Genomic DNA, 72,089 nt, shown 5'->3' with positions numbered 1-72,089 from the left:
TTACTAAGAAAGATCATTACCCTTTACCATTTATTGATCAAATGCTAGAAAGATTGTCTAAAAATACTCATTTTTGTTTTCTTGATGGTTATTCTGGGTTTTCACAAATTGCTGTTAAAGCTAAAGATCAAGAGAAAACCACTTTCACTTGTCCCTATAGAACTTATGCTTATAGACGTATGCCTTTTGGTTTATGTAATGCTCCTGCTACTTTTCAAAGATGCATGTCTGCTATTTTTCATGGTTTTTGTGAGAGTATTGTAGAGGTATTCATGGATGATTTTTCCGTCTATGGGAATTCTTTTGATAGTTGCTTGCGAAACCTTGATAAAGTTTTGCAGAGATGTGAAGAAACTAACCTTGTTCTTAATTGGGAGAAATGCCACTTTATGGTTAATGAAGGAATTGTATTGGGACATAAAATTTCTGAGAGAGGTATTGAAGTTGATAGAGCTAAAGTTGAAGCAATTAAGAAGATGCCCTATCCTAGGGATGTTAAAGGTATTCGTAGTGTTCTTGGTCATGCTGGGTTTTATAGGAGATTTATTAAAGATTTCTCCAAGATTTCAAAGCCTCTTACTAATCTTCTTCAAAAAGATGTACCATTTGTTTTTGATGATGATTGTAAGGAAGCTTTGAAACTCTAAAGAAAGCCTTAACAGCTGCTCCTATAGTTGAACCTCCTGATTGGAACTTACCATTTGAAATTATGTGTGATGCTAGTGATTTTGCTGTAGGCGCTGTTCTTGGACAGCGAGTAGATAAAAAACTGAATGTTATTCATTATGCTAGTAAAACTCTTGATGCTGCTCAAAGAAATTATGCTACAACTGAAAAAGAATTATTAGCTGTAGTCTTTGCTTGCGATAAATTTAGATCTTATATTGTTGATTCAAAAGTTACTATTCATACTGATCATGCTGCAATTAGATACCTTATGACAAAGAAAGATGCTAAGCCGAGGCTTATTAGATGGGTACTTCTTTTGCAAGAATTTGATTTACATATTGTAGATAGGAAAGGTCTTGATAATCCTGTTCTTGATAACCTGTCTAGATTGGAAAATATTGCTTATGATCCTGTTCCTGTTAATGATAGTTTTCCAAATGAACAATTGGCTGTAATAAAGGTGAGCTCGCGAGACAGTCCTTGGTATGCTGATTATGCTAACTTTATTGTTTCCAAGTACTTGCCTCCAACCTTTTCAGCTCAGCAAAGGAGGAAATTCTTTTATGACTTGAGACATTATTTCTGGGATGACCCACACTTATATAAAGAAGGAGTGGATGGTATTATGCGAAGATGTGTTCCCGAATATGAACAACAAGAGATATTGAGTAAATGTCATGGTAGTGCTTATGGAGGACATCACGCCGGAGAAAGAACCGCGCAAAAGGTTCTACAATCAGGTTTTTATTGGCCAACTCTCTTCAAGGATGCGAGAAAGTTTATTTTATCTTGTGATGAATGCCAAAGGGTTGGTAATATCTCCAGACGTAATGAAATGCCTATGAATTATACTCTTGTTATTGAACCGTTCGATTGTTGGGGATTTGACTTCATGGGACCTTTTCCGTCTTCAGAAGGTAACACTCACATACTTGTTGCTGTTGATTATGTTACTAAATGGGTGGAAGCAATACCTACAAAAAGTGCTGATGGTGAGACCTCTTTAAGAATGCTTTTAGACATTATTTTTCCTAGATTTGGAGTGCCTAGATATATTATGACTGATGGAGGTTCTCATTTTATTCATGGAGGTTTTAGAAAATCTCTTGCTAGGTATGGTATTAATCATAGAATTGCTTCCGCTTATCATCCTCAAACTAGTGGTCAAGTAGAATTATCAAATAGAGAGATTAAATCTACTAGTTGAATGCCCGTGCGTTGCCACAGATTTTTAAGTTTTTTTCCTTCTTGCACATTTAAATACACCTGAATTTTTTTGGTTGTGTAGGATATGACAATGGAGACATACCTGTTTAATCAACATTTCAACGACATGAATGGAGAGACAAAATATATAGTTTTAGTTATTCAATCTACATGGCATGCTCATAATCCGTTTCGAGTGACAATTATGTTCACAATTACTTTGTTGGTTCTGACATGAACTAATGAACGGAGGTTATCCATACTAATTGAATCCACAAGTTCACAAAATACTGGAAATTTTAACAAACAACAAATTTGATTAACCCGGTTTTGGTTTTCAACAAATTTCTCTTACCTTTTTTATTACTATCTTATTTTCTTGAGAATGATATAGGTTATTTTTTTGAACTTCGATATCAATTTCTGGTAGTTTTCCAGTAGCCTTTTCATTGGTTATTTTTCTTCTTGTATCACTCACTTGTTTAAAAAAATGTATATAGTGATGTAACTTATTGACATGACCAAAAGTATACGACCATCTTATTTACTAAACTAAGAACAATATGGACCCTCCTGCCTCCATGAGACTATGTCGTGTCTCCTTTCTTTTCCCACAAGCCCATGACTTCGAACAATCCCACATTCAACAAGGATCATGGTGGGTTTTCCACTCCCCTCTTGTGAAGGATATTGTGTTTTCTCTCATAGTTCTAGATGCAACTATTATTAAAAAAATGTGTTTAAATTCTTTTCAAAATGTTAAATTTCTCCTATAAATGATGCTAGACTACCCTGCCATCCAGGCCACCTGAGAGGGGCACATCAATCCTGGTCGTCCATTTCACTTGCACAGTAAATTCCCAATCCCACTTTTCACCTCAGCCGTCGGATGTGGTGATTTTTTCGTCACCTTCCTCTGCTCGTGTATGCTCCATGACGATTGGGTCCCTCTTTGTGCGGGGCCGATAGCGAGAGAGAGCGGCGGGTGCTCGCACTCGTCGACGTTCCACGGAGCGGTGGGTGAAAAAACCCTAGCCAGAAGCTGCTGCCCAATCCTCCCCCAATCCCCGAGCCGCCTCCTTCTCCCCTTGTTTGACCGTGTGTGGCGACGACGACGGCGCATGCGGGAGGAGGAGGGAGGCGGAGCTGCGCCGGCCTCCGTAGGTGAAGAAGAGGAGGCTGGGGCGCAGCGTGGAGGTGGCGGCCGTCCCGGCTCTGGATGCGAGGCGCGGGAGCAGCGATGCGTCGCGGGTTGAGAGAGTGGTGTTGGGCTGGTGGCGGCGGCGACGATCTCTGCACCTTGCCGGCGTCGCGCCTCCTCCTCTCCGACCTCGAGCTACCGCGTCCGCGTGCCTCTCCCCCTCGCGCCTGCTCCTCTGAGGCCCAGAACCGCCGCGGCGTCGCGCCTCTCCTCCTCGATCTAGAAGGCCGGCGGCGGATAAGGTGTAGAAAAGCGGGAGGGGCAAACCTAGCCAGAAGGAGGAGTGGGTCTCGGTCCATAGCTGGCTGGAGCTCGGTCAAGGGCTGCTGGACGAGGAAGGGAGGAGCACCGCCGCCTCCTGGCGCTGCTCGTCGACTCCCGACGTCTCCATCCTCCAGGTATCCCTTCTCTTCTTCTAGGCTACAAACTCACGGGGGCAGCCACCAGATCGATTGGAGGCTTTTTGCAGGCTTCAAATCCCTCTGCTTGATTGCTGGTCTTCGTTTGTTATCTACCCGTTGTGTAAGATCTTCCAAATTATATATCTTCTTTATCATATTTCTTGATTCCTGAGAAAATTCAGAAAGCATGCTCATTTCCTAAAGTGTTTTTCTTTTAGTGCCAGAGCACATGAGTAGCAAACACACAAAATATAATCTCACAAAACAAACCTATGTTCCTATATTCAGTTGGTCTACAATTTCTTCCTTTCAGAAAACAAAAGTTTCGATATATAACGTTCTGAATTACTGAGGTTTAGTACTCCTCAATATCTTATATATTTGCCTTATTATTGTTGCAACTGTTCGGATTTTGTTTCCTATTTCTCTTGCTCTCGGCAGGGCAATATTGTTATGCAACAAATCATATAGATGTTGTGAAGAAAACACTCATATAAGTTTAGCACGCTCCATAGAGGTGCTGCTGCAACTTACAACATAGTTGTCATAGCTAATTTGGCACCAAGTAGTCCCCTTATAACATCATGTGGTATGCTATCAACAGCTGCCAGTCCTGATGTGAGAAAGGATATCTAATAGCGGAGAAGATAAGAGCTTCACCTTTTACGCACTTCATCCCACACTGGTTGCTGAGTTCAGATGCTTTTAATTAGAAATAATTTATTTATGTTTCCCAGAGAATGCGGGAAATGGTACAACAAATAGAATACATTTTTTTATGTTTCCCAGAGAATGCGGGAAATGGTACATTCTTAGAAGTAATACTGATATAAATATGCTCTTTACATATTTCATCTTTATACATGCTTGTGTCCATGAAATTTTCCATGGCCAGCAGGAGTAGGGTGTAGTGGACCTTATTGTAATCTAAGGACATATATGGCAGCATGAGACGAAATTACGTAATTAACAAAGCAGTTATTTCACTAAGTCTAACAACCTCAGTAACCATATTATAAATATAAGGTTATGGTTGATCATTTTTAGTTAATTTGACTAAACCCTAAAAGAATGCTTGGTATCATAAGGCAAGCACAATATAAGGTATTTGTTGCAACCTTGCTTGCCACAGATCCTTTTGCGCTTGTTCTGCCACTGTTCCTGATTATTGCAGAGTTCAGACTTGGGGGGTAACCTTTCCAGGTGTTCTATCTTTTATTGCTCTGGTGCCATATAACCTTCACCATTTCAGATGATACACACTCTCAGCATTAGTGAAATCATCATGCATGAATTGGTAGAACAGATCGCTGAAATGGGTTGCTCAAGACCACCATTTAAGGATTTGATTTTGGCACCACGTACATATTAGCTGCATGCCTCTATGCGCCTCTATGTGATTGAATTGATTCATTGATTATTTCAGTAAGTTGACACTACCAAGCACTCTTTATTGTTTGGTATACATATATATTTTCTCAAGTTTCACTTCAATGTATAGGTGTACATACAAGTTCACTGATCCTCTCTTTTTTGCTCTCATTTATTTGTTCTATTTTCAGCGTTTTAATATTTGTCTCTTATAATAGAGGGAGTTCCTTAATTCCCATGTACCTACTCCGTATAACCGTATAGGCCTTATAGAACGGAAAAGAGGGAGTAGACATCATATGCTATTGTCACAATTAGGTCTTTAATTCATAAATTTGAGTGGAAATGATAAGATCTGCAATTTACTCATTCAATCGATACTTGAGCAGTGCACTATATAAATGGTTTTTTATTTCCTTGTGCAAGCTGCAAAAACTTGGGCATCTCTGGTGGCCTTCTCCGTCTTCGCCATCGTCCTTCCTCCATGGCGCCCAAGCTCTCCAAATCGAAGGGGATGAGCCGCACGTACGGCGGGAGGAGCCGCGCACACGGGAGGAGGATGCACCAGGGGTTGGTGCAGCGGGCGGCGGCGGCAGGGGGCGGTGGAGCTGCCTCAGGTGGTGGACGGCGCTGCCTACCGAGGCCTCGACGTGATTCAGTTCTCCCACCCAGGCATCGCCTCGGTGAGTGCCTCCATCTCTACCACTTCCCCCTTTCCGATTTGTATATACACCCCCCTCTCTGGATTCTCCGCTGGTTGTTTTAGTTGTGTTTCAGTGGCTATTGGTAGGCTAGGGTTTCAGTCGCTGACTGTGCTATTTGGTAGGCTAGGGTTTGCTCTATTGAGAGAGCAGCAACCGACATCTACAACAGTTGTGTTCTACTGCTATGGCCTTGGATATATTCATCTGGAGAAAAAATAAATTTCAGCAGAAATCATTAGGTTATATTGCTCACAACTTTGTTTCCGCAGATTTGGTTGTTGGTTCTGTTGTTGATTTGTGTGATATGTGTAGTATCTGTTAACATACCCTTTTTGCAGAAATTTCACCATTTTTCGTTGATTACTTTTATATTAGTTCTGAGGAAAATTAACTGGTTACCTTCATTTTCTTAATATAGGAGGGGGGCTGCTGTTTGGGAGACGTCATTCATGGTACTAATGCTACTGGCTCGATAGACCTGACATCAATATACTTCGTTCGATGGTATTTATTTTGTTAGAGTTGCTGGCCACTGCTAGATCTACTTCGTTAGAATTGCTGGGTTTGCATTTGGACTTATGACGTTTTGTCATTTTTGTTGCACTTGGTTTGCTTCAGGGATTAGAGGCTTCAGACCTTAGAGAGCCCATGGATCTTCTCCCAGTACTAGGTAGAAACATGGATTCCGTGAAAGCCGAGTACATCAGCATTTTACCACACTAAGTCAGGTAATTCTCCTCTCGATTCCGCTGTATATACTTGACATTTGTTGTAGCCAATTCCTTTGCCTGCTAAAGAATTGTGTATCCGATTTACATTTTAGGTTAACCAAATTGGATCTATTACTGGGAACATGCATTGAGCCAAGAGGGCCTTCCCTAGAGGTATTGTGACTGCCCGTGTATTTTTCATAGTTGATTGGTGTAGCAGATCTGAAATTTTGAGATTGGTTGTGAAATCATTGGTTTCAACCTTTTTTCTTGCTATTAATAATTGATAGTGTATGTTTACTCCTATTGCTAAATACTGGACTGTGATATCTTTGTGGCGGGAAGATAATGCCAATATTTTAAAGCACTGGTTACTACTTGCTTTGATTTTCCTATGTGTACTTCCTATTGCTCAAGAGAGTTGTTTATAATTACAATTGGTTAGAGAAGTTTCAGTACTTATAGATGGATAGAATATATGTTTACTGACAGGCTATGCTTTCTATTACTTGTGAAGTGATATATAATTGTTAGCTCAATATTCAGTGCTCAAAGAAAGTCATCGTTTCATCCGTGGATACAGTTCATCATGTATAAATCACTACAATTACACAATTTCTTTTGTCATTTCAATGATTGTCGTACTGCTATTTTTCTATTATCCATGTATATTGCAAGCCTGGTATGTTGCTCTTCTTTTCTATTATCTATTTTTAAAGAAACATATATTACTCTCCAGCCTTGATGATTTGGGTAACAAGTATTCAGTCTGCTAGAATTTGATACAAAATTAAATTTTAGTGTTGTCTTGAGTAGGTGCTTGTCTGTTATTTACTTCTTATTTTAGTTTATAGTTTTTATGCTTCGTTTTCCTTGGTCCTGGTGCAAGAAGTTTAATTTATGGCAGGAGATGTATATGGGAGACCATTGAAAAGGTAGCATCTTGTGTGTTTTAGGTATGATGGGTGGCAAGATGGGGTTTGAGACAAGAGGCCAGGCTTGCAGTCGTAGTGAAAAATAGTAGCATCTAGCTGAATATGCACCGCTCGCTGACATGCCTATAACCGTTGGGAAATGAACTTATTACCTCTGTTTAATTTAATGGCATATTAAACCTGGTGCAGATTGTTGACCGTGATGTTTTGTTATCAACAGTACATATTTAGATTAATGCAATGTCATTCTTCTGAATTATTTGAGAGCTCCAAATGATGTGCATATCTGGCAAGACCATTTAAAAGGTAGCATCTTGTGTGTTTTAGGTACGATGGTGGCCAAATGGGGTTTGACACAAGGGGCAAGGCTGGATGGCCCTTCCAGGGCCTCCGGTTTGGCGGTGGCATGCGACTATCATATAAGAAGTGGTTACCATATCCTTTTGAAAGATGCAGCGGGCAAAAAATAACTTGTTGGTAAGCTTCCTTATTTCTGTTTCATCCCTCTCTAATTCTGACCACTCAAGTTCCTGTGGTTTTTCTTATTTGATACGAATTCTAGATCTTGGCACATTCTTAGAGATGTCATCTGTAAATGTACGAGTTTACAAGAATGCCTTACTACCTGTGCGTGTGGATTTTCTTCAAAATTGCGTCTTGCTACTGGTTTTTGTTCAAATAGAAAAGCTCCATCTTGGGAGCTTCTTGGTTTAATGAGTTGGTGAACACCACGGTATATGAGCAGTTTCTCCATTCCCATTTGTATTTTTTTCCTCGTCCAATCACTGCCTATAAAAATTGATATGGGTGTGCAGGTAGGTTCAAATTCTTCCTTCTCTTCATGAAGCAAATTTCCTTAAAAATATTTATTCATCGCTTTGCCTATTACGGTACTTTGTTTAATGTTTGGATATTATATAATCAGACTGAAATAGACCTGGAGTGGATATTATATAATCAGGATGAAATAATCGCTAAGCCGTATATAATTTGACCGTACAACATGGCAGTGTTGTTTCCTAATTGATACCAGAATATGTTATTGCTTTAAGCCATTGGCAATATCAGAGAGGCTTTGCAGGTTCTTGTCTGAAAATATTTACATCAGCTTGCTGGTGGATGTGGAATTGGTTTCCCTCTCCGGGTGTTTCATTTTTATCTGCTCATGAATGAAAAAGTACCAATTAGAAATGTGATCATTATTTCCCTTTATTCATTTGCCAGTGAATTAGTAGGCCAGCACATGAAAGTGATCTTTATTTTTAGCTGTATTGATTACACCACTGTTGTATTCTCCCATTGCAGCTAAATGGCTAGCAAGACCGTTCGGACCGAATAAATCTCAAGAAACTGTAAAGGATGATTCAGGTATAGAGAGCGGCATAACTAATGTTTGTATGGTTCTTTTGAGCTTTCCTTTTCAACGTGCATGCATTACGAGCTGTCAGCAGCCTAGCTAGGTGGAGGCGTGAATCGAGCTAAGGCTGGTGGTGCGGAAGCGAGCGTGAGTCGCAAGTGCAGGTGGGGGGAGTGGAGGTGATGCTGCGAGTGCTGAGTGAAGGCTGGCAGCGTGGAAGCGAGTGTGGGTCACGGGCGGAGCTAACGGTAACCTTCTAAACCATTTTAAAATCTTCTCATGTATAGTTTACTCCGCAACATTTTTAATAACTTAATAAAGGATCTGATAGTTACGTGAGTAGGGCAACCTCATTCCAAATCAAATAATGGCAGCTACCTCACTTTATTGGTCCTTGGTTCCTTTCTATTTACTGCATACCTCATATCGCATTTAGTCAGTGTTTTCTGTTTCTACGGTTTGATGTTGCTGATCTTGGAGTGAGGCGGACTATAAATTTCTAGGAGGGCTTGGAGTACTACTTGCTAAATAAAATTATTTTGCAATTGGGTCACAGAAGTGCCGTTAAGACCACAAGCATGGCTTCAGAGACAGTTCTCATTGAGCGACGATAAGCACAACTGATGTAAAGATGCCAAGGTGAGCTTCTCCCAGCCCCCGCCTCTCTCCAAGCCTGTGCGATGTGCATGTGCATGTGCTTTGCTTCCTTTCTCGTTTCTTTTTTTCTTTAAGAAATTGGACAACGGGGAAGTTTCCTCAGATTTTGTTTCTGAATGTAAGTTTTCGCTGCTACTCATGTTGCAGGATAAATGGTTATTGGGGAAGTTGCATGTTGCTTTGCTATAATCCATCATATTGAGGATGTGAATCAGATCAGTTCAGCAAATCCTGGAGGTGGACATCCCCAAATTGTTGAAGCGGTGTGTGTGTGTGTGTGTGGATATCCTCCCTTTTTGATACAAATTTGTTCTATTCAGAAAACCAGTTTTATTTACAGTAATTTAACATGTCTGATTTCTTATTGTTAGGCATATGCTTGGGGATTGAACATACTTATGTGACAGCGCCACTTGACTTATCTTATGTGCCGTGTAACATTGTGCCAGTTGGGTTTATCTGCTGGTTTTGGGCCTCAATTTAAGAAACAAGACAGTGAAGATGTATACCATGACGATAATGAGGTATTGACTTTGAAAGTTTCCCGTATATAAAAGATAATTTTAGTTTAAAATTGTGTGACCACAGTGTAAGAAAAAGTCTTAAGCCCTCAAAATGTGGGGGTTGGATTGGTTCTACTCAACTCTGTGAACTGTAAAACCGTCTAAGTAAACTCCTTGTACACGTGAAAATTGTATACTTAACCTCCTGGAGTGGTTGTAATTCATTCGGTGGGAGTAAACAGATCTGAGATCATATATAGTATAGTAATCATGTGCAGTCCTTAGTTTTGTGAAGAGACATAATTCTCTCAGATGATTATTGGCAATACTTATGTTGTTCGTGCTAATTGAAACTAGGGTGCATATTTCCACCTTTTTAGCTTTAAACCTACACTTGTGCTCTTTTGCTGCTATGAAAGAATACATATACTTCAGAACCCTAACCAAATTAGTGTAATTTTTTTTGACATAGCCATAGTGGTGAGGATGTTATTTCCACTCAGTTAAATGGTTCAGCAAGTGTGAAATCTGCTGCTTTGATGAAAGAAAGAGAGGGTACTGTAATCGTCTCAAGTCTAAGCACCGCCTGACACTTGGAACAACTTTATGTCTACAGATCATTAGATCTCGTACAAGATCGGAGATGGAATTGGTATCGGCAGTTTTCTACTTCTCTATCACCCCATGAGCCTAGGTCTGGAAGAATATCTTCAGAATCTAGAGGTGGATACTGGAGGCTCATTGGATCGGCTGAGGTGGTTATTTTCTTTATTCTTTATATTCTCTGATCACGCATAAATGCAGTCTAACTTCTGGATTTTGTCATTTTAGTGTGTTAATCGATCACGTAATGACCTGTGCAATTTAGTTCACGGTGCCATGTTAAGTATGGTCGAGTCAATTAAATATAGGACACATATGAAAAAGAAACAAGTCTGCATGGTAAAACATAACCTTAGTACTTTATCTGTTGCCAGCAGAAGCGAGCAGCAACAGGAGGAGCTGACGATACAACATCCTCGGCCTGCCTTCTTCGCCGTTCGTCAGCACGCCTCCGCAGGATATGCCTCTACCGCTAGGCGATTTCGGGGCTGCGGTGGCCGATTTTGTGCCCGTGGGCGATTGGTTGTTTGAGATAGTCCCCCTCGCTGCCTCGAATCGTCCACGGCCCGGACAAGCGGAAGGGCCGCCGCTCGTCTCGCCGCCTCGCATCGTCGCGAGGAGCCGTCTTCGCCTCTCTTTCAGCTGCTATGGTACGCGAAAGATCCGCCACCCTCCTCCCAGTTTTGTCCGTCCATGGCCTGGTCATCCCATTCCCCTTTATATATCTCTCTCTCTCAACTGCTTGGGAGGGAAGAAGGTGTTGGTGTTCAAGAGATGGGGAGATGGGGTGGCTGCTGGGATTCGTTCACCTCCATGGCTCTGTACCAAAAATCCCCAAACCCTAGGTTATTTCTGCATGTTTAGGCCATGAATCGTCTCCTTCTCTGAAATGGTGGGCTTTCTCCAATTGATCATATGATATTCTTGCTTTAGCTAAAGATTGCAAGTTGTTGTCCGCTGCAGGAGACAGACTCTAGCCTCCATTCTCGCTTCATTAAATTGCCGGCGCAATGTAGAGCTAGCTCCAATTATAATATTATATGCAGTTTGTTTTGTCAAATTGTTTCCTGGTTTGAGGCTGAAGATGTGCACACTAATTATTTCTATAGATGTCAGGCGTAAAAGACTATTGATTGGATGACAATAGGAGGACAAGAGATGCCACATTACCTCCTTGTCCCTCCTTGGCCTCTTTTCCCGTAAAGGATCTGCAGGTTCTCTCTGTCTTTTTGGTCAGTAACTCTGACATGTTTACCATAGCTACATGTAGTCTTATACATCTAAGAATTTATTTTAATAGAAAAAGCACTACTTTATAGTGCTATTGTTGGCTCAGTAATGGTGCCTTTCAACCTCTGACACATACTATTTCCTTTACATGCTTATTATTGACCTGCATGGAATTAGCGTTACATTGGTTATGGGGAATGCATTTAGTAGTTGCCCTAAAATTTCACGGTCTATTGCATACCTTCATAGCTTATTTATTTTCTTCCCAAAACAGTACTCGGTGGCCTGTGCCTATTTGTGTGCAGCACACAACAGAGGTGGTTGTTCTTAAGTTTACCTCTCTGATAGTGCTTCTCATGTTTCTCCGCGAACAATGCTGATGTATAAGCTTTAAGATGGCTTATGCAAAATGGCATACTATATTTGATAGCACAATTTCATGGCCATCCTAATTTATTTGCATGGTGCCTTATGTATTAATACACAAGGTGACTTCGTGAGAGTACAAAAAAATAGTACTCGGGTTCCAACTACTTAGCAATAGAATTTCTACCTGAATTCGTTTCTCTGTGTGGGCTTTTAAAAGGCCATGCTAGGCCTGTAAAAAAGTTGATAGATTACAATCAGATAGAGCTCAGCTGATGCATACCCTTTTTTACTCACTTATTTCTGGGTCACTGGCTTGCAATAACTTTGCAATTCACAAGAGGGATTTCTCTGAAATCTTTTTTTTTTCTTTTGGTAGCGGATTTTGAAGAGAACAGAAGTCTATGGACTGAGCTAACATACATATGAAGGATTCAGTTCATGCCTCTTACTGTTGTTTTTTCATTTATGTTAGCTTTATTAATGAGAATCGGTAATGTATTATTTTCATCATTTTCCGTACTACAGATGTTGATGATTCATCTTCACATATCTGTTCGTTTTTGGGACCAGACTACCAATTCAATAGGCCGCTAGATGGACTGGAAACCAGATATAGTAATGCCTCCGAGATAGGTGTTGTTATTTATACATCTTTGTTCGCCATGCATTGTCGGATACTAAATGTTTTCATGCTGATTTTTTTGCGCTTGTCGCAGCTTTCTCTGCCATTTCAGGCCCATTGCGTGCCTATTGCTATCTCCTTGTGGACACAGGCAGGGAAATATCCTAGGGTGCCTCTTGCTGAATTTATCAATTTTATTCTATTTGAAAACGTGGTATGCTTCACCAAGCCTCCGACATGTCAAAAATACTTTGCTATTTTGATTATACTTGTTATTTTGGTTTATCTAGGGTAGCTATGATCAATTCTTAATATATCCTGGTATATATGCTCCCCTTTTAGGTTATGATTGACAATTATGCATCATATTAATTTATGTTATCTCAGATTATGGATTTTATAAATAGCGCTCTTAATAGCCTTTGTTGATGCCTATCACCTAATGTTTCTAACTATTAGCTGTAAGGGTTATTGCATTTTTCTTAAGTTGGCCTTCATAGTGATGTGCTTTCTCCATTAAGAGAAAAATAAAGGTAGTACTGCTGATCTCAAAATAGAAATTAGCTTTCCTGGGTTACTTTACCTTTCAACCTTTCCACTTGGTAGGAATATTTTGTTCAGGGTTCAGAGATGGTTCTTCATTCTTGGCTTGGGTTCAACTTGCTCTTTGTTATTAGACTGCTTCTTTTAGGGTTAATGTGTGATTTCCTCTTTTCAATTTAGTACATCCACCCTATGTGTAAATGTTTTATTTATTTATTGTCCGTCCTCTTCCTTTAACTCATCGCCGGCATGAAGAGGTTGCTCGCCGCTATTGCTTCAAGTCAGGATGGGATGATGTTGTTTAGGAGGTGTTCATAGTACCAGGTCTCCATAGACATGACCGTTTCAGATTGGGAACAAGGTAATAACACTCCTGATCGACAATCTCATGGCGTGTCTATTGTTTCTGGATTACACCTTCCCGTGTGTTGTGACTATTGTTCCCTTGATTGACAATCTCATGGCGCACATTAGATTTTGTTACTTAAATTTGTAATGATAATATGCAATCTTCTACCATCACACACACTTTATTTTAAAATGCTTAACATAGATATCAAACTGCATTTTTGTATTATTTTTAGTTGTTGTACTGTTATTCCTCCTATTTTGTCAGCCCGGAAAGATAAAGGGAAGTTTCTGCTGCACAAAGATTCAGACATGGGATACAAATAGATCGTCTCTTACGTATCTGATTATCTGTGTCCAGGTGCAGTCTAGGTGTCTGAAAACTAAGGTGAAGCATGCCATGTAAGGATAGTGTTCGTATTTTGCAATGCAACTATCCCAGATGCTTTAGATTTCAGAGCATTTGGGTTGTTATGCATGTATGAAAGTTTTCTCTTTATGTTGTGCATTTGAACTGTGGTAGTTTGGAGTGTGCTCGTTTATTTAACTGCATAGACTTGTCAGGTTATGAAAGAACTAAATATATTCTTCAAAATCAAGATCTGGGCATGCTTCTTTTGCTTTTATCAGCACACATTTTTTCTAATTATATTTTGTTGTGCTTTCTACTGCTTTTAGTTAGAAGATGCAGTTTAGTTTCATAGAAAGTAAGCACAATTAAGCATGTTAACCTCTTCTTTTCTTAGATGCATCTTACATCACTACAAAAATATGATATGGTGTTGATTGTTTCTCTGTTCTTTCATTCTCTATCAATTGTGGTATATTGCAAAGCTACTCGTTCTTGGGCGTAGCTCCTGAGATGAGACTTTTGTTCTTCAGTTTCTTAAGATGTTTGTGAGCACCCAGCTCTGATGCCTCATTTAGCTTTCACGTCATCCTATGTTATGGTGGTTAAACCTGTAGCAGGTCAGTTTGACAGTCAATGTAAAATGCTACACTGTAGGGGTGGAGCCAACCCGACCGTAGAGCCTTAGCAAGGTAGCTGGTCAGTTTGAAAGGTTGGCCCAGCGGGAGCAGGTTGCAGTTGTGGCCGCCTGGGCGGGAGCAGAAGCTGGCCCAGCAGCGATCGACTCCTTCAGGTGGACGCATGGGCGCAGTTGCGGCAGCCCGAGATGGAGAAGAAGATGCACCGGCCTCCTTGAGGCGGATGCGAGCTTGGGCAGCAGGAGGCCGCTGGCCCAAGGTGCCGGGGACGAGCTCGAGCGGGAGGGCAGCGGGAAGACCGGTGGCGCTAGGGTAGCAGGAGTAGCAATGAAATAATAAAGGCGACCGAACTAAAATTTGTTACATCGATCAGCATGTATTTCTTGTTTTGGTCTCTGGGATTTTCGGTGATATGTATGCTGCTCAGTTGTACCCCTTCTTCTTTGAATTCAGCTTTGTTGATTATTATTGCTTTTCTTTTTTCAGAATATTGATATAGTGATATTATTTTCATACCAAGCACAAAGATGCTGGTACAACGACTGATATTTGATTTCTGATCATTTCATGAAGGTCTTCATATTTTTATTGGCTGGCAGTTGGTTAAAGCTGAAACATGCCATTTGCGTTCATATTCTGCGAATTAGTCATTTTTGTGGAACTGAACCTGCTCCATATGATTACGAAACCATCTACTACGTTTAGCAATTGTTTTGTTTCTCTTGTTCCTTTTCCAATTGAAACAAAATATGTCATAATATGCCCTGTAGCGATCGCTATAAGAAATCATAGATTCTACATCTATTGATCAGTTAAGTGTGACATTGCATAAATAATCGTGTGATTAACCTTAGATTTTTTTGTGTTAGAACGAAGTCAATAGAGAGCAATGTTAGGCGCTAAAACTAAATACTTATTTGACTTTTTTCTCATCGTAGATTATGTTGTGAGGAGCAGATCTTGGCAGTCGATGAAAAAGTTTGATTATATTTTTTTTGTTGGGATGAATTGACTCGGAAGGAAAATCAAGCTCTTTGACATTTGTTGTCGTGAGAGTAAAGCCTATGCATTTACCAGTGAATTTGTACATATACTTATATTGTTTACTGAACTTTCTATATATGTATTTTTCTAATGTATATATAAAATCTTGAACCAAACCTTTTGTCTTGAAGTAGATACATTTTTCTTGGGATTAGTAATTGTCTTTTTATCCTTTTTTTATTGTACTACCTCTTCTGCTACATTAACAATAATTTGGTGAGGAGATTATACAAAAGCATTGAAAAAATAATATGAAATCAAAATTGTGAATTTCCGGACTAATTCTTAATATTAAAATAAGCTAAAACATATAATTTTAATTCTGAATTGACTTTGCCTTTTGCGCGATAGCGCAACGGGTCATCTAGTTTCTCCTATAAATGATGCTAGACTACCCAGCCAACCAAGCCACCTGAAAGGGGCACATCAATCTCGTTCGTCCAATCACGTTGGAACAGTAACTATCCAAGCCCGCTTTTCACCATGGCCGTTGGATCTGGTAACTATTTTTTCACTCCTTGCTTGTGCGAATAGGTCCATGACGGATGGGGCCTTACAGGCGTGGGGTCGACAAACAGATGGGGCGAGGCTGCTCGCTCACGTCGCCTTTCTCCCCTCATTTTTCTGTGTGCGTGGTGGTGGGTGAAAACCCTAGATCGACACGGTGGTGCAAAAATCCCCCAACCCTCGTTCTCCTTGTTTGCCCGTGTGTGGCGGCGACGACGGCGTGCGGGAGGAGGAGGGAGGCAGAGCTGCGCCGGCCTCCCTAGGTGAAGAAAAGGAGGCTGGGGCGCAGCGTGGAGGTGGCGGCCGTCCCGGCTCTGGATGCGAGGCGCGCGATGCATCGCGGGTTGAGGGAGCGGTGATGGGCTGGCGGCGGCGACGATCTCTCCACCTTGCCGGCGTCGCGCCTCCTCTTCTCCGACCCCGAGAACCAACCCGCATCGGCAGCGGCAGGTCGCTGCTGGTCACAGGGAGACGACACACCGGAGGGGGATTTGGCTGTGTTGCCTGGCGGAGATGATGCAGAGGCGGAGGAGATGAATCCTCCAGCCGACGACCCACGGTGGAGTCTTGGCCGCAGAGGTCGCGGACGCCTTCCCGTCCTTGAGCCATCTCCCCTCCGTGGTTGGCGGCGCAGAGCAGAGTGACGAGCCGCAGGAGCTCGCCGGGCGTCTGCTCGCCACCTGCGGGGGGCACAGTCCCGTCCCCCAGTTCTCCGTCAGGCAGGTACTCTCATGCTTCCTCTCTTGGTCTCCCCTTAATCTTGGTATCCCCTTAATTTTTTTGCTGCTACTACTCGTGTTCTTGTTTGTTGATTTGGGCTACAGCTACTACTCGTGCTGTGCTGTTGTGTGCTGCTAGATCTGCTGCTGCCAAGCCTGCCTGCTACTTGCAATGCTGCTATGTGCTACTAGATGTTGCTTAGCCATAGGGATGAGCATCGGCATGAATGATGTATCTCATGTATCTCGCTGATGATCTCGTCTCTGCCTCTTGCTTTTCATACAATTCAACTTCTTTCCGCCACAAGGGTTGTTGAATTAGCAACAACAACAATGCAGCAGCCTGCAAGTAATTGATGTTGTCTTTGCTTATTTTTCTGTCAGATAATCAGAATTAATTTCCTTCTTGTTTTCCCGATTTAGCATGCATCCTTTATATTCTGAAGATATGCATATATTCTTTATGCTCAAGCGACACGGTGGTTGCTGAATCTGAATTTTAAGTAAAAATTAAAATTAGTTCATCTCCCATGTTTAAGGTCTGCAAAAGCATTTGCAACTGGTGCATCGTAGCTAAACTGTTTTTTTTTGTGTGAGAAGCAACTCATTTTTAGTTTACCTCGCAGCTTTGTTGATGACTGGATGCACGGCATGATCGGGTAGACTAGCAGCCTGGAGGTATAGAGGTACCTCGCAGCTTTGTTGATGACTGGATGCACGCCATGATCAAGAGTATGCCAGATGATATATTTATTTAGCAGAATTCTCTTATATGAAGCAAGTGCAGATGATGGCTGGACATGTCCTTGCCCAATCCCCGACGAACTCTCCTCCCAACGGTGGCGCGCCGCCTCTTCTCGGGATGGAGTCGGACGGGGACGGCCGTTGTGGGGAGGTTGAGGAGCTGGTGCAGGCCATCGGGGGACAGCGCGGGGAGGAGCAGGAGGAGGGAGCGGAGGACCAAGCGGCTCGGCGCCGATGCGGTCAAGAAACCTGCAGCGGCAGCGTCCATCGACCATCGGCACAGGTACACATGCAAGACAGACCGCACTTTTCTCGGCTTTCCTTTGGGTTCCCCTTCAATTCGCTATTATACACCTTCTTAGAGTTCATCTCTCGTTCTGTGAGCCAGAGAATATTGGTCCTCCGTTCAGATCTCAACCCCAGCTTAGATCTCCGCCGTTGGGTGGCGTGGCGCCTCCGCCGGCTGCATCTGTCTGCCCATCGCACATCTTCGTTGGAGGCTGCCGACGTGAGGCACAGCCGCCATGGCCGGCGCCAGCTTCTTCCTCCCCATCGGCCAGGTGACCTTGTTGACTCCTCCCTCTTCACCAGCCAGGCCAACTCGCCGGCACCTCCCACCTCACCGGCCCAGGAGAGATCCCCACCCTCAACGTCGCCGCGTCCTGTGCTCGCCGCCGTCCATGAGCCGATTCCGCAGTGCAGATGAGCCTCGAAGCAGGAGGCTGGGCGGAGGCAGGTGGCGGCCATGGGGATGAGGTTGCAACGGGCGATGCCATTAGAGCAGAGATAGCGTATCCGTGGTCTAGGGTTGTGTGTAGGGCTGCCAATCTAGATCGTTCTAATCATCGTTTCTTCCTCATATGATTAGATTTTTGTGCTTGGTGAAGTAGGTAGGGAGCAGACATGCAGATATGGGAGAAGGTGCTCATGGGACTCGATGTCAAGGTCAGAATCTCGTGCTCCTCACACACTTTTTTTGGTATTCCTGTGCGAGATGTTTGTCGCTGCGAAGATCTGTGTGGTCGGTGTTGTTGTTTTGTCTTGTTTCCGGCCAATTGGGGACAGGTTCGTGGGCGGTTGGGGGTTCGATGGCAATGTTTAGACAGTATAATGCATCATGCCTGCTTCATTTACCTCTGTCCATATATGGTGTCTTGTTATTACTATATTTTACCTTCTTACTTGGTGAGGAAGCCCTTCCACCCACACCCTCTGATTCATATGGATTGTTTTCTTCACAGTTGCAGTAGTTCAAGCCATACCCTGGATTGGGCGTAGGTGTTTTGACGCCATGGGATGGCATTGCTACTGATGAGGCGAGCAGCCAACTTGTTTGTGAGATACAACAACACACCTTGGCTTCATTGGAGCTCACCAGCATGCAAATGTGGTATGAGGTGATTTTCTATTTCTCTGAGTTTCTCTTCAGTACATAAAGGTTAAGCCTTATATACTTAATGTGATTCATTGGAGTAGTCACCAGGACAATTTATTAGTTTTGATGGTGCCACTGCCATTAAAATACCTTAATCCAAGGCACAAATATCTATCGATGTAGTATGTATTTGAGAAACTCATTAACACACAAGTTCAGTGTCTGATTGCTCTAAAATAATCATGCTCTCTATTTACTATATACTAATACAATGATCTACATTATATTTGCAGGCTTGATGTTGATGAAGTTGAAAAGATAATTTATATTGATGTGGGAATTCTCAGACGAGAAGGAAAAAACAGTTCTCTATTGCTGCTCTGTTGATATTTTACTGTTATTTATTTTCTGAAACAATTTGTTGTGATGGTTAGGTGTACGATGCCACGGGAGCAAGCGAGAGAACAAACTGGAGGAGGTAGAAAGGCCGTGACTAATGGGTCTGCTGTAGTATTTTAACTGTGCCATGTGGAATCAACTTCTTAGGTTGCAGTACATGGTTTCTGCTGTCCTCCCCTTGCTTGCTTGGTACTAGCTGGTTATGATGTATCCTTTCCCCCTTTTCCAGTTCTTTTTGTAGAGTTTTTCTGCAATAATGTTTTCCGGATTGGGACTGAGCCGATATGGATTGGTGCAGGTGGTGGCCGGCCGTTTATGCTCTGCTACTTGTGCTGCTGCTGCTCTCTGTCTCTCTGTCTTCCTCGATGCTCAAGACAAGCAACATGTGTATGTACAACCATTTCTAATGGTAGTTTTCCCTTGTCTATCCCCCGACCATCTCCTCACCTGCGGCTCTTGAAAGGAAGAGCACAAGGCACACCACTGCACCGAGGTGTTGAGACGAGAGTAACCGCCTGGGATAGTCCCTCTTGCTTTACATGGCATAATCTTATTTATTAGAGGTCTGCGTTAGCATGGGATAGGAGGAAAGAGCAAGTGCAGAAATATCTAAGCCTGCACATTCTAAATTGACATGTGTTAATCATAGGACCTGTCATGCTGCTTGCTAAACATGTAGCTATCAATATTCACTAATAACTGGATCTTAATCTTCTTTCCTACTATAATTGTCTGACATTTCTTTATGATGGCGCGATGGTCCAAAGGTGTTCTTTTCTTTTGTCACCTTCTGAATAATACAATTTGATCTATTTCATGTCTCTGAACTCTAAGGTTATTATTTTTGTGTTCTGTTTATGTCCTTTCAAGTCCCATTTCAGTAGCTTGGTTGTGAACATGTTCGTTCGTTACCTCTATTTTTGTTTATATATGCATGAACGGGGCGGTTAGCAGTGGCGTGACAGCTCTCTCTCATGCTGTTGAGATATTGATGTTGATATTATATTATGAAGTACTCTTTCTCATGCTGCTAGAATTGTACAACTGTACTTACATTTATTTTCCCAAACATAATGTAGCCATATATTCTTCACCTGTGTTGGTTAGCTTTTCATCGAAATTAAGATTATAGGCTTTATAGCAAATGAACCAAAAGGAGCTACCACTGCATTTACTAAACTGATATGCTATTCGTGGAGCCTCTAGAATGTTTTGCTTTGGATTTCTTGCCAGATCTTGGCTTGAAGAGTTTCGCTTCAGGACTTTGGGTTGAGTTTTGTGTGCTATTTGGGAGGGGAGAACATTTTGTTCATTTGGCCCTGGCTGCCAATGTTTCTCGATTTTCTTGTTTGCTTTGGAGGTTTTTTTTGTACCATTTGGTGTCAACTTCTCTGATTTTGTGCCAATGTCCCTTGTGTTCACTGTTTCGTTGAATATCAAAATAGCGTTCCTACATGTAGGAATAAATGCACAGGCGCACAACTCACGCTCTGGTTATTCATTAGTGGTATTTTGCACACAATATTAATTAGGTGAACAAAGCAGGGTGAAAATCTTGCGAAGCAACTGAACAAAGTGGTGTTTTAGCTGATCGGTATCCTCTTGCCCATTAATTACTTTGACCAGTGAAATATGGTAAACTGGAACTTTTGCTGCAAAATAATCCTAGATAGAATCAATCCGTACTAATGAAAATTTAAGCCAATCAGTTCATATCCTAGATGTTTTATGTACATGTTCAGAGGGATTATTTGGACGTTGCAAGAGGGATTATTTTCCTTTTGTAGTATTTTCCTTTCGTAGTATTGTTCAGCTGATATCTTTTTATTTTACAATTTTCAGCATTTTCCGCTTAACCTCTGCCATTTTTGGATCTTGGTAAGGTTTGGAGTGTATCAAACCTTTGCATTTATGGTAACCCTTTTAATTACTAAAAAATAATGGAGTTCTGCATTCTGTGAACCTCAAAAAGGCTTTCATTTTTTTGGTAGAATTGAGTCGTTAATATGAAGGATTCTGATCAGTTTTTCGTCTACTATTTCTATGCATTTTGGTTCTTCCTAAAAATAAAACCTGCCCGGCTCATTTGTACACATGTATGCTTATTTTTATTCTACATAATTGTGTCTGTGAAATAGTTCGTGATGTTTAGTGTGGTAGCCACTCAGAACTGCTACATATAGTTTAATTTGGGATCAAAAGGGGATGTGGGGTTGCTGAAAAATAATTTTACCACTACTATCTGCTTGAAATTACAGAGGTGGATGTACTTCTTTTGATGATAGTATGACAAACTATTGTTTTTCTACTAATTTATATAGCTTTTCTCCATAGAAATAGAACACCGTGTGTTAGTAATAAACTCACCATTTTCAGTATTTGCCTTTTTAGTGATTATTAAGTTATCTCTTTTTATGTTCAAAATAGTGGTTGTTCCTTGGTGGCACTGGCGTCATGGTGAATGGCAGGCCGCCTCCGCACTGCTGGTCCCACATATGGGCGGGAGGCGGTTTTCCTTATTTCTTCCGGTGTTCTACGCTAGAGAAAGGAAAACTCTCCTGATTGGCTTTTCCTCCATCGACTCGAGTCATTATAAAGACATCAAGTTTTAGCTTTTACTAATGTATCCTATGGAATTAAATATTGGTCGGCATTATGGCTGGTAGTTTTTTTTATGTCACTAGATATGGCTTTTATGGCTAAAACTTCCTAGAAACACATTATCAAACACCAGGTAGATTTACTATTTAGATATAGAGATAGTTCATAGACTAAAATGACAATTGGTGATTTATTCCCCATCGAAGTTGTTCAGTTTTTTAGGACGCTAATGGACTAAGTAGTTTCGGTGGCACACGAGTCTGGAGATATCTCCTTCGGTGATTTATTCCCCATCGAAAATTGAGGAGATTGTAGGGATGATTTGTTGATGTTTGTTTTTTTTGGCAATAGGTGATACTCCTCGAACTAGATATTGATGTATCCAAGCAATAATCCTCGCTGCCATCCTCTCCGTTGTTCAGGTAGTTGTTGTTCCTCTACCTCTCTTTGGTGTATTTACCTGCAGTATGTATGGCAGTTGCAGCAGCTTGCTAATTAGTACCCACCAAAGGTAATTTACCTATTCATCTTTGAGGTCCTACTGGTTTTCGCAAGAGCCAACATTGTGAAATTGTTGTCTTCTGCCAAGGTCCATCTTCTTTGTGAGATTTGTCAAGTATAATCATGCAGAACATGTGTTTTTCGGGTACATGTTATGTGAGTCTGCAACTGGCTATTTCCCCTCTTTGTACTGCTATTTATTTAATTCTAGACATCTTGACTCATTCATGGTCGAATATTACTGACCAAAGTGGATAGCTCCCATTCTAAATGCAACAAATCGGACCTGAATGTTACTCCATCTCGTTAGTTTTTTTTTCCCCTGAATAGCTACCATGAGTACCTTTATCGCATTATTTTAAAACCATAATGAGATGGAGTATTACGTTGTAAGGTTCATTCATATAGGCTATGTTACATGCATGTTTATGTGTTTAGGAATAGGAGACTTTATCTTCATTCCTCATATGCTTATTTTGCATGCGCAGGAAGGGCATACTGGGCATGGAGAAGCAAGATATTAGAGATGGGACACCAAGGAGAGGAAGGCAGGTCTCCAGAATAAAAAAAGACAGTTCCAAGAGGAAGGAAAGAAGGAAAGTCTGCGGCTTTGGCAGTATGGAGATGTTAAATCTGACGAGGAGCAGGTTTCAGGTGCAAGAAAAGCGGGAGGCCGTCGGTAGATGAGAGCAGATTACTCAAGACAGTGTTCATAGTGTAGTAAAAATGGTCATGGTTTACCTGTGACGTTTTGGACGCTCCCAGCAGAACTCAGCCCGAAACTATATGAAGTGACAGGGCTACATTTATGCAGTTAGAACAAGCCAATGCTGAACGTTCTTAGTTTGAGCAGTATTTGCTACTCCATTCAGTTATTACATCTTTAGAGTGGAGAGCTAAACTACATTCTTTCGCCCTTACGATTAACAAGGTTGTTTCTCTGTGCACTATATTTTGTTGTTATGAGGCATTCAAATATTGAGAATTTCCAGTCAAATTAAATTCAGGATTAGACTAGAATATACAAATAGAGTGACATGTACCTGTTTCCTGGGCTGTGCACGTGACTTCTTATTTCGTTTTGCCCTTGTTAGTATATTTCAGTATAGTTTTTCCATTTTTGAAAACCGGTTTGGAAACATACTATGTGTGATAAGGAGTAGACCGGTGGGGATTGAGCAAATTCTTAAAAATTTGACTTTAATATATTTAATTTAGAGAACACACACATCCGTCCTCCTCTCCTCCCGCTCCACCAATCAATTCTTGGTTAGATCCCAGGAAATCTGCAGCGAGGGCGCGGCTTGTCTTGGCACTGCAGCTTCCTAGAGCGGCAGGCGCCTATGTGGCGTAGAGGCACGCAACGAGTGTCAGGCGCCACCAACGACAATCAAGCTGGGCAGAGGACTAAGGAGAGATGATTGAGTCGTGTGGTTGAGACACGGTAGAACGAGGGATTGGGACCGGTGGAGTCAGTCCAAGGTGGCCGGGGAGAGAAATTGACGGGCATAGCCGCAACACATTGGAGAATTGGGTGGGGGACAAGACGAGACCACTGGAGAAGAAAGGGGAAGGTCAGTGACCGGTACACCGTCTACAGACAATTGTGTGCCGTGTTTATTCCTTTTAATTTTCAGATAAGAGACAAAACATGTAGACTCTTAGCAATTAGCTTATTTCAACCACAGTAAAGTGTGTGTAAAATTTTAGACAATAGCATGTGGATAGTATCCCAACTCTTTGGTGTTGATAAAATATTTAAGTCTTAATTTTATTTTTGAAGTCTTTGCTTCAGTTGAATGTGCGTGCATTGGTACGGCCTTTATTATTTATGTTGATTTATTTTTAGGGTTTTCAAACAACATCATGTGTTTTCTTAGTTTTTTTTTGAAATGTTGAGACTACCTTTTTTATATTTTGACCAAGATTAGTGAGTTAGTCTTTTAATTTGGTCATATAGAACATGTATAGAAAAAGAAACACAACTTATTTGATTGTGTATAATCCATTTTCATTTTTTATTTCACTTTCTTTCCTCAAAATTATAGCAACCGCAGACCATGGAAAACAAAACTTTTGGCTTAAGTATTGACGGTTGCGCCAAGTGACTTATTAGTTGGAAACAAAATAAAATATATTGTTGCAGATAAGTACATATGTCAAACAATCGTAATACTGAACGGCTATTGAGATAAGGCCCGTGCTTCAGCAGTTCTACGTGCCCCGCGACTAGTGCTTCAATCACGTCAAGAAGGCCGACTTCACCTCCTACCTCAAGGAGGCCGTCGGGGCGGCGGCAGCAGCAGCTGTGGCAGGGGAAGGGCATGCGGCGGCGGGCCGAGCGCGAGGTGCGGCAGGAGTTCCTGTTGTGGCTGCCTGCCGCGGCAGACAAACTTCCGGAATTCCTGCCGTGGCAGCCTGCCGCGGCAGAGAAAACGCCGAATTCTCTGACGCGGTAGAGGACCCGACTGGGCGAGGCGGTGTCGAGGCGGGGGCGCTCGAGGCCGGGGCGGGCGCACTTGGGGCCGGCGCTAGGGTGCGCGGGGCCGGTGCAAGAGCTCGCGTTGGTGGCACGGGCGGCGTGCTGAAGAGGTCGTCGAGTCCACGCGGCGCAGGAGGCGCAAGCGCGGATGACGAAGCTGCATGCTGAACAGGAAAAACCTTCTCATCGAAGACAACATGTCGCGAGACGAGTATTCTTCCAGTGACAGGGTTAAAGCAGCGGTAACTCCGATGGTTAGAGGGATACCCAAGAAAGACACATGCCATGGAACGAGCACTAAGCTTATGTGGAGCGGTGGACGCGATTTTAGGATAACAAAGATAACCGAAGACACGAAGATCAATGTATGAGGGAGGACGACCGTGGAGGCATGTGTACGGAACCTGGGACTTTATGGTTGTACTAGGACAACGATTAAGCAGGTATGTGGCGGTAGCCAGAGCGTCGACCCATAGAGGAGCTGGAATGTGAGCCTGGAACATAATGGTGTGCATAGTATCATTAATGGTATGAATGGCACGCTCGGCTTTACCGTTCTGCTGGGAAGTGCATGGGCATAATAGTCGCAGGGCGGGGCCGTGGGTGGTGAGGCTTGTTGAGGAACTCGGAACCGTTATCTGTCTAGAGGGAGCGAATAGTGACACCAAACTGCGTGCGCGTAAGCGAATTTTTTTTCCGAGAGTACGTGGGCAACTTATTAGTTGGGCAACTTATTAAAGCGGCGTCTATTCCTAGAAATTATTTCAAACTTATTAAAACGCCGTGCATAGGTACACTTAAACATTGCGATGAGAGACAAATGTGCAAGTAACGAAATAAGAAATCAGAAATCGCAGCCACTTTCCGGTAATGGCAACTGCATTGCCCAAAGGAAAGTGGAAGAGACATCGAGAGCATTACCCAAATGAGAGTACAAGGGCCGTCGAGGGCGTTTCCTCCAACAAAACACGCTGAATACTAGAAAGAGCTACACGCTCCCGAGCCTCCAGTATTGAAATAAACCAACAGTTACGATGAGCAACACGGTAACACGCCCCGTCAGATACTATTGTACTCGATGCAAGAGCTCTGCTCCAACTCTCGGTACCAAAATAAGCCAAACCCTATGGTTAGCCTCCACCATTTGCGCGATAGCGCAACGGGTATTATTTGAAAGTTATTAAAACACCATGCATAGGTACACTTAAACATTGCGATGAAAGACAAATGTGCAAGTGATGAAATAAGAAATCGCAGCCACTTAACCATAATATTCCCGTGATAGCAAGTGGATTACACAAAGGAAAGTGGAAGGGATGTCGAGAGCATTACCCACATGAAAGTACAAGAGTCGTCGAGCAATGCGATAACACGCACGTTGGATACTATTGTACTCGATGGAAGAGCTCTGCTCCAACCTTCGGTACTAAAATAAGCGAAACCCTATGGTTAGCCTCCGTCATTGCGCGATAGCGCAACGGGTCATCTAGTATGTTGAAAAAAACCTGAGTGTACATCCTTACAGTCTATATTAGCTCCCAAAAGTTCTGCAGGACTTTTTTTTTTGTGTGTGTGGCCTATGTAAAAAAATGTCTCGTGAAATGCTATTTTTAAAGTACCGGAGATTGTCTTTTTTATACATGCCACAAAAACTAATTGTTTTCTGAAAAAATTCGTGTGCAAACACAGACGACTTGATGTATGCTCCAATCTCTTTTTAGGATTTTTGGACATTTTGATATTTTTTTAGCAAACAGGTGCATCTACACCTATGTGCTGGATTTCCGGTTCCGCCTCCTGAGCCAATTGTTCAACTCAGAAAGAAACCTCCGCCTCCTGAGCCAATTGTTCAACTCAGAAAGAAACCTCGACTCAAGATTATACTAATACAAAAAGGAAGAGTAACTTAACAAAGTTTATTCTCCTAAGTTTAACATTCCGCTACAACAAACACAAGGATAATAAGGAAAGAATCAAGCCAACTAATTTGTTCGGACATGTAGAATTATAGGAAGATGCCTGTGCGGTGCAATGGAGTATCTATTGGCTAACTGTTTAACATTGTGAGGAATACAAGGATCAAGGATAACCATGTACCAAGAGCTCGAAAACAGAAACAATGTCGTGCAAGGGGCAACAAAAATATTTCTTAGAGACTGATCAAAATAAGAGTGACAAGACCCTTTCACGCACAGGCCCCTTTGGATTCTGCCATCATCTTGTGTGAGTTCTCACCCACACCGGTCATCTTTTCTCTTACGTGCCTCTTTGTCCGCCGCCCCATCATTGTGATGTCACTTCATTAAACTGGAAAAAGGTAAGTACCTTATAAAATTGAAATTCACACGTTTTCATCTGCTAAGGATGCAACTCTTCCATCAACACAGAAAATGCCCTTAGTGCTTAAGAAATGTCACCATTTAGAATGTACTGTCGATGATAAAAAAAAATACATAAAAAGCTATATTTGACTGTTCTTCGATTCTTAGTGCAGCATAATTCAAAGTTTAGTCAGCATTCCATGTCTCTAGTTATGGAATCTAAATTCTAGCAGTGAGGAATGGAGCAAAGAAAATTATCTATTTTCACAATAAGATAGTTTGGACAAACTTCATGGTTCTTAAATATACGTTTACCAGCAAAAACTATTGCATACAACCATGGGCACAGAAATTTTCAGGTAAATAATTAACAAGGAATCACACGATGAAGAAAAAATAAAGAGGGATGAATTGTTTACGCTGCTTTACAAGTAAATCATCCATCACCTTCGCAGCCGGAGATTTATTTATTTACACTCCTTCACCAGTAACTCATGCATCATCATCGCAACCTGAGATTTATTTATTTACAAGCAGATTTGGTCAACATCAAATAGCAGAATGCTAACCTTAATTAGCAACATCCCATATTCAATCAAGAAAATCTTATTAAAATGCTCAGCTATGGCCAGTTCGTGGTTCAGTACAAAAATAAAGTAAACCTACCCTGCTTTAGTACAAAAATGAAGTAAACAACATCTTCCGCCCGACAACCTCGTCTATGGCCAGTTCTGCACCGGCAACAACTGAGCCAAGAGACACTACACTCATCAACTCCTTCCTCAATGTTGTGCGTAAGGAAGCCGGGAACTCAGACTGCCTCCTCCATGGCAAAGGCCATGTGTCTCAGTCTGTTCATTTCTTCTATTCATGCATTTCTCTACAATATCAATTTTCCTGGTTCTGTTTGTAGAACAGAGGTGGTCAGGTGTACATCTTATAATATCGTTAACTGTTCATTGTTCGGATTCAACAGGTAAACGTCTATCAAGTGTAGTGTGCAATGCTTGTTTGATCAAAACTTTGCAACATAAATAACAAACTTATCATATTGGTGTAAGTGGGAAGTTGAGAATGGATGTTCAGTATTGCTGGTTATCATCTTTTGCTAATTAAGACCAAAATATTTCTCATTTAGTAGGCTCTTCTGTCCTGCAGCAGAATGACCGAGCATATTGAATGGAAAACAGCACAGTTGGCAGCATTTAAAAACATTACGGGATCAAGCACAATTTTTTTTGGTGTTTCCACTTTCCAGCATTGCTCGGATGATGGATCGCACAATTTATATTTACCATTTGGCACTATTGGTATGAGCAAGGAATTCAACCTGATGAAAAACTAACCTTCTAACACAAAGCCTTTCAAGTACTTGTTTAACTGGAAGCCTTCAAGCAAAATAAAACTTGACTCGATGCATTCTTCCAATATTCCAATATAATAGAAAAAGAGCAGAAGGAGGAGGAGAAAAACAAAATTGTACAAGAAGACTAATAAATTGGAGAACACCTACCACAATGAAGTCTTCCAATCTACTTGACCCCTGTTTAAAAAATTAATGTCCTTCTTGCAAACTGGTTGCTCACTTGAGGCCCTGCTGCTCCTCCATGTCCGATACAAAATCTGTATGAAACAGCAAAGTTCCAAATAGCACACAGCAAGCATCAGAACGAGACCAAGAATTCGTTCAATGACAATGGCAACCAGAATGGATATTTTAGAAAGAAAGAGCAAAATACTAATAAGGCAAGAGGCGAGAAGATGAGATATCATCGTACCTGTTTGTACTAATCAAGCAGGTCACCACCATGGCGAGATTCACTTTTCTTTAGGCAATTGCCATGGAATGGATGGCGTTTGCCAGGGAAATACTATGATTTCAGCAGCAGGAAAATCAACGACCACGGCTTGAGCAGCGCAATGAACCGCTTCTTGCGATAGCATGCTCCCGCAAACTCACGCTGTAGGTGAATGGCTAGGAGCAGCGGGGACGCGACTGGGCCTGCGGCGACACCCACCGGCCCCCCTCTCAGTCCAACGCTCGAGCATCTCTGTCGTCAAAGGAGTATAATGTGGGCTACTGCACCGAGGCTTTTCTTCTGCAGAGAGAGCAGGTGTTGACAAGATGGAGACGGCGGAGAACATATGGGGCGCAGTGGTGTTTCCATTCACTTGGACTTCGAAGCACTGAGATTAACCAAGGAATATATGATGGGTTAACTGAAAACAGATATCATCACAGTAAGCCACTGCCCATCTATCATCTTGTACATAAAATAATTTAAGAGGGACAGAGCATTGGCATCCTATATCTAGCTGATGTGGTAAGGGAGAAATCTACAATTCTACCATTTAATTTAATAAGAACTATTATGTTAAATTATACGTAAAATCCACCATGGAATTTGGGCTTCAAGGAGAACAACCCATTTATCTAAATCCCTTTAATTTGTTCCTGGCCTTTGTTGTACCAATATAATTAAGCAATAAACAAATGATGCAACCAAAAGGTACAGATACCTCAAAAACAAAAACAAAAACCTTTGAATTTGCTTTCAGATTGGTTCTTCCTACCAGAGACTGAGCTATTTATAAATCTTCATCAGGTTTGACAACCAAAAATTTGTAGTGGCTAACCAGTCTTTACCATGAGACAATCCTGAAGTATGCAACCTGAGCTATCACGGATGTAAAAATACGAAGGACGTTAATCTACAGAGGTCTGCTCTATTCTTCAGAGCTAGTCGATCCTGAGAATAGGAGAACCAATAAATGTATGTGTTTGATACTTCAGAAGAAGCTAATTCTAAGATGTGATTGGTTGTCGTAGAAGAGATATGACCCTGCGTGAAGCTTGTGTCGATTACAGAAATGGCAAAAGAGAAAAACATCTAACCGTGGCTGGAGGAGTGAATCATATATTGTCTTCTCGCAGAACTATGTACTCGTCGCTGAGCTCCTCTGTTGGTCACCACATGTTGTTGATTTTTTCTCATATTCTTACTTTTATTAATCAAAAGTGATTTACATCCTCCCTGGAATCTAACCGTGAAGATGCCACCCAATCTATTTTGTGGCTGAAAATTAGAGTATCATTGGTATAATATTGCACAGAGAAGTACAAAATGATTAAATAGTCAGAAAATGTGAAAATAGGTTACACTGAAGTGAACTTCAGTTCCAGGCCTATAAAAGGTCTTCTTTAATCAGTTATTGACATCATCGGTGCAAGCCTGCTGGAGGTCATAATTTTGCATTTGCTAGCACATAAGCTTGTACATGATGATTATAGTACTGGGTTAGGTGCACTTGAGAGGAGATCTGGTCAATGTTCCTGATATTTGAGCTAATTGATGAGTACTGGTCCGAAGACTATTTACAGATGCAGTTATATGGACTAAACAACAGTTTTTTTCCTTCGCTAATCGTGTATTGCAGCTAGCTGGCTATACACAATCCTCCAAACATTACCAGTTCAAAATGCAAGTTCTAACAAAATTACCGAAGATCCTCAGAAGTTCCCTCCTGAATTATCGCCCTCTTCTCCAAGACCTGAGGAAGGAAAATAATTTACTATTAGATAGTATCATGGAGTTTTATTCTTTTCTTGAGTGGAGACAGCAAACCTACCAAAATCGAATCAACCTCGGAGAAAAAATCAACCTGATGTGTAACAAAAATGACCCTTGTCCTCAAGGGACGCCATGACGCAGTCCTTCAAACACAAAGTTACTGGCACATCCATGACGAAACGATCATTCCATAATTAAGCTACAGCCGCTGAATTGAGAATGAGAAGGATGCTGACACTGAAAAGGGCTGCAGCGATATACAGTAGATATTTGCATTGATGTGGACAATCATTGCAAGCTGAATCATCTACTTCTGGCCTCCGCTCATGTTGAGGCCTCTCTGCCGATCTCTGTCAGGTCGTCGTGCGGGAAATTCTCCATGTCCTTGTCCAGCACGCAGCACCTGATAACACTCTTGTACTCCTCAATATTCATCGGCTTGCCAAAGAGGGTTGGTGCACACCGTGCCACTCTGGACCGACGACATCTACGAAACAGCGACTGAGCCAGACACCGCCAGCTGAATGAGGAACAAAGAAGATTGGTTTCATCGGGACCATGATCAATTCGTCATTTGATAAAATCTTCCATAGAAGTGAAGTCTTTTTACATAGCAATGTACTGATCCAAATATTCTCTCTGAGAGCTAAAAAAAACCCACAGGGATTATGGACGGGGATTGTGAATTACACGAACGCAACAAAAAAGCCGGAAGTCTTTCTTACCTGCAGGCTGTAGCAAGGTGTCGACGCAGCCCTCGGTTGCTTCCTCTCCTCGCTCTCGATCCCCATGGCGCCGGCGCTTTCCACGACCATCCTCCTCTTCGTCTCTTCCCCTCCAATTGCGCATGTGGCCCAGTGCCACGGCCGGGCACAATCGAGAAACACGTCGAGCGAGACGGCAGCCGCGACGCGGCAGGCGAGGTGGCGTCTCGAAGGGGATCAAAGGCGGTGGTGGAGAATTCGTGATCGATGGCGTCGGCGGCACCGTCCGCCCCGGCGCCAGAGAGTCCATCTTCTTAGGGGTATTCCTGGGCGCGATTAGGCCCGCGGCCCTTGATCTCTGCTACCCCCGCTGCCCAGGTCTGGGCTGCCTCCGAGCCAGGCCTTCGATTTTGCTGCAGCTGCCTTCAGGTCCGGGCCACCGCCGCGCGAGGCCCCGTCGATTTTGCCTGTCGCCGCCCAGATCGGAAGGGGATCGAGATGCCAGGTAGCAGCCAACTGCAGTTGGTAGCGCTGCTCTTAGAAAGCGGAGATGGGGAGATGAGGATGAAAGAAAGGCAACGAACACGAAACTGACTGAAGGGGTGTTTGTTGTGGCTTTTTTTTGGGAAATTTGGGTCTATACCATTAAAAGATTCACTCTTTTGGTCTATACCACCAAAAGCTCCATCTTTAGGCATGTACCACTGAAAGGTTGCTCCGTTACTGGGATTTGCCACTCCGTCTCCTTCCATTAGAAACTCCATTTTTTTGCCGTTTAATTGGTTTAGATATTTCCCGTTTTACCCCTGTGCCCATCTGAAGTGAGGGAGAGCGATTCCTGGATGGTGGCATCTCTGTTCTTCACGAGTCCTCCCCACGAACTGAGCCCAGCGCTCCGGCCACCGCCTAGCCCTCCCGGCGGCGGAGACAACCACGCCCCCTGATCCCGGCGGAGGAGCTCCTCGGCGGCAGGCCTCCGCCCCTGCCGAACCCGCTCCAGCTCCCGTGGCCATGGAAAGAAGGGGCCATACCGGCCCCCTGAAACCCTAGCCTAGCAGCTCGCCGACGCGACCAGCCGCCGCCGTCGCACTACGGCCATCAGCGGAACGACCCCGACGCCAAGCGTGTGCTCCTCTCGACGCCGAGCCCGTGCTCGTCCCGACGCCCTGGACGCCCGGCCTGCCTGTGCTCCTTCACTTGCTCGTCCCCGACACCAACTTGCTCCTATCCGCAATGGAGCATCCTGACGTTCAAGCAAGGTAATCTTCAATCCTATATATGCAGAAGCTGCGATTAGAGATTCCTTGAGTTTTTGGCTTATTTTTGTTCTCTGTTCCATGTGTTTGTGGCTGGTACAGGACTGAACCAAAAAAATCATGTCGACTAGAGATTCTTGTCAGTGCCTACTTCACAGTTGTAGATGGTATGAAAATATACAACAAAGGCAGGACTGTTAGCTGGGTTGTGGATTCAGTAGAATATACACTCACTGATCTTGAGAGAGATATTGGTCCTTATTTTCAATGGGGCAGCTACCAAAAGGCAAACTTCTGGGTTCTTGAAAGAAATGCTATGAAATTCAAATTAGATTCAGATGCACAGCTTCTCGAGCTCGTAAGGTCAACAGAAGTTCTGAAGTTGATGATGATAGTGGGCAGACATGAGGAGATGGAGGAGCCTGCTATACACAAGGTGCGTGCTGCTGCCAATGTAGTGCGCAATGATGTGCCTGCCGTAGCTGAAGTGATGGACCAGGAGGTGTCTAATGCTGCTGATGTGGACATGGGACCAGAATTGACGGAATTATGTGAACTTGATGAAACATTTGCTGGGCCACCAAGGGCTGAAAAGGTGCCTAATGTTGCTGCTCTGGACATTGGACCAGAATTGAGGGAATTACCTGAATTTGGTGAAACGATTGCGGGGCCACCAAGGGCTGAAGAGGAGGAAAAGGAACACTTTATGACTGTTGGTTGTGATCCTGATGGAGATGAGCCAGCCGGGGCAGATGAAGAGTGGAGATACTTCAAAAATGTTGATGATGCCAATGTGCAACCAATAAAAAATGTTGAAGTGGAGGTGCCAAACAGAAAGAGGTCAAGGCCTATGCCATACTTTGATACTGAGGCGGTTCCTAATGATGAGGCTGGATTGGTGGATGATTTTATTGTGGCTGACACTACGTATGACAAAGAGAATCCAGTTATTAAGGAGGGACATACATTTGTAGACAAGGCTGAGTTTATGGAAATTATCAGGACATATGCCATAAAAAATGAGTTTCAGAGTAAGATTGAACATAGTGACAGCGAAAGGTACAGGGCAAGGTGTGCAGATCTTGAATGCGGGTGGAGAATTTATGCAAAGAAATTGCATGGCTGCAACACTTTTAAGGTTATTTTCTCCCATGTCTGTATATTTTGTCATGCTAATTCTTGTACATGATCTAAATATTATGGTATATAATTGCTCTAATGAATATGTTGTGTATATGTAGGTGGTTAATCTCTCAAGTCTAGACATGCACACTTGTTCTAACGGAAACAAGGCACGAGAAGCTACCACAGGTTGGCTGTCTCGCCGAGTGAAAGATATTGTGAAGGAAGATCCTACTCTTAGTGCAAAGAAGCTACAGAAACGATTGGAGAAACAATATAACATTGAGTTGTCCTATTGGAAAGCGTGGACTGCGAAGAAGACAGCAATGAATGCTCTTCATGGTACTTGGGAGGAGAGTTTCACAATGCTATGGAGGTTCAAAGCAGCACTAGAAGAATCTTGTCCAGGAAGCATTATCGAGATCGATTGCAAGAAGATCAATGGGAAAATGCACTTTTCAAGGATGTTTGTGAGTATTAGAGCTTGTGTTGATGGATTTCTGTCTGGGTGCAGACCGTATCTTGGTGTTGATTCCACTCATCTCACTGGAAAGTACAAAGGACAATTGGCTGCAGCAACTGCTATTGATGGCCACAACTGGATGTATCCAGTTTCATATGGCATTTTCTCTAAGGAAACAAATGCAAATTGGGCATGGTTCATGGATAACTTGAGAAGGGCAGTTGGGACTCCTCCTGGATTGACAATCCACACGGATGCTTGTAAAGGACTAGCATATGCTGTCAACAAAGTTTTTAAAGGTGAAGCAGAGCATCGGGAGTGCTTTAGACACCTCATGGCTAATTTCAGGAAGAAGTTCAAAGGTGATGTGCTGAAGTACATGTGGCCTTGTGCATGGGCATGTACAACCCGTAGGCATGATGCACTGAAGGACAAAATTACAGAAACTTGTCCTAAAGCAATACCCTGGTTAAACAAGCACCATAATCTGGTTTGGAGCAGATCAAAGTTCTCCAAAGAATGCAAGGTTGATTACGTTAACAACAACATTTCCGAGTGCTTCAACAATTGGATTAAGGATGAAAAGGAGCTTCCAGCTGTGTATCTTATGGATAAAATAAGAGAGAAAATCATGGTTAAGATAGCCACAAGGAAAGTGATAGCCGAGAAACTTGAAGGGCGTATCCTCCCAAGTGTCTTACATGAGTTGAACATGAAGAGCAGAGGGTTGCACTATGATTTCACCAAAAGTGGGCCATTGTCAGCTGAAATTTCAGGAACAACAAATGAAGGAAAGACTTGGAGGTATGGTGTTGACCTTGCAAAAAGGGAATGTGGCTGTGGTCAGTGGGAGGTGTCCGGAAAACCATGCACTCACGCTATATTTTTAATTGGGAAAGTACGGCAATTAAAAATTGAAGATTTTGTGGATGACTACTATTCGGTACAGAGGTTCAAGCTAGCTTATCAGTTTCAAGTCACTCCAATGGGTGACAAATCTCAGTGGCCAAAGAATGACCCACCTTTTGAAGTGGTTCCTCCACCACTAGAAAGGCCTGCTGGTAGACCAAGGAAGCAGAGAATCAAGGCTAGTGGAGAGCCAGGAAAAAGAGGTCCATATCAATGCAAAAGGTGCTTCCAGTTTGGACATATCGAGAAGGGTTGTTATGCAACTCAAGCTGAACTAGAACAAGAACTTCCGCCACCTCGTCCAAAAAAGCAGAAACAACAAAGGTACTCTAAAATCTGGAGCAATATGACTTATATATGAACAATATGTTTCTTCATTGACTCTACTTGCACTTTGCAGGAAAGCCAAAGCTGAATCTCTTGAAACATCGAGCTTTGTTGATCCAAAAGTAATGTCTAGCCCAGGTGTGACTACAAGAAGGATGTCATCCCTCTCTCCAGCAAGCCCAGGTGTGACTACAAGGAGGATGGCATCCCTCTCTCCAGCAAGCCCAGGTGTGACAACAAGGAGGATGGCATCAATCTCACCTGGAGGAATCAACCGTAGGCTTATCATCGAGTAGTTGTCTTGGTCTAATCTCAGCATGTGTGTGGTCTGTACTGAACTATTGTCGTATCTGTTAGTGTCTTGTGAACTATGGTCTTTTGCCAACCTGCTAATTGACTGTGAATTTCTGTTATATTTATGCTGAGACGTTGACTTATATTATGCTATTATGTCATGTTGAGATTCCATTGTATGTGATATATCATGTTGAAATGTTCTCATATATTGTGTTTTATCATGTAGTCGTTATGCTGCCAAATGTTCCTGTTCATTTGTTGAATACAAAGCTGAGGAGGTGTTGTCCAATGGTTTTATAAAAGGGTATTGTGGTCATAACTAACGGAGACATAACAGAAGTGGTAAGAATCAAAAGAGCTATAACCTTTCAGTGGTACAAGCCTAAAGATGGAGTTTTTGATGGTATAGACCAAAAGAGTGAATCTTTTAATGGTATAGACCCAAATTTCCCCTTTTTTTTGGCTTTTGGCATTGGCAAAAGCCACCAAATTTAGGTGCTTTTTTTGGCTTTTGGATTTTGGAAGCCAAAAACAAATATCCTATTCTTTTGGCTTCCAAAATCCAAAAGCCAACATGAAAATGCTAAACTCTTTAAAGAGAAAGTTAAGAAATGGCATGATAGAAGGATTATCAAATGAGAGTTTAATATTGGGGATAAAGTCCTATTGTATCGGTCTCGTCTCAGATTCTTTGCAGGGAAATTACTCTCGAAATGGGAAGGACCATATGTTGTTGAGGAGGTGTATCGTTCAGGAGCAATTAAAATTAGTTCCCTCCAAGGCAATGCCACGCAAGTGGTGAATGGACAAAGACTCAAGCATTATATCTCGGGTGATTCTTATAATGTTGATGTTGATATTATTCAAGTGGAAACACCGGAGGCTTTCATCAAAGGGCAAATTGACAAATCACTGAACTCGACTTTGAATAGGTAACAGTACTGGTAATGAAAAAAGTACGCAATTTACTTTCCGAACAATATTTTTGCTGTTTTTGGAAAATATGAAAAATTACGAGTTCGAAACGGAGTGGAAGGGACGCACGAGGGGGTGCCACCATAGGCCGGCGCGGCCTGGCCTGGGCCCGCGCCGCCCTATGGTCTGGCCGCCTCGTCGCCCCTTTCCGACTCTGGTTCGATCTGGTACTTTCCTTTTGTCGTGAAATTTTTTTCTATATAATCCCCCGGACCCCTGGAGGTCCGTATATCGTTTTCTCGACGTGTTTTGTTTCGAGCTGTTTCTGCCAGGATCTGTTTTCGGTCTAGAAGCACCATGGCCTCCAACAACAAGGGCAAGGGGCTTTCGGAGGAAGAAGTGAAGAGGGTGCCATCAAGACAAGAGCAGCAAGCCGTTGGGAGCAAGCAAATCTTGGTGGGATCTGTTGACACTCGACGTTCTTTTTCTCATAACTTGCAGGGACCTTTACCACCCGCTCTTAGCCTCGACTCCTTCTCTGTGTTGGAAGAAGCTCTACGGACTACCGATGAGTTTTGTGATCAATATCGGGCTCTAAGAAGAGAAGTGGAGATACTCCAGGAGGAGAATTGCCGTCTCCGAAGAATGCTGGAATACCACTCGATTCACATCACAAGGTCATCATCGCCAACTTCGGATAACAATGAATCTCTTCGAGTCTTAGTGCAGAATTGCCAAGCTGAGAAACTGAAGTTGAAGGAGTTTTGTAAGAAGCGCGGGAGGAGTTCATCACCATCATCGCCGAAGGAGTAATTCATCATCGGTATTGGCATCCCCTTGGTTTGTTCCAAGCTTGGGGGAGTGCCGCGGTATCACATCATCACTACCTTTTACTTTTATTGTCAAGTAGTATCATATCATGAGTAGGGAAGTTATCATACAAGATGGCTTGCAGTTTGGAAGTATCTATCCTTTAGTTGGTTATCTATATATCCCTTGGTGTGAGTTATCGTTATGGAATATTAATGAGAAGTCTTATCATTTACATATTGCACATCTTATTTTAGTTTGCAATCTATATTATATGATTTATCTTGTCATTAGTATTGGTATCACTTTGGGAGCATTGAATAAATCTATTTGGTTTTGGCAAACTTAGCATTGGTCAATAGCAACAACACTTTGAGGTTTAAGTAGAAAAGAGAAATACATGTAGTTGTTTCATTGTCTTTCTTTCTTGTTAGCTCATAGCTTATTATTCTGAAGTTAAAATTGTTTGTGCTTACAAGGAAGATACATGATTGTTTCTATCACATGTATATTTGTTTGTTTCCTTCAACTCTTATGCTTGCTAATTAACCTTGCTAGCCAAAAACCTGTACTGAGAGGGAATACTTCTCGTGCATCCAAACCTTAACCCAAACCTATGCCATTTGTGTCCACCATACCTACCTACTACATGGTATTTTCTGCCATTCCAAGTAAATACTTCATGTGCTACCTTTAAACAATTCAAAACTTAGCAATCCTTATTTGTGTCAATGTTTTATAGCTCATGAGGAAGTATGTGGTGTTTTATCTTTCAATCTTGTTGGGCAACTTTCACCAATGGACTAGTGGCTTCATCCGCTTATCCAATAATTTTGCAAAAAGAGCTGGCAATGGGATTCCCAGTCCCAAATTAATTAAACTAAATAGACACTCCTCCATGGTATGTGATTGATGGACGGCACCCGAAGGATTCGGTTAGCCATGGCTTGTGTAAGCAAAGGTTGGGGGGAGTGTCATCATCATAATAAAACTAAAATAAAAAAGGCACTCCTTCATGGTATGAGATTGTTGGCAGGCACCCGAGGATTCGGTTAGCCATGGTTTGTGAAAGAAAGGTTGGAAGGAGTGCCACACAAAATAAAAATAAAATGGGAGCCGCTCTTTGAAGGTTGTTTGGCAAGGGGGTTAGAGTACCCGCTACCAGTCGTTGACAACAACAAACACCTCTCAAAATGTTACTTTTATTCTCTTTATATGATTTCAAAACTGAAAAAGCTCTAGCACATGATTTAATCCCTGCTTCCCTCTGCGAAGGGCTTGTCTTTTACTTTATGTTGAGTCAGTAAACCTATTTCCCTCCATCTCAAGCAAGCATTTGAGTAGTTGTGATCAAACCATTATATTGTGATTTGCTTCATCATGTCTTTTATTCTTCCTTGTTTAGTACAAGTTTTATCTGAATGAATATAGCTTTGCAAGTTATCAATGATCATGAGGAGACCATTATGATTGAGTATGCAAGTTGTGCCTTATAAACTTTAACATGAGAGCGCTGCTCAATGAGATAAATATAATCTGTTAATTGTTCTCTGACCAAGAACGAAGTTTGCCATCACCAACTATGATTTCTTATGCACCTTTATTTGTGATTACCTTATACTTGTTTCAAGTTGAGTTATATGAGGAAGTTGTTTACTATAATGTCTTGTGTGAATGAATATGATGCTTCTTGTCCGTATTTTATTTATCGACTCTTCACTCCATAAACATGTGGTCCTGTTTACCGAGCTCAGTTTCGCTTGGGGACAAGCGAAGTCTAAGCTTGGGGGGAGTTGATACGTCCAATTTGCATCACTATTTTATATCATAATTTGCTGTTATTCATTGATATATTTCATATTGGGACACAATACTTATGTTATTTCATCTATTTTGCATGTTTCATCATTATTGGAGGATCAAGCACGGAGCCAGGATTCTGTTGGAAAAAGCACCGTCGAACGCAATATTTCGGAAGATCAACTGTGGAAGGAAATTATACCAAAAATCCTATTTTTCAAGATGACGAAGGAAGCCGAAGGAGGAGCCAGCTGGACCCAGGGTGGGCCCACACCATAGGGCGGCGCGGCCCATGGCCTGGCCGTGCCACCATGTGGTGTGGGGGCCCCACAGCCCCTTTCGCCTCCTTTTCTTGGCGAAACCCTTCGTCCCGAAGACCTAAGCCACAGAGGGTACCTCGCGAAGAGTTACAGACGCCTCTGCGGGGCGGAGAACACCAGAGAGAAAAGAGCTCTCCGGCGGGCAGGAATCCGCCGGGGAAATTCCCTCCCGGAGGGGGAAATCGACGCCATCGTCACCGTCATCGAGCTGGACATCATCTCCATCACCATCATCATCATCTCCACCATCATCACCGCCGTCTCCACCGCTGGACACCGTCACCGCCGTAGCAATTTGGGTTTGATCTTGATTGTTTGATAGGGGAAACTCTCCTGGTATCGATCTCTACTTGTTGTTGATGCTATTGAGTGAAACCATTGAACCAAGTTTATGTTCAGATTGTTATTCATCATCATATCACCTCTGATCATGTTCCATATGATGTCTCGTGAGTAGTTCGTTTAGTTCTTGAGGACATGGGTGAAGTCTAAATGTTAGTAGTGAACTATGGTTGAGTAATATTCAATGGTATGATATTTAAGTTGTGGTGTTATTCTTCTAGTGGTGTCATGTGAACGTCGACTACATGACACTTCACCATTTATGGGCCTAGGGGAATGCATCTTGTACTCGTTTGCCAATTGCGGGGTTGCCGGAGTGACAGAAACCTAAACCCCCGTTGGTATATCGACGCAGGAGGGATAGCAGGATCTCAGAGTTTAAGGCTGTGGTTAGATTTATTCTTAATTACTTTCTTGTAGTTGCGGATGCTTGCAAGGGGTATAATCACAAGTATGGCGGTACATTAGCATAGGTTCACCCACACAACACTTATCATAACAATGAAGATTATTTAGCCGTATGTAGCGAAAGCACTAGACTAAAATCCCGTGTGTCCTCGAGAACGTTTGGTCATTATAAGTAAACAAACCGGCTTGTCCTTTGTGCTAAAAAGGATTGGGCCACTCGCTGCAATTGTTACTCTCGCATTTTACTTACTCGTACTTTATTCAACTGTTGCATCAAAACCCCCTGAATACTTGTCTGTGAGCATTTACAGTGAATCCTTCACCGAAACTGCTTGTCAACACCTTCTGCTCCTCGTTGGGATCGACATTCTTACTTATCGAAAATACTACGATACACCCCCTATACTTGTGGGTCATCAGTACGCATCACACCTTCCTCTTGGGGTTCCCAACGGACGCGTGTCGAACGGAAAGACAATACGTCAACCACGCGCATCAAGCAAATTTCTGGCGCCGTTGCCGGGGAGCATAGCTTTATTTGGAAGTTCACTTGGATTGATATTGTTCGCTGCAAATTCTCCATCATGGGTAAACCTCGCGATTCTAAAGTCGCCATATTACCATCCACTACAAGAAAAGGTACAACTATGAGTACCTCTGCTACACTTGATTCACCATCTGTGATAAGTCAACTTGTTTCACCGCCACAAGCTCCTCTTGGTGGTACTTCTGCTGAATCTGAAAACTCTCATAATATTGATAATGTTTCTGCTGTGCTTGATGATAGTGGTTGATGCGCGTGGTTGACGTATTGTCTTTTCGTTCGACACGCGTCCGTTGGGAACCCCAAGAGGAAGGTGTGATGCGCACAGCGGCAAGTTTCCCTCAGTAGAAACCAAGGTTTATCGAACCAGTAGGAGTCAAGAAGCACGTTGAAGGTTGATGGCGGCGAGATGTAGTGCGGCGCAACACCAGGGATTCCGGCGCCAACGTGGAACCTGCACAACACAAACCAAGTACTTTGCCCCAACGAAACAGCGAGGTTGTCAATCTCACTGGCTTGTTGTAACAAAGGATTAGATGTATAGTGTGGAAGATGATTGTTTGCAGAAAACAGTAGAACGAGTATTGCAGTAGATTGTATTTCAGTATAGAGAATTGGACCGGGGTCCACAGTTCACTAGAGGTGTCTCTCCCATAAGATAAACAGCATGTTGGGTGAACAAATTACAGTTGGGCAATTGACAAATAAAGAGGGCATGACCATGCACATACATATTATGATGAGTATTGTGAGATTTAATTGGGCATCACGACAAAGTACATAGACCGCTATCCAGCATGCATCTATGCCTAAAAAGTCCACCTTCAGGTTATCATCCGAACCCCCTCTAGTATTAAGTTGCTAACAATAGACAATTGCATTAAGTATCGCGCGTAATGTAATCAATAACTACATCCTCGGACATAGCATCAATGTTTTATCCCTAGTGGCAACAGCACATCCATAATCTTAGAGGTTTCTCTCACTCCCCCAGATTCACGGAGACATGAACCCACTATCGAGCATAAATACTCCCTCTTGGAGTTACTAGCATCAACTTGGCCAGAGCATCTACTAATAACGGAGAGCATGCAAGATCATAAACAACACATAGATATAAATTGATAATCAACATAACATGGTATTCTCTATTCATCGGATCCCAACAAACACAACATATAGAATTACAGATAGATGATCTTGATCATGTTCGGCAGCTCACAAGATCCGACAATGAAGCATAATGAGGAGAAGACAACCATCTAGCTACTGCTATGGACCCATAGTCCAGGGGTGAACTACTCACACATCACTCCGGAGGCAACCATGGCGGCGTAGAGTCGTCCGGGAGATGATTCCCCTCTCCGGCAGGGTGCCGGAGGCGATCTCCTGAATCCCCCGAGATGGGATTGGCGGCGGCGTCTCTGGAAGGTTTTCCGTATCGTGGCTCTCGGTACTGGGGGTTTCGCGACGAAGGCTATTTGTAGGCGGAAGGGTAGGTCAGGGGGCGTCGCGAGGGGCCCAGGAGACAGGTCGGCGCGACCAAGGGTGGGGCCGCGCCGCCTACCCTCCTGGCCACCTCGTGGCCCCACTTCGTTGACTCTTCGGTCTTCTGGAATCTTCGTGGCAAAATAGGACCCTGGGCGTTGATTTCGTCCAATTCCGAGAATATTTCCTTACTAGGATTTCTGAAACCAAAAACAGCAGAAACAAAGAATCGGCACTTCGGCATCTTGTTAATAGGTTAGTTCCAGAAAATGCATAAATATGATGTAAAGTATGCATAAAACATGTAGATATCATCAATAATGTGGCATGGAACATAAGAAATTATCGATACGTCGGAGACGTATCAGCATCCCCAAGCTTAGTTTCTGCTCGTCCCGAGGTGTAAACGATAAACAAAGATAATTTCTGGAGTGACATGCCATCATAACCTTGATCATACTATTGTAAAGCATATGAGCTGAGATCAAATCATTCAAAGCAAGTATCTATATTGATATAAGAGATGATAATGCAAGAGTTAGACAAGCTAGAAGTTTTCATGAACTATTGCTTTAAAGACATGCAACCGTACAAAGTTCATTAAAGATGTATTAAGTATTCAACATAGAAGTTCTATCCTTCATTCCAAGCATCAAGTAAATTTTCACAACATAAGAAGGATTCAGTCAAGTAAACATAAACATGAACGTCATGAATCAACTGTTTCGAAGTCTACTCAACCGGTGAGCGCAAGCATTTGGTATTAGCACCAGGATGTTATGGCATAAAGAACGTTAATGGGGGTTTGGAAGGCCAAATGGAAGAAAGGCTTGCAAAGCTATAAATGACCATTAGACAAGAGGAAGCCTTATGATCGATGCTATGCAAGGAGTAGTGATTGCCATGCAACGGATGCACATAGAGCTATATGTGTATGAAAGCTCTCCAATGGAACTAGTGGGGGTGCATCCAACTTGGTTGCTCACGAAGACCTAGAGCACTTTTGAGGAGGCTCATCATTGGAATATACAACCCAAGTTCTATAGTGTAAATTCCCCACATAGTTATACTAGTAAAACATGAAAACTCTCTCATATGAATGTAGGTGCTAAACATGAGCACAAATGATGACTATGAATAATGCGGGTGCTAAAACATGAGCACAAGTATGGATAAAAGATAGTAATGCTGCCCCCTTTTTCTTTATTCTCTTTTTTCCTTTTTTCTTTTTTTTTCTTTTTTTTCTTTCTTTTCATTTTTTTTCATTTTTTTCTTTCTTTTTGATGGCCTCCACGGCTCTTTTCATTTTTAGGGGCAACATCCTAATTATGACAACACACTTTTTGGTACAAATAACTCATAATGAATGAAACATGATGTATGAAACTGTATGCCTCTGCCAGTGTAGCAGGATGTGCAATGATCTAGCGTAACATGGGTAAACCACACATCAGCTGTATATGATCATGCAAAGCAATATATAAATAATAAATGACAACATGGCATGTAATGTAAAAATGGATGTTGCATGGCAATATATCTCGGAACAGCTATGGAAATGCTGTGGTAGGTAGGTATGGTGGCTGTTTTGAGGAGATGTATGGGCTTATGTGTAGGAGAACAAGAGAAAGTTCTCCCACGGGTTTGGATGTACCGGCGAAGTATGCACAATTCTCAATGTGAGCAAAAGGCAATGCACAGTACCGAAGAGGCTAGCAAATTTGGATGGTGGAAGTGCCAAAAACCGTAGCTTAACATTAGTCAAAAAGAACTCACAAGCTTATTGCAAACAACTAGCAGGTTCATCATTAAGAGCATGATTAAAATTTACTCCAAGGAGGGCCGTTCACGGTGGCACAAGTACCCCGCTAGCTCCCTCGACCTTCAGCACAACTTAGTTATTACGATGAACTCTCAGACATGGAAAGCTATCAAGTCCAACTACGCCTTCAACTATTTAAATAGAGTTTGTAGTACGGCACAAGCTTAAAGACAACAATCCACTACTAATTTTAACTTATTTATCCAGCAAGCCTTACCATCTAAATACCTCAAAACATTTGCAAAGAATCAAGTTATCAAAGCTCAATGTTCTACAAGTATTTTATTATACACTACCACATGCAACATTTCCCGTTTCCAACCATACAACAATTTAACGAAGAAGAAACTTTGCCATGAATATTATGAGTAAAGCCTAAGGACATACTTGTCCATATGCTACAGCGGAGCGTGTCTCTCTCCCACACAAAGAATGCTAGGATCCATTTTATTCAAACAAAACAAAAACAAAAACAAACCGACGCTCCAAGCAAAGCACATAAGATGTGACGGAATAAAAATATAGTTTCAGGGGAGGAACCTGATAATGTTGTCGATGAAGAAGGGGATGCCTTGGGCATACCCAAGCTTAGACGCTTGAGTCTTCTTGATATATGCAGGGGTGAACCACCGGGGCATCCCTAAGCTTAGAGCTTTCACTCTCCTTGATCATGTTGTATCATCTCCCTCTCTTGATCCTTGAAAACTTCCTCCACACCAAACTCAAAACAACTCATTAGAGGGTTAGTGCACAATCAAAATATACATGTTCAGAGGTGACATAATCATTCTTAACACTTCTGGACATTGCACAAAGCTACTGAAAGTCAATGGAATCGAAAAATCCATCGAGCATATCAAAACAGGCAATGCGAAATAAAAGGCAGAATCTGTCAAAACTGAACAGTTCGTAATGACGAATTTTATTGAGGCACCAGATTTGCTCAAATTAAAATGCTCAAATTGAATGAAAGTTGCGTACATATCTGAGGATCACTCACGTAAATTTGCATAATTTTCTGAGTTATCTACAGAGAATTTGGCCCAGATTCGTGACAGCAAAGAAATCTGTTTCTGCGCAGTAATCCAAATCTAGTATGAACCTTAGTATCAACGACTTTACTTGGCACAACAAAACACAAAACTAAGATAAGGAGAGGTTGCTACAGTAGTAAACAACTTCCAAGACACAAAATAAAAACAAAGTACTGTAGTAAAAAAACATGGGTTGTCTCCCATAAGCGCTTTTCTTTAACGCCTTTCAGCTAGGCGCAGAAAGTGTGCATCAAGTATTATCAAGAGACGAAGTGTCAACATCATAATTTGTTCTAATAATAGAATCAAAAGGTAACTTCATTCTCTTTCTAGGGAAGTGTTCCATACCTTTCTTGAGAGGAAATTGATATTTAATATTACCTTCCTTCATATCAATGATAGCACCAACAGTTCGAAGAAAAGGTCTTCCCAATATAATGGGACAAGATGCATTGCATTCAATATCCAAGACAACAAAATCAACGGGGACAAGGTTATTGTTAACGGTAATGCGAACATTATCAACTTTCCCCAAAGGTTTCTTTGTAGAATGATTAGCAAGATTAACATCCAAATAACAATTTTTCAATGGTGGCAAGTCAAGCATATTATAGATTTTCTTAGGCATAACAGAAATACTTGCACCAAGATCACATAAAGCATTACAATCAAAGTCATTGACCTTCATCTTAATGATGGGCTCCCAACCATCTTCTAGCTTCCTAGGAATAGAAGCTTCGCGTTCTAGTTTCTCTTCTCTAGCTTTTATGAGAGCATTTGTAATATGTTTCGTGAAAGCCAAATTTATAGCACTAGCATTAGGACTCTTAGCAAGTTTTTGTAAGAACTTTATAAATTCAGAGATGTGACAATCATCAAAATTTAAACCATTATAATATAAAGCAATGGGATCATCATCCCCAATGTTGGAAAAAATTTCAGCAGCTTTATCACAGGCAGTTTCAGCAGTTTTAGCAGTTTCAGGCAGTTTTTCGCGCTTTGCATTTGAAGTGGAAACATTGCCAACACCAATTATTTTACCATTAATAGTAGGAGGTGCAGCAACTTGTGTAGCATTAGCATTACTAGTGGTGGTAATAGTCCAAACTTTAGCTATATTCTCTTCTTTTTCATTTTCTTCTCTTTCCCACCTAGCACGCAATTCGGCCATCAATCTTATATTCTCATTAATTCTAACTTGGATGGAATTTGCTATAGTAACAATTTTATTATGATGATTTTCATTAGGCATAACTTTCGATTTCAAAAGATCAACATCAGCAACAAGACTATCGACTTTAGAAGCAAGTATATCAATTTTCCCAAGCTTTTCTTCAACAGATTTGTTAAAAGCAGTTTGTGTACTAATAAATTCTTTAAGCATAGCTTCAAGTCCAGGGGGCGTGTTCCTATTATTGTTGTAAGAATTCCCATAAGAATTACCATAGCCGTTGCCATTATTATAAGGATATGGCCTATAGTTGTTACTAGAATTGTTCCGGTAAGCATTGTTGTTGAAATTATTATTTTTAATGAAGTTTACATCAACATGTTATTCTTGAGCAACCAATGAAGCTAACGGAACATTATTAGGATCAACATTAGTCCTATCATTCACAAGCATAGACATAATAGCATCAATCTTATCACTCAAGGAAGAGGTTTCTTCGACAGAATTTACCTTCTTACCTTGTGGAGCTCTTTCCGTGTGCCATTCAGAGTAGTTGATCATCATATTATCAAGAAGCTTTGTCGCCTCGCCAAGAGTGATGGACATAAAGATACCTCCAGCAGCTGAATCCAATAGGTTCCGCGAAGAAAAATTCAGTCCTGCATAAAAGGTTTGGATGATCATCCAAGTAGTCAGTCCATGGGTTGGGCAATTTTTAACCAAAGATTTCATTCTTTCCCAAGCTTGTGCAACATGCTCAGTATCCAATTGTTTAAAATTCATTATGCTACTCCTCAAAGATATAATTTTAGCAGGTGGATAATATCTATCAATAAAAGCATCCTTGCATTTAGTCCATGAATCAATACTATTCTTAGGCAGAGATAGCAACCAATCTTTAGCTCTTCCTCTTAATGAGAAAGGGAACAATTTTAATTTTATAATGTCACCATCTACATCTTTATACTTTTGCATTTTACAAAGTTCAACAAAATTATTGAGATGGGCAGCAGCATCATCAGAACTAACACCAGAAAATTGCTCTCGCATAACAAGATTTAGTAAAGCAGGTTTAATTTAAAAGAATTCTGCTGTAGTAGCAGGTGGAGCAATGGGTGTGCATAAGAAATCATTATTATTTGTGGTTGTGAATTCACACAACTTAGTATTTTCAGGAGTACCCATTTTAGCAATAGTAAATAAAGCAAACTAGATAAAGTAAATGCAAGTAACTAATTTTTTTGTGTTTTTAATATAGCAACCAAGATAGCAAATAAAGTAAAACTAGCAACTAATTTTTTTGTATTTTGATTTAGTGCAGCAAACAAAGTAGTAAATAAAACTAAGCAAGACAAAAACAAAGTAAAGAGATTGGGATGTGGAGACTCCACTTGCAGCGTGTCTTGATCTCCCCGGCAACGGCGCCAGAAATTTTGCTTGATGCGCGTGGTTGACGTATTGTCTTTTCGTTCGACACGCGTCCGTTGGGAACCCCAAGAGGAAGGTGTGATGCGCACAGCGGCAAGTTTCCCTCAGTAGAAACCAAGGTTTATCGAACCAGTAGGAGTCAAGAAGCACGTTGAAGGTTGATGGCGGCGAGATGTAGTGCGGCGCAACACCAGGGATTCCGGCGCCAACGTGGAACCTGCACAACACAAACCAAGTACTTTGCCCCAACGAAACAGCGAGGTTGTCAATCTCACTGGCTTGCTGTAACAAAGGATTAGATGTATAGTGTGGAAGATGATTGTTTGCAGAAAACAGTAGAACGAGTATTGCAGTAGATTGTATTTCAGTATAGAGAATTGGACCGGGGTCCACAGTTCACTAGAGGTGTCTCTCCCATAAGATAAACAACATGTTGGGTGAACAAATTACAGTTGGGCAATTGACAAATAAAGAGGGCATGACCATGCACATACATATTATGATGAGTATTGTGAGATTTAATTGGGCATTACGACAAAGTACATAGACCGCTATCCAGCATGCATCTATGCCTAAAAAGTCCACCTTCAGGTTATCATCCGAACCCCCTCCAGTATTAAGTTGCTAACAACAGACAATTGCATTAAGTATCGCGCGTAATGTAATCAATAACTACATCCTCGGACATAGCATCAATGTTTTATCCCTAGTGGCAACAGCACATCCATAATCTTAGAGGTTTCTCTCACTCCCCCAGATTCACGGAGACATGAACCCACTATCGAGCATAAATACTCCCTCTTGGAGTTACTAGCATCAACTTGGCCAGAGCATCTACTAATAACGGAGAGCATGCAAGATCATAAACAACACATAGATATAAATTGATAATCAACATAACATGGTATTCTCTATTCATCGGATCCCAACAAACACAACATATAGAATTACAGATAGATGATCTTGATCATGTTCGGCAGCTCACAAGATCCGACAATGAAGCATAATGAGGAGAAGACAACCATCTAGCTACTGCTATGGACCCATAGTCCAGGGGTGAACTACTCACACATCACTCCGGAGGCGACCATGGCGGCGTAGAGTCCTCCGGGAGATGATTCCCCTCTTCGGCAGGGTGCCGGAGGTGATCTCCTGAATCCCCCGAGATGGGATTGGCGGTGGCGGCGTCTCTGGAAGGTTTTCCGTATCGTGGCTCTCGGTACTGGGGGTTTCGCGATGAAGGCTATTTGTAGGCGGAAGGGTAGGTCAGGGGGCGTCGCGAGGGGCCCAGGAGACAGGTCGGCGCGGCCAAGGGTGGGGCCGCGCCGCCTACCCTCCTGGCCACCTCGTGGCCCCACTTCATTGACTCTTCGGTCTTCTGGAAGCTTCGTGGCAAAATAGGACCCTGGGCGTTGATTTCGTCCAATTCCGAGAATATTTCCATACTAGGATTTCTGAAACCAAAAACAGCAGAAAACAGCAACTGGCACTTCGGCATCTTGTTAATAGGTTAGATCCAGAAAATGCATAAATATGATGTAAAGTATGCATAAAACATGTAGATATCATCAATAATGTGGCATGGAACATAAGAAATTATCGATACGTCGGAGACGTATCAGTGGTTCATTGGGATCCTTTTTAGATGCTACAATTGCTAGGTCTAGACAAATTGAAAATGCTGAAACTCCTAATGAAAATGCCACTACACCTGTTAATTCACCTGAACTTGATTATTCTAGTGATGATCCTGATGAAGATTATGTGGAGCTTAATGATGATTTTATTAATAGATGCAATGCTACTGCTGATGCAAGTAAAATTAAAAAGTTTCTTACACAATATACTGTTAGACATAAGCTATCTCCTGATCCTAAATTTGTCACATCTCCTATATGCATTAAGGATAAAGATTATGATTTTTCTCTTGATCTATCTCATATAGCTATTGTAGAGAAAGCACCCTTTTGTGGTACTAAAAAAGAAAGTGCTGTAGAGCACATGATTGAACTTTCTTCTATGAGTAGCTTGTTTTCTGATGATGACAAGATGCGTACTTACTTTGTCATTAAAATTTTTCCTTTCTCATTAAAGGATGATGCTAAAACTTGGTATAATAATTTACCTCCTGGTTCTATTAAAAGTCCAACTGATTTGCGTGATGTTTTCTTTCGGAAATACTTTCCCGCTAGTGCTCAACATATTGCTTTACAGAGAATTTATAGGTTTGACCAGGGAGATGAAGAGAAATTGCCTGAGGCATGGGCAAGATTTTGTTCTCTTATCAGAGCTCGACCTGGACATGATTTAGAGAAGAATGATCTACTTGATATATTTTATAGTGGACTAACCATTGAATCTAGAGCATATTTGGATAGTTGTGCTGGTTGTGTTTTCAGGAAAAGAACTCTGCATTTAAGTTGAAGAATTATTGGCTAGAATAAGCCGGAATCATGATGATTGGAATACACCTGAACCAACTCCAACGCCAATATTGAAGAAGAGGGGTTTAATTGAATTGAATGATGAAGATATGAGGGAAGCCAAGAAGTCTCTCAAGGAGAAAGGTATTAAATCCGAAGATGTGAAGAATCTACCTCCTATAGAAGATATATGTGAGATAATTCCCCCTTCACCCATGATTGAGGTAAACTCCCTTCAACGCTTTACTAGGGAAGATATTCCGTATTCAAAACCTCCTGCTCAATGTTTAGATGAGTTTGATAATTATATTGTTAAGCAAGAAAATTTTAATATGAGAGTAGAGAATCATCTAATGGAAAATTCTCAAGCTATTAGCAATTTGCATGATATTGTGGAGAGAACCTCCAATGATGTTAAGATGCTTGTTAAACATTTTCAAATGATTCAAACTCAAATTGATCAACTCACTAAAGTGCAAAGTGACTTGCTAAATAATAATTCTAAAGAGAAGCATGCTTATGAAGTAACAACTAGAGGTGGTGTCTCTACCCAGGATCCTCTATATCCTGAAGGGCATCCCAAAAGAATTGAACAAGATTCTCAACGCATTGAACCTAACGCTCCTTCTAAGAAGAAAAAGAAGAAGAAACATAAAAATGTTGTAGAATCCTCTGAACCTGCTAATGATCCTAATAGTATTTCTATTTCCGATGCTGAAACTGAAAGTGGTAATGAACATGATAATGATAATGATAATGATAATGATAAGAATGATGCCTCTGATAAAGAAGAAGTAGAAGATGAACCTGAAAAGCATGATAAAAATAAAAAGTATACTAAAGAAGATTTTATTGCTAAGAAACATGGTAATGAAAGAGAACCTTGGGTGCAAAAGCAAATGCCTTTTCCTGCTAAGAAACTAAAATCAAAGGAAGAAGAACACTATAATAAATTTTGTGATTGGATGAAACCTTTATTCTTGCAAATCCCTTTGACTGATGCTATTAAATTGCCTCCTTATTCAAAGTATATGAAAGATATTGTTACTAACAAAAGGAAAATCCCCAATGAGGAAATTTCCACTATGCTTGCTAATTACTCTTTCAATGGCAAAGTGCCAAAGAAGTTGGGCGACCCAGGTATACCTACTATTCCTTGTTCTATTAAGAATAATTATGTTAAAACTGCTCTATGTGACTTGGGAGCCGGTGTTAGTGTTATGCCTTTTTCTCTTTATAAGAAACTTTATTTAGATAAGTTGATACCTACTGATATATCTTTGCAAATGGCTGATAAATCTACTGCTATTCCTGTTGGTATATGTGAGGATGTTCCTGTTCAAGTTACTAATAACTGCTTGATATTAACTGATTTTGTTGTGTTGGAAATGCCTGAAGATGATAATATGTCTATTATTCTTGGGAGACCTTTTCTTAACACCACAGGGGCTGTTATTGATTGCAATAAAGGAAAAGTTACTTTCAATGTTGATGATAAGGAGCATACCGTCTATTTCCCCAAGAGGATTGATAAAGTATGCGGAGTCAATACCATCTCTAATGTGAGAACTATCAAAATTGGAACTATCGATTGTCCTATATATGAGCCTAAAGAAGGTTATCAAAATCTAATGATTGGATCCATATCAATACAATTCAAGGTAACATGATTGATTTGAGGTTTATTTCTTCTAATGCTATGTAAAATTTATTTGGTGGCAAGACTTGATCAACCTTGTTAGCAAATACTTTTTATATGCATAGAGGCGGTAAACAACATCTCTTTCTTCCTCCACTCGCTTTATTTGCTGTAGCACTTTTGATTTGCAAAGTTCCTTAGTTAATTAGAGATTTCAAAAATTTTCCTGGCCAGTAATAATAAACTTAATACCCAGAAATGTGCATTTTTCAAAGTTTTCAAAAATTCACAAAAATTATACCGTTGGTCCTATTTTTCGAAAATGCACCTGGGAGCACCTGGAGATGACCTGTGGGGCACCCCAGGGTGGCACCCCACAGGCCGGCGCGGCCTGGAAGGGGGGCGCGCCACCCTGTCGTGTGGGCCCCCCTTTACCCCACTTCAGCATCTCTTTCTCCCAGACTCTTCTCTCTCCCGAAAAAATCAACACCAGCTTCCTCTCACTCGCGTTTTTGCTTAAGAGCTCAGGATTTTTCGATCTCTTTGCTCAGCCCAGATTTCTGTCTGAAATTTGGCACATTTGCTCTCCGGTATGTGACTCCTCCGCCTATCCAAGTAGAATTTTGTTTGGTTGAGTATATCTTGAATATTTTGCTGCTGTAGGTAACATGTTTAGTGAGCTTGCATGCTTGTTCTAAGTTGTATAAACTAGTTTTGATGCATGATTAGCACTCTAGCAAGTTCCTATAGTAGTTCCCCTTGATTATATGTCACCAAATCAAATTTTATATTGTTTGTTGAAAAATTTCAGAAAATGGAGTGGAATAGATATCAACTAAACCAACAAGAATTGGAGGTGCAACAAGTCATGAGAGTGAACCGTGAAGAGGGAGTATACCCCTCTTACTACCCGTGCACAGATTTCATGAGAAGCGCAGGAATACTGGAAGATGTTCAGAATCTAATTTCTCGTGCAGGGTTGAATGATTTTGTTGATGGAGAACCATGCCAATATGCAAAATTGACTATGTCTGTTGTGCAGGATTTTAAGTTCAATTGGTCGCGATCTAACCCCATGGTTCAGTATAAGATTTATAATAAAACTGTCAACTTGCCATTCAATGATTTTTGTACAGCAATTAGAGTACCGCAATGGGGATCGTGCGAGAAGATAAGGGGATCGCCGCGAGAGCTCTTAAGCCTCTTCGATATGATTTGTTATGGAAGGAGTTTCTCAGAGGGTGGTGGTAAAATTACTAGCATTCAACTCCCAGCTATCCGCTACTTTGCTTATTTCATTACTAAGTGCGTTCTTGCTAGAAAGAGTGGTGGTAAACTATCTATCCAGGATTTAGCTTTTCTAGCTGCTGCACTGCAAGGTAGTAAGACTTATAATTTGGGGGCATTGATAGCTTATAGACTTGCTACTAACCGTGAGAAAGGTGGAATTTGTGGAGGTCTCATCGCCTCTCGTTTACTAGCTTTGCATAATGTAGAACCTCATCATCTTGATATTCAACTTTCCATAGAAAAACTTGACATAGTCTCTATGATTAAACATGAATTTGTTTCTGATTCATCTAATTTGGGTAACCTGTTCTACAAGATGACATTTTATAAGAAAGTTTAGAGAATAACTAAGAAAACTGAAAAACTAGTAAGATTGCCTGCACCTGTTCTATTTAACCTTGATTCCAGGGAGGATTGGTCAGTCACAGAAGGTGCACTGAATGCACACATAGAGGGAGGAGGCCATCATGCAAGAGACAACACGGAGGAGGCCGAGGAACACCTCGACTCATCATCCGATGCAGCAAGTTCCTCGCATCATCATATTGGGCATGTGGAGCCTCCACGCTTTTCTTCTGCACAGGAACCTTACTATGATTACGCCATGCATTATCCACCGGCGAGGAACAGCGACCCTCGTTGGGGTTGAACTCCACTTAGGCCAAAAGCCTAAGCTTGGGGGGAGGTATATCGGCATCACTCATTCTTTGCATATTATGATTGCTGGATACTTGTATATACCTGTTTAGTTTGTTTGAGTGGTTTTCTAATGAGAGGGAGATGATATTTGGGGAAGTGCTGCCTGAAAACAGATTCTGGACTGTTACCGAAAAAATTCCCAAAAATAGCCAGAACAGTATTTTGCGAAGACAACTTTTGTGCATGTTCCCCAGGTTGTTATCTAACTTTCATTAGTTGAACACTTTTCGATTTGAGCAGTGGAAGAATTTCTTAAAAATCGAGTACTGTACTGCTGTCAAGTTTGACGAATTTCTGCTGCTTTGTGTTTATGTGACTTTTCTAGTTTGCCAATTCTTGTTTTTGCTTTGTTTCTTTCCCAAAACACAAAAAGACCAAAAATATTTCTGTTGTTTCTCTTCATAATTTGTTTGCTTTGGTTTCTTGCATTTATTTCGCTTTATTTGCTATTGCTAGTTTGCTATAAGAAATCCCAAAAAGATTTTGCTTTCTTTGCTTGTTTTCCTTTGTTCTTGTTTCAAATTCGAAAACACCAAAAATATTTGCTGTTCTTCTTTGGTTTGTAAAGTTCATCATGAGTTCAATGGTCTTCGGTGGCTGGAGCGTGGTTTTCATTTCATATTATCCAAGCTACACAAGTGAAAGGCAATAATGACGATCTACGACAATTGGATTGTGGTGAGAGGCTGGTATGAACTCTATTTGTTTTCATTTTTGTACATATACTCATCCATGTGAGCATGCTTAGTTGGTTCATGTGAGGTATATGTCATTTGAGAAAGTCTAGTAGTTCATGATCTCTCATGTTTAGTTCCAATTTATTAATATGAGTAGCATGTCATGGATGTTTGCTTGCATTGTTTTATTCATAAGTAGGTATGCCATTGTGGTATCCTCCTCTGAATAATTCATTTACATCGACTTGGCACATGCTCACGCATGCATATGACTGAACAAAAGTCAATTAAGCCTCGATGATTTATATTGCTTCAGAGTTCTTGTATCACTTTTATGCCTCCGTTAATTTATTTTGCCGCAAGCATGATTATGACAGTTATTGCTCTCTTGATTTGTCGCTCCCCAGTCTATTGCTAGCTTTCACTTGTACTGAGCGGGAACGCTACTCGTGCTTCCAAACACCTTAAAACCAAGTTGTTCCAAAGTGTCCACCATAAATACCTATGCATGGCATTTCAAACCATTCCAAGTAAATTCTCATGCGCTACCTTTAAAACCTTCAAAATGCTTCTCAATTTGTGTTAATGTTTCATAGCTCATGAGGAAGTATGTGGTGTTTAACTTTCGACCTTGTCATTTACTCTTGACGGACTTTCATTATGGACTAGTGGCACATCCGCTTATCCAATAATTTTGCAAAAAGAGCTGGCAATGGGATTCCCAGTCCCAAATTAATTAACCTAAATAGACACTCCTCCATGGTATGTGATTGTTGGACGGCACCCGAAGGATTCGGTTAGCCATGGCTTGTGTAAGCAAAGGTTGGGGGGAGTGTCATCATAATAAAACTAAAATAAAAAGGCACTCCTTCATGGTATGAGATTGTTGGCAGGCACCCGAGGATTCGGTTAGCCATGGTTTGTGAAAGAAAGGTTGGAAGGAGTGCCACATAAACATAAAAATAATTCATGGGAGCCGCTCTTGGAAGTCCGGTTGGCAAGGTAGTTGGTGTACCCATTACCATTCGTTGACAACAACAAACACCTCTTAAAATAATTTTACTCCTGTTTTAAAAATGAAAAGCTCTAGCGCATGTTAATCCCTGCTTCCCTCTGCGAAGGGTCAATCTTTTACTTTTGTGTTGTGTCTCCATTCTTTCTTTGAGCACTATCTTGAGAGCACAACTGTCATTCTTAGTACAATATGCTTGTCTCAAAATATGATTGATTGTGGTATAACTTTGATGCTTTTATCTTTGACAATCACTACTTCTAGTCTGTCTATGAACTTCAGAGGTGCCTGGGCATTTATGTTTTGCCAGCGAGATACCACTTTATCATACTCTCTTATGAACATTGCAATCCTGCTTATATACATGATTCATGATGCTTATTATTAATTGTTGGTACCTCTCCATGATTGACATAGCTGTTAGATGATCTTATTTGTATGCATCTCATTATGAACTACCTAAGTGTTAGCCATAGCATGAGAATATATACATCATATGAGAAAATGTGTTCGTGAAAGTTCTTTTATCGCTCAGTTGTTAACTGAATTGCTTGAGGACAAGCAATAAGCTAAGCTTGGGGGGAGTTGATACGTCCAAAACGTATCTACTTTCCCGAACACTTTTGCTACTGTTTTGCCTCTAATTTGTGTATTTTGGATGCAACTAACACGGACTAACGCTGTTTTCAGCAGAACTGTTCTGGTGTCTCGTTTTTGTGCAGAAATCCAACTTTCAGGAAAATCCTCGGAATTTATGCAGAAGGTCCTATTTTCCCAGAATATTGGCGGAGCCAGAAGGGCAAGCCGGGTGGAGGCCCGAGGGCCCCACACCATAGGGCGGCGCGGCCCAGGAGGGGCCCGCGCGGCCCTATCGTGTGGCCCCCTCGGCCGGCCTCCGACGCCCTCCTTCGGACTACTTATTGCCTTCGACCTAAAAACGCACGGGGAGAAGTCGAAGTCGCCAGAAAGCCTCCAGAACGCCGCCACATCGCGAAACTCCGTCTCGGGAGCCAGAAGTCTCCGTTCTGGCACTCCGCCGGGACGGGGAATTGGAGGAGATCATCGCCATCATCACCACCGACGCCTCTCCATCAACCAGCCATGTTTCCCCCATCCATGTGTGAGTAATTCCCCCATTTGTAGGCCAAAGGGGATGGTAGGGATTGGATGAGATTGGTCATGTAATAGCATAAGATTGTTAGGGCATAGTGCCTAGTGTCCGTAATTGGTACTTTGATGATATTGTTGCAACTTGTTATGCTTAATGCTTGTCACTAGGGCCCGAGTGCCATGATCTCAGATCTGAACATGTTATTGTTTCATCATGATATTCATTGTTTTATGATCTTACTTGCAAGTTGTATACACATGTCGCTGTCCGGAACCAATGGCCCCGAAGTGACAGAAATCGGGACAACCGGAGGGGATGGTAGTGATGTGAGGATCATATGTGTTCACGGAGTGTTAATGCTTTGCTCCGGTGCTCTATTAAAAGGAGTACCTTAATATCCAGTAGATTCCCTTGAGGCCCGGCTGCCACCGGCTGGTAGGACAAAAGATGTTGTGCAAGTTTCTCATTGCGAGCACGTACGACTATAATTGGAACACATGCCTATTGATTGCTTTGTACTTGGACACCGTTTTATTATTATCTGCAAATGCCCTGCTATGATTGTTACATGAGTTTCTCTCATCCATGCAACGCCCGTCATCCGTCCCCGTGCCTACAGTATTTTAATCCTGCTGTTTACTAAAATCACTACTGCTGTCTTTGTTACTTTGCTGCTGTTATTTCACTACTGCTACCGCTATAAAACTGTTACTACTGATAAACCCTTGCGAGCAAGTCTGTTTCCAGGTGCAGCTGAATTGACAACTCCGCTGTTAAGGCTTCCAAGTGTTCTTTGTCTCCCCTTGTGTCGAATCAATAAATTGGGTTATACTACCCGCGAAGACTGCTGCGATCCCCTATACTTGTGGGTTATCAAGACTGTTTTCTGGCGCCGTTGCCGGGGAGATCAAGACACGCTGCAAGGGGAGTCTCCACATCCCAAACTCTTTACTTTGTTTTTGTCTTGCTCTATTTTATTTACTACTTTGTTTGCTGCACTAAAACAAAACACAAAAAAATTAGTTGCTAGTTTTACTTTATTGGCTATCTTGTTTGCTATATCAAAAACACAAAAAAATTAGTTACTTGCATTTACTTTACTTATTTCATCATGTTTCCTCCTAAGTTTGTTCTTAAAGATGTACCGGTAGGCCGAGGGTCTATCCTTGGGAAAGATAATATAGAAGATTTTTTCACTCATATTAGTACGGTTGAAAATTTTGAAGATAGACACTTGGTAGAACTTGCTCCTACTTATGAAATTGCTGTTGCTTCTTTAGTACACGCGTTAGAAGCTAGATTTGTTAATCTTAATCCTGTGATTCAACATATGTTTCTTACACTCAGTGATATGGAAGAAGGAGAAAAGAAAGATTTTGTATTAGAAACCCTTCTTAAAGAATTTGGGGGAATAGCAGGAGAAGCTAGAAAAGTCTTCACTAAATATAATATGCTAGGCTCTTATACCAACTTTGCCAGTACCCTTGAGAAGATGGAAAAAGATAGACAAAAGTACACTAATGAAGTTAATTATGAGGGGGATATTAAAACATCAATACCTTGCAAGCTCTTGGGAATGTGCGAGGCACTAGAAAAGAATTTTGACTGGATTGTTCCTGAAGATTTGTTTGATGAGAGTAGAAAACCTAAGACTAATGAAAAGGGAGCCTCTGAAACTCACATAGAAAAGATAAAATGCATAGTTGAGAAAACTCCACACCCCGCTGTAGATGCACCATCCTTCGATAACACTTGATACACACTTTCTGCGCCTAGCTGAAAGACGTTAAAGAAAAAAGCGCTTATGGGAGACAACCCATGTTTTTACTACAGTACCTTTGTTTTTATTTTGTGTCTTGGAAGTTGTTTACTACTGTAGCAACCTCTCCTTATCTTAGTTTTGTGCTTTGTTGTGCCAAGTAAAGTCGTTGATAGTAAGGTTCATACTAGATTTGGATTACTGCGCAGAAACAGATTTCTTTGCTGTCACGAATCTGGGCAAAATTCTCTGTAGGTAACTCAGAAAATTATGCCAATTTACGTGAGTGATCCTCAGATATGTACGCAACTTTCATTCAATTTGAGCATTTTCATTTGAGCAAGTCTGGTGCCTCAATAAAATTCGTCTTTACGAACTGTTCTGTTTTGATAGATTCTGCCTTTTATTTCGCATTGCCTGTTTTGATATGCTTGATGGATATTTCGATTCCATTGACTTTCAGTAGCCTTGTGCAATGTTCAGAAGTGTTAAGAATGATTATGTCACCTCTGAACATGTATATTTTGATTGTGCACTAACTCTCTAATGAGTTGTTTTGAGTTTGGTGTGGAGGAAGTTTTCAAGGATCAAGAGAGGGAGATGATACAACATGATCAAGGAGAGTGAAAGCTCTAAGCTTGGGGATGCCCCGGTGGTTCACCCCTGCATATATCAAGAAGACTCAAGCGTCTAAGCTTGGGGATGCCCAAGGCATCCCCTTCTTCATCGACAACATTATCAGGTTCCTCCCCTGAAACTATATTTTTATTCCATCACATCTTATGTGCTTTGCTTGGAGCGTCGGTTTGTTTTTGTTTTTTTGTTTTGTTTGAATAAAATGGATCCTAGCATTCTTTGTGTGGGAGAGAGACACGCTTCACTGTTGCATATGGACAAATATGTCCTTAGGCTTTACTCATAATATTCATGGCGAAAGTTTCTTCTTCGTTAAATTGTTGTATGGTTGGAAACGGGAAATGCTGCATGTGGTAGTGAATAATAAAATACTTGTAGAACATTGAGCTTTGATAACTTGATTCTTTGCAAATGTTTTGAGGTATTTAGATGGTAAGGCTTGCTGGATAAATAAGTTAAAATTAGTAGTGGATTGTTGTCTTTAAGCTTGTGCCGTACTACAAACTCTATTTAAATAGTTGAAGGCGTAGTTGGACTTGATAGCTTTCCATGTCTGAGAGTTCATCGTAATAACTAAGTTGTGCTGAAGGTCGAGGGAGCTAGCGGGGTACTTGTGCCACCGTGAACGGCCCTCCTTGGAGTAAATTTTAATCATGCTCTTAATGATGAACCTGCTAGTTGTTTGCAATAAGCTTGTGAGTTCTTTTTGACTAATGTTAAGCTACGGTTTTTGGCACTTCCACCATCCAAATTTGCTAGCCTCTTCGGTACTGTGCATTGCCTTTTGCTCACATTGAGAATTGTGCATACTTCGCCGGTACATCCAAACCCGTGGGAGAACTTTCTCTTGTTCTCCTACACATAAGCCCATACATCTCCTCAAAACAGCCACCATACCTACCTACCACAGCATTTCCATAGCTGTTCCGAGATATATTGCCATGCAACATCCATTTTTACATTACATGCCATGTTGTCATTTATTATTTATATATTGCTTTGCATGATCATATACAGCTGATGTGTGGTTTACCCATGTTACGCTAGATCATTGCACATCCTGCTACACTGGCAGAGGCATACAGTTTCATACATCATGTTTCATTCATTATGAGTTATTTGTACCAAAAAGTGTGTTGTCATATTAGGATGTTGCCCCTAAAAATGAAAAGAGCCGTGGAGGCCATCAAAAAGAAAAGAAAAAAAGAAGAAAGAAAAAATGAAAAGAAAGAAAAAAGGAAAAGAAAAAAAAGAAAAAAAAAAGGAAAAAGAGAATAAAGAAAAAGGGGCAGCATTACTATCTTTTATCCACACTTGTGCTCATGTTTTAGCACCCGCATTATTCATAGTCATCATTTGTGCTCATGTTAGCACCTACAGTCATATGAGAGAGTTTTCATGTTTTACTAGTATAACTATGTGGTGAATTTACACTATAGAACTTGGGTTGTATATTCCAATGATGAGCCTCCTCAAAAGTGCTCTAGGTCTTCGTGAGCAACCAAGTTGGATGCACCCCCACTGTTCCATTGGAGAGCTTTCATACACATATAGCTCTATGTGCATCCGTTGCATGGCAATCACTACTCCTTGCATAGCATCGATCATAAGGCTTCCTCTTGTCTAATGGTCATTTACAGCTTTGCAAGCCTTTCTTCCATTTGGCCTTCCAAACCCCCATTAACATTCTTTATGCCATAACATCCTGGTGCTAATACCAAATGCTTGCGCTCACCGGTTGAGTAGACTTCGAAACAGTTAATTCATGACGTTCATGTTTATGTTTACTTGACTGAATCCTTCTTATGTTGTGAAAATTTACTTGATGCTTGGAATGAAGGATAGAACTTCTATGCTGAATACTTAATACATCTTTAATGAACTTTGTACGGTTGCATGTCTTTAAAGCAATAGTTCATGAAAACTTCTAGCTTGTCTAACTCTTGCATTATCATTTGTTACAGCAAGCCGGTGAGATTGACAACCTCACTGTCACGTTGGGGCAAAGTAATTTGGTTGTGTTGTGCAGGTTCCACGTTGGCGCCGGAATCCCTGGTGTTGCGCCGCACTACACTCCGCCGCCATCAACCTTCAACGTGCTTCTTGGCTCCTACTGGTTCGATAAACCTTGGTTTCTTACTGAGGGAAAACTTACCGCTGTACGCATCACACCTTCCTCTTGGGGTTTCCAACGGACGCGTGCTGTATGCGTATCAGCCGGCCAAGGAGGTAGAGTCCTCCATGGACTCCACCCTCCCACTTGGTTGGTTGGTTTGGTTTTGTGGAGTCCAACCGGGACTCCACCTTCCATAGTGATTTCTTCCGGAAGGTTCTAGAATATTCTACCGCCTTACATAAATGCACCGGATCATTTCCAAACTTGGAAAGTGACTTCCTATATATGAATCTTATTCTCCGGACCATTCCGGAACTCCTCGTGATGTCCTGGATCCCATCCGAGACTCCGAACAAAATTCTAACTCCATTCCATATTCCATATCTACTTAAAACGACATCAAACCTTAAGTGTGTCACCCTACGGTTCGAGAACTATGCGGACATGATCGAGACTCCTCTCCGATCAATAACTAATAGCGGGACCTGGAGATCCATAATAGCTCCCACATATTCAACGATGACTTCGTGATCGAAAGAACCACTCACATACGATACTGATTCCCTTTGTCACGCGATATTTTACTTATCCGAAGTTTGATTGTCGGTATCTCCATACCTAGTTCAACCTCGTTATCGATAAGTACTCTTTACTTGTACCGTGATATGATATACCTTGTGAACCAGTCACATGCTTGCAAGCTAATTAGATATCATTCCACCGAGAGGGCCCAGAGTATATCTATCTGTCATCGGGATGGACAAATCCCACTCTTGATCCATATGCCTCAACTCATACTTTCCGAATACTTAATCCCATCTTTATAACCACCCATTTACACAGTGGCGTTTGATGTAATCAAAGTACCCTTCCGGCATAAGTGATTTACATGATCTCATGGTCGAAGGACTAGGTAACTATGTATTGAAAGCTTATAACAAGTTTGAACTTAATGACTTGATCTTATACTACGCTTATATGCGTGTATGTCCATTATATCATTCACCCAATGACATAACCTTATTATTAACAACATCCAATGTTCATGATCATGAAACCATGATCATCTATTAATCAACAAGCTAGTTTTACAAGAGGCTTACTAGGGACTCTGGTTGTTTACACAACACACATGTATCAATGTTTCGGTTAATACAATTATAGCATGGGATGTAAACATTTATAATGAACACTAAGATATAACAATAACTAATTTATTATTGCCTCTTGGGCATATCTCCAACAGTCTCCCACTTGCACTAGAGTCAATAATCTAGTTTACATTTGTAAGGATATAACACCTTGGCCTTCTGGTGCTTATCATGTTCTGCTCACGGGAGAGGTTTCAGTCAACGAATCTGACATACTCAGAAACGTATGTATTTTGCAATTCATTTGCATCTCAACGCATCACTCATTTTCCAAATGAGTCGGCATTGATCATATATGTTCAGTCTTCTGGTGGAACCTTGATTCCGCGGTCTGAAATATGTCACTAATATTGTCACACACAATATAGTTTCAAAGTTCTGACACTATCGGAACTACACCAAGTTCTCAAAGAACTCCTCGACTTAAACATTCTCAGTCATTGTCAAAACAATGACATAATCTGCCTTAGTTTGTAGAATCCGTCACAATATTTAGAACTCATCTAAATCTAGCATAAACATCTTCTAGCTCATTGTGCTACCTTTTTAAATAACACTTAGCCTAATTGAGATTGAAATTTTATTTTTATATGTGACCAAACTAATATCGGTGCAACACCTTACAGCGATTTGTTTGTCATTACTCATACAAAACTATATATATATCATTGGTTCTTCTAAAGTACTCAGGGATATTCTTACTGGTTGTCTAATGATCATTACATGAATCATTCTGGTATATAATCGTAACACTTTAGAGCACAGGACATCTGATTTTGTTCATATTATTTGTGATCTAAAATCACTCATGTGTTTTTACTCATTGAGTGTCAAATACACTCAAGTCTTGTTAAACCTTCACATGGAAAAGAACACCTTCTTAATATTTTTATATTGAACTACTTCAATATTCATTCTATGTACTTTGACTTAAACTTATTATGTGTTTCAATCTATCTTCATAGATCTTGACACTAAATATGTTTCAGTCCATATATCCATTCATCGAAGTTAATTCTCAATGAAACCATTTAATCACATCGAGTACATGATTACATTATTTATAATCAACGATATGTCATCTACATAAAGTGTTATAAATATGTATCAGCGCTCCCACTTAATTTCATGCAAATGCAATCATCTTCATCGTTCGTGATGAAATCAAAACTCTTTGATTATTTCATCCGGTGAAGATTCCAACTCCGTGATACTTTCTTCATCCAGTGAAGTTTGTATACCTTTCTAGTATTCCACGGACTAGCAAAGCTTTTGGTTTGTATCTAGCATACATCCTTCATACATACTTCTGGTAAGGAATGTATTTCTGCCATCCTACTATCATATCTCATAAAATAAATATGTAGCGATTACTAGAATAATCCACATAGACTATAAGCATCGTTACGGAAGATCTAATCTTATCGTAGTCAACTCTTTAAACTTTGTCGTAAACAACTTTTCGACAAGTCGAGCTTCTTCAAGGATATTCATCCAAGTTCATCAATTTTATAGATCCATTTACTTTCAAAAAGTATTCACCTATCTTGGATTTCATGGTGCATAGCCATTTTAACGGAGTCAGGGCCCATCATAACTTCTTTGTATGTAGTTGGTTTATCATTATTCAAAAACAATCCTTTGTCCATGATACGTCTCCGACGTATCGATAATTTCTTATGTTCCATGCCACATTATTGATGATATCTACATGTTTTATGCATACTTTACATCATATTTATGCATTTTCTGGCACTAACCTATTAACAAGATGCCGAAGAGCCAGTTGCTGTTTTCTACTGTTTTTGGTTTCAGAAATCCTAGTAAGGAAATATTCTCGGAATTTGACGAAGTCAACGCCCAGGGGCCTATTTTCACACGAAGCTTCCAGAAGACCGGAGAGTCAACGAAGTGGGGCCACGAGGTGGCCAGGAGGTAGGGCGGCGTGGCCCAGGTCTTGGCCGCGCCGGCCTGTCTCCTGGGCCCCTCGTGTGGCCCCCTGACCTGCCCTTCCGCCTACAAATAGTCTTCGTCGCGAAACCCCCAGTACTGAGAGCCACGATACGGAAAACCTTCCAGAGACGCCGCCGCCGCCAATACCATCTCGGGGGATTCAGGAGATCGCCTCCGGCACCCTGCCGGAGAGGGGAATCATCTCCCGGAGGACTCTACGCCGCCATGGTCGCCTCCGGAGTGATGTGTGAGTAGTCTACCCCTGGACTATGGGTCCATAGCAGTAGCTAGATGGTTGTCTTCTCCTCATTGTGCTTAATTGTCGGATCTTGTGAGCTGCCGAACATGATCAAGATCATCTATCTGTAATGCTATATATTGTGTTTGTTGGGATCTGATGAATAGTGAATACCATGTTATGTTGATTATCAATTTATATCTATGTGTTGTTTATGATCTTGCATGCTCTCCGTTATTAGTAGAGGCTCTGGCCAAGTTTTTGCTAGTAACTCCAAGAGGGGGTATTTATGCTCGATAGTGGGTTCATGTCTCCGTGAATCTGGGGGAGTGACAGAAACCTCTAAGGTTATGGATGTGTTGTTGCCACTAGGGATAAAACATTGATGCTATGTACGAGGATGTAGTTATTGATTACATTACGCGCAATACTTAATGCAATTGTCTGTTGTTAGCAACTTAATACTGGAAGGGGTTCGGATGATAACCTGAAGGTGGACTTTTAAGGCATAGATGCATGCTGGATAGCGGTCTATGTACTTTGTTGTAATGCCCAATTAAATCTCACAATACTCATCATAATATGTATGTGCATGGTCATGCCCTCTCTATTTGTCAATTGCCCAACTGTAATTTGTTCACCCAACATGCTATTTATCTTATGGGAGAGACACCTCTAGTGAACTGTGGACCCCGGTCCAATTCTCTATACTGAAATACAATCTACAATACTTGTTCTACTGTTTTCTGCAAACAATCATCTTCCACACTATACATCTAATCCTTTGTTACAGCAAGCCGGTGAGATTGACAACCTCGCTGTTTCGTTGGGGAAAAGTACTTGGTTTGTGTTGTGCAGGTTCCACGTTGGCGCCGGAATCCCTGGTGTTGCGCCGCACTACATCTCGCCGCCATCAACCTTCACGTGCTTCTTGACTCCTACTGGTTCGATAAACCTTGGTTTCTTACTGAGGGAAACTTGCCGCTGTACGCATCACACCTTCCTCTTGGGGTTCCCAACGGACGCGTGTCGAACGGAAAGACAATACGTCAACCACGCGCATCAGTCCACAAATCATTTATTTGATCACAAAATAAACCATATCTACAAGGTTCAATAAGTACTTTGATCTCCATGACTATAATACTTTATAGACATGGGAGCCATGATCTTCGTAGCTGCTTCCGGAACCATTTCCGATGCTGTGCTACTCTGATCAACATGCTCAGGTTCATGAACCTTATCAAGTTCCATTGTCCTCCCACTCAAATACTTCGCTAGAAACAATTTCTTGGAAATAAGTAAGAAACATCAACAAACACTTTTGTCTTTGACTCCATAGTGGAAAGAATTCCCAATCAATTCTCTGGGATAACCAACAAAGACATTCATCCGATTTTGGTTGTAAACTCATTTACTTATGCTATGCATACCAAAATTTAAGAAATGACTATTAGAGTTTACACCCATGCCATAACTCGTATGGTGTCATTTCAACGGATCATGATGATGCTCTATTTAGTGTAAAAGTGGTAGTCTCTAAAGCATAATCCACAAAAAAAATATAATGGCGTCATTTTATTTTATCTCATCTTTAACCCAACAAGGTTTGGATACGTCTCTCGGATACTCCATCATCATTATGATACTCCAAGAAACGTGAGTTGTAGAACAATTTCATAACTCTTTTAGATGTTCGCTAAAACTCGTAATTCAAATATTTCCACCATGATCCAATCATAGATATTTGACATTTCTATTACGATGATTTCCACTTCATGCTGAAATTTATTTGAATCCATTCAAATGTTTCAAACTTCTTCCTTATCGAATATATCCACAAATATATACTCAATTCATTGTTGGAAGTTTTCATGAAGTAGAAGAATCACCCGCACACAACTATGCCCAGTGAACCACATACATAATCATGTATGTTTCCACTAAGTTAGTTGCTCGTTCAACTCTTGGCCTATGAACGGTGTTTTAGTCATTCTCTTTAGAAGAGATTTGCAAGCGCCAAACGATTCGAAAATCATATGACTCCAAGAATCCATTTGCATGGAGTTCCTTCATGCGTTCCTTTCTAACATGACCTAAATGGCGGTTCCACTAATGAGTGGAATTCAAATCATTTGCCTTATGGCATTTTAGCGTCAGTGTTATGTATGTGTGCTTCACAATAAAGATTTATAATAACTTATCCATCGTACATGGAATGCTGTTATAATTTGAACAACTCATTGTTTTCATTTAACCAGAACAAAACAACAATTATAAAGTTCTTTATTATAAATCTGAAGGGCTAGGTAGAATGCCAACGGTGAACACAATAACACTTTATTTTGTTCCAGACGTGCATTCCTACCATATTCCTTGTCAGTCACTTAGGCCATTGTATTCTTGTATTGCGTTGTTTCGTGTGACACCTCATACCAGCCAATATGGTACAAATACCCAAGAATTTCATTGTGTGACCAAACAAGGAATACATTCATAACATGTATATCATCTATATACACCTGAGCTAGACTTTCTAGTCTTTTCTTTCTTTCTGCCAAAAAATCTTTTGTAGTTTCTCTTTTAGCTTTCCTCATTCTCAGAAAACACTTCACCTTCAATAAATTCCAGGTCCATTGGTCAAATACCGATAACCTTGAGGTTCTTACTTTGAAGTTGATCATCATTTGACAAGTGTTCCAGATTTCACTATTAGTAACTTTGTAATGTGATGAACAATTTCACTCATAATTTTATCCATCAAATCATGACGACTTTCCGAGACCATGTATGTACATGTTAGGCTCGTAAAGTTTAACCTTAGTATTCGCATGTGCAAATCTGGCTTGCACCCATTGTATGCACTCGTAGAATCTATAACACCTGATCATCACGTGATGCTTCGAAACGACGAGTCTTAGCAACGGTGCATACTAAGGACGATCACTTCATGGATATGCGAATATCGTTAGTGCCCAAATAGTTGGAGGATTGGGACGTCTAGCGTCTTCAACCTTCGTACATTCCCATAAAACTTATGCGTTTATGTAGTCTCACTAGATTATATTCTATCATCTTGCAATAAGGTCTTAGATATCACATATATCTTATACCTCACTTATTTCTGAAAACAAAATTTCCAGCTCCTTACGTATCAAACGGATTTGAACTTCAAGTTTCATGGAGACAAGATGATTTTAGGTACTAATTGAAACCATTGTTCTTTGAATCAACAATGTGAGGTTTACTAAAAGTTTGCAATAGGACTTAATCATTTCTTGATTCTATAACAATACGGTACCAGTCAGTAAAGTTACTTGTCAGACTTAACAATATTTCTATCTCAATTACAAGACTAGCGCATGGTAGAAAACGGATGCCAATTCTACAAATTTAATTCAAAATACTATTCAGACTATGTTCATGATAATTAGTTCAAGTTTTAATCTAATTACTAATGAACTCCCACTTAATACAACATCCCTCATAGTTGTTAAGTGGCACACGATCCACATCCACTAGACCAAAACCGATCATCACGTGAGATGATGTAGCTTCAATGGTGAACATCAACATGTTGATCATATCATCTATATGACTCGTATTCAACCTTTCGGTTTCCGTTGTCCCGAGGCCATGTCTGTACATGCTAGGCTCGTCAAGCAAACCCAAGTATTTCCGCGTGTGCAACATGGCTTACACCCGTTGTATGTGAACGTAGAATCTATTACATCTGATCATCACGAGATGCTTCAAAACGACGAACTGTAGCAACGGTGCATACGAGGGGAGAACACTTTATTATCTTGATATTAATGTGAGGGATCATCTTATAATGCTACCGTCGTGATCTAAGCAAAATAAGATGCATAAAGGATTAACATCACATGAAATTCATAATGTGATATGATATGGCCCTTTAGTCTTTGCGCCTTTGATCTCCAAAGCACGGACATGATCTCCATCATTAACGGGCATGATCTCCATCATCGTCGGCGTAGCGTCAAGGTCCATGGCGCTGTCTTCATGGTTGTTCAGCGTGTGTAGCAACTATTACGACTACTTTGAAATAATACTACAACATGAAATATAAAGGCAACCATAAGGCTCCTGTCGGTTGCCACAATACAATAATGATCATCTCATACATATTCATCATCACATCATGGCCATATCACATCACCAAACCCTGCAAAAACAAGTTAGACGTCTCTAATTTGGTTTGCATATTTTACGTGGTTTAGGGTTTTCGAGTAGGATCCAATCTACCTATGAACATGAACCACAACGGTGATACTAGTGTTGTCAATAGAAAGAATAGATTGAATCTTCACTATGGTGGGAGAGACAGACACCCGCAAAGCCACTTATGCAATACAAGTTGCATGTCAAGCGTGGAGCAAGTCTCATGAACGCGGTCATGTAAAGTTAGCCCGGGCCGCTTCATCCCACCATCCCGCAAGATGCAAAATACACATAACTAAAGACAACAGAAGCAGCAATGCCCACAAAACCATTGTGTTCTACTCGTGTAACCAATCTATGCATAGACACGACTCTGATACCACTGTTGGGATTCGTAGCATAGAAAACAAAAAAATTCCTATCGCAAGAACGAACAACAAGCCAAGATCTAATCTAGTAGATGGTAGCAACGAGGTGAAAATCAACATACCCTCGAAGATCGCTAAGCGTTAACGAGATAAATCTCGTGGTGGATGTAGACGATCACTTGCCGCGTTCAAAAGCGCGTAGAAGATCTTGACGGTGCCACAATCGGGCAGCACCTCCGCACTCGATCACACGTACGGTGTTGATGACGACGTCCTTCTCCCTGTTCCAGCGGGCAGCAGAAGTAGTAGATCCTCCTCGGAATCCCGACAGCACGACGGTGTGGTGACGGTGGTGGTGGAGAACTCCGGCAGGGCTTCGCCTAAGCGCTGTGGGGGAAGATGGAGGAGGAGAGAGGCTAGGGTTTGGGAGAGAGGGGGTGGCTAGGGGCGCCTGCCAGGGGCCCCTTTGGTGGTGCGGCCAGGTCTAGGGCTGCCCCTCCCTCTCCTCCTCATTATATAGGTGGAACCCCAAGGGTTTGCCCAAAGTCTTCGAATAAGACCCCAATTCAAAAACTGCCATATGGACGAAACCTAGAGGGACAGGGACTCTCCCCTTCCCCCTTGTTGGCCGGCCAAGGAGGTGGAGTCCTCCATGGACTCCACCCTCCCACTTGGTTGGCTGGTTGGGTTTTGTGGAGTCCAACCGGGACTCCACCTTCCATAGTGATTTCTTCCGGAAGGTTCTAGAATATTCTAGCGCCTTCCATAAATGCACCAGATCATTTCCAAACTTAGAAAGTGACTTCCTATATATGAATCTTATTTCCGGACCATTCCAGAACTTGTCGTGATGTCCTGGATCCCATCCGAGACTCCGAACAATATTCTAACTCCATTCCATATTCCATATCTACTTAAAACAACATCAAACCTTAAGTGTGTCACCCTACGGTTCGAGAACTATGCGGACATGATCGAGACTCCTCTCCGATCAATAACTAATAGCGGGACCTGGAGATCCATAATAGCTCCCACATATTCAACGATGACTTCGTGATCGAAAGAACCACTGATACGTACAAAACGTATCTACTTTCCCGAACACTTTTGCTATTGTTTTGCCTCTAATTTGTGTATTTTGGATACAACTAACACGGACTAACGCTGTTTTCAGCAGAATTGCCCTGGTGTCTTATTTTTGTGCAGAAAATCAACTTTCAGGAAAATCCCCGGAAATAATTGCAATGGGCCTATTTTTACAGAAGACCCACGGAGCCAGAAGACGTGATGGAGGGGGGCCACGAGGTGCGCACACCACATGGCGGCGCGGTGGGCCCCTGGGCCGCACCGCCACATGGGGACGCCGCCTCGGCCAGCCCCAGGCGCTCCCCTCTGTACTACTTAAAGCCCTTGACCTAAAAACCGAGGGGGTTCGACTAATTTTCCGGAAGACATCCAGAACTCCGCCGCCATCGAAAACCCCAATCTTGGGATCAGAAACTCCGTTCTTGCACCCTGCCGGGATGGGGAATTGGAGGGGATCATCGCCATCATCGCCACCGACGCCTCTCCATCGACCATCCATGTTTCCCCCATCCATGTGTGAGTAAATCCCCGTTGTAGGCTGGAGGGGATGGTAGGGATTGGATGATATTGTTCATGTAATAGCCATAAGATTGTTAGGGCATGGTGCCTAGTATCCGTTGTTGGTACTTTTATGATATTGTTGCAACTTGTTATGCTTAATGCTTGTCACTTAGGGCCCGAGTGCCATTATTTCAGATCTGAACATGTTATTGATTCATGATGATATTCATTGTTTTATGATCTTACCTGCAAGTTGTATACACATATTGCTGTCCGGAACCCGAGGCCCCAAAGTGACAGAAATTGGGACAACCGGAGGGGAAGGCTGTGATATGAGTATCACATGTGTTCACGGAGTGTTAATGCTTTGCTCCGGTACTCTATTAAAAGGAGTACCTTAATTACCAGTAGTTTCCCTAGAGGCCCGGCTGCCACCGGCTGGTAGGACAAAAGATGTTGTGCAAGTTTCTCATTGTGAGCACGTACGACTATATACGGAACACATGCCTATGGTTGTTTAGTACTTGGATATTGTTTTATTATTATCTGCAAATGCCTAGTCTTGATTATTACATGAGTTATCTTATCCATGCAGCGCCCGTTCATCCATCTCTATGCCTACAGTATTTTAATCCTGTTGTTTACTAAAATCACTAATGCTGTCTTTATTACACTGCTGCTTATATTTCACTACTGCCACTGCTATAAAACTGTTACTACTGATAAACTATTGCGAGCAAGTCTGTTTCCAGGTGCAGCTGAATTGACAACTCCAGTATTAAGGCTTACAAATATTCTTTGGCTCCCCTTGTGTCGAATCAATAAACCCTCGAAGACTGTGGCGATCCCCTATACTTGTGGGTCATCAAGACTATTTTCTGGCGCCGTTGCCGGGGAGCATAGCTTTATTTGCAAGTTCACCTGAATTGATATTGTTCGCTGCAAATCCTCCATCATGGGTAAAACTCGCGATGCTAAAGTCGCCATATTACCATCCACTACAAGAAAGGTACAACTCTGAGTACCTCTGCTGCTCTTGATTCACCATCTGTGATAAGTCAACTTGTTTCACCACCACAAGCTTCACGTGTTGGTACTTCTGCTGAATCTGAAAAATCCTCTTATAATTTTGATGATGCTTCTACTGTGCTTGATGATAATGGTTCGTTAGGTCCTTTTCTAGATGCTACAATTGCTAGGTCTAGACAAATTGAAAGTACTGAAATTCCTAATGAAAATACGGTTACACCTGTTAATTCACCTGAGTCTGTTGAACACTCTAGTGATGATCCTGCTGAAGATTATGTGGAACTTGATGATGATTTTATTGATAAATGTAATGCTACTACGGGTGCAAGTAACATTAAAAAGCTTCTTGCACAACATGCTGTTAGATATAAACTG

General features: G+C 41.5%; 1 protein-coding gene and 5 long non-coding RNA genes across 8 annotated transcripts; 5 read left to right on the top strand and 1 right to left on the bottom strand.

Moving 5' to 3' along the window:
• Window positions 1-5,297: 5,297 nt before the first annotated feature.
• Window positions 5,298-6,282, top strand: LOC127323264 (uncharacterized). The gene is made up of 3 exons (XR_007865491.2): window positions 5,298-5,531; window positions 5,971-6,056; window positions 6,171-6,282. It is a non-coding gene; the product is annotated as an uncharacterized lncRNA (long non-coding RNA).
• Window positions 6,283-7,278: 996 nt separating this feature from the next.
• Window positions 7,279-10,639, top strand: LOC127323270 (uncharacterized). 3 transcript variants are annotated; one of them, XR_011756720.1, is made up of 6 exons: window positions 7,279-7,416; window positions 7,525-7,674; window positions 8,503-9,193; window positions 9,359-9,474; window positions 9,583-9,735; window positions 10,187-10,639. It is a non-coding gene; the product is annotated as an uncharacterized lncRNA (long non-coding RNA). The 3 variants fall into 3 exon arrangements; XR_011756721.1 differs by lacking the exons at window positions 7,279-7,416; window positions 7,525-7,674 and having other exon boundaries at window positions 8,334-9,193; window positions 10,331-10,639; XR_011756719.1 differs by lacking the exons at window positions 7,279-7,416; window positions 7,525-7,674 and having other exon boundaries at window positions 8,334-9,193.
• Window positions 10,640-12,936: 2,297 nt separating this feature from the next.
• Window positions 12,937-14,864, top strand: LOC127323272 (uncharacterized). Its single transcript, XR_007865499.2, has 2 exons — window positions 12,937-13,442; window positions 14,436-14,864. It is a non-coding gene; the product is annotated as an uncharacterized lncRNA (long non-coding RNA).
• Window positions 14,865-21,172: 6,308 nt separating this feature from the next.
• LOC127323276 (uncharacterized) lies at window positions 21,173-23,282 on the top strand. Its single transcript, XR_007865509.2, has 2 exons — window positions 21,173-22,227; window positions 22,795-23,282. It is a non-coding gene; the product is annotated as an uncharacterized lncRNA (long non-coding RNA).
• A 5,611-nt stretch (window positions 23,283-28,893) lies between these two features.
• LOC127323236 (uncharacterized) lies at window positions 28,894-31,192 on the bottom strand. The gene is made up of 3 exons (XR_007865474.2): window positions 30,740-31,192; window positions 30,006-30,661; window positions 28,894-29,296 (listed from the first exon to the last, which is right to left on the bottom strand). It is a non-coding gene; the product is annotated as an uncharacterized lncRNA (long non-coding RNA).
• Window positions 31,193-32,053: 861 nt separating this feature from the next.
• Window positions 32,054-35,899, top strand: LOC127323265 (uncharacterized). The gene is made up of 4 exons (XM_051351425.2): window positions 32,054-32,644; window positions 32,744-33,779; window positions 33,883-35,459; window positions 35,536-35,899. Exons 1-4 carry the CDS (start codon window positions 32,619-32,621, stop codon window positions 35,756-35,758), a joined length of 2,862 nt encoding a protein of 953 aa, XP_051207385.1. The 5' UTR covers window positions 32,054-32,618; the 3' UTR covers window positions 35,759-35,899.
• The last annotated feature ends 36,190 nt before the right edge of the window (window positions 35,900-72,089 follow it).

Source organism: Lolium perenne, chromosome 4 (assembly GCF_019359855.2).
Source record: "Lolium perenne isolate Kyuss_39 chromosome 4, Kyuss_2.0, whole genome shotgun sequence".
Taxonomy (NCBI): domain Eukaryota; kingdom Viridiplantae; phylum Streptophyta; class Magnoliopsida; order Poales; family Poaceae; genus Lolium; species Lolium perenne.
Note: the sequence above shows the minus strand (reverse complement) of the source record. Positions and strands in the feature narration are given on the sequence as shown.

Excerpts from the sequence above, each read along its gene's own strand:
- LOC127323265 (XM_051351425.2), top strand. The coding sequence starts at position 32,619 with ATGGAGCATCCTGACGTTCAAGCAAG. Across the intron at positions 33,780-33,882 it reads ATGGCTGCAACACTTTTAAG|GTGGTTAATCTCTCAAGTCT; the intron begins GTTATTTTCTCC and ends GTGTATATGTAG. Across the intron at positions 35,460-35,535 it reads AAAAAGCAGAAACAACAAAG|GAAAGCCAAAGCTGAATCTC; the intron begins GTACTCTAAAAT and ends TGCACTTTGCAG.